Source organism: Pygocentrus nattereri, chromosome 22 (genome assembly GCF_015220715.1).
Source record: "Pygocentrus nattereri isolate fPygNat1 chromosome 22, fPygNat1.pri, whole genome shotgun sequence".
Classification (NCBI taxonomy): Eukaryota; Metazoa; Chordata; class Actinopteri; order Characiformes; family Serrasalmidae; genus Pygocentrus; species Pygocentrus nattereri.
The window spans coordinates 27104568-27165515 of NC_051232.1; the positions used below are offsets into that span (position 1 = coordinate 27104568).

The 60948-nt window shown below is 41.4% G+C and overlaps 2 protein-coding genes across 4 annotated transcripts; both read left to right on the plus strand.

The window, feature by feature from the left end:
• Window positions 1-34851: 34851 nt before the first annotated feature.
• On the plus strand, window positions 34852-46986 carry bdh2 (3-hydroxybutyrate dehydrogenase, type 2). 2 transcript variants are annotated; one of them, XM_017709463.2, is made up of 11 exons: window positions 34908-34936; window positions 35434-35528; window positions 36338-36426; window positions 39339-39417; window positions 41533-41629; window positions 42717-42825; window positions 43221-43281; window positions 43446-43559; window positions 43690-43748; window positions 44072-44164; window positions 46418-46986. In XM_017709463.2, the coding sequence occupies exons 3-11, from the start codon at window positions 36355-36357 to the stop codon at window positions 46469-46471; spliced, it is 738 nt and encodes a 245-aa protein (XP_017564952.1). In that variant the 5' UTR covers window positions 34908-34936; window positions 35434-35528; window positions 36338-36354; the 3' UTR covers window positions 46472-46986. The 2 variants fall into 2 exon arrangements, with proteins under 2 accessions (XP_017564951.1, XP_017564952.1); XM_017709462.2 differs by lacking the exon at window positions 35434-35528 and having other exon boundaries at window positions 34852-34936.
• Window positions 46987-47022: 36 nt separating this feature from the next.
• On the plus strand, window positions 47023-60735 carry si:dkey-162b23.4 (sodium/hydrogen exchanger 9B2). 2 transcript variants are annotated; one of them, XM_037532817.1, is made up of 13 exons: window positions 47023-47262; window positions 48273-48458; window positions 49264-49477; window positions 50870-51040; window positions 53320-53462; window positions 54025-54152; window positions 54448-54623; window positions 55073-55179; window positions 55339-55488; window positions 57119-57227; window positions 58140-58276; window positions 58816-58999; window positions 60597-60735. In XM_037532817.1, exons 2-13 carry the CDS (start codon window positions 48366-48368, stop codon window positions 60656-60658), a joined length of 1674 nt encoding a protein of 557 aa, XP_037388714.1. In that variant the 5' UTR covers window positions 47023-47262; window positions 48273-48365; the 3' UTR covers window positions 60659-60735. The 2 variants fall into 2 exon arrangements, with proteins under 2 accessions (XP_037388714.1, XP_037388715.1); XM_037532818.1 differs by having other exon boundaries at window positions 47133-47814.
• The last annotated feature ends 213 nt before the right edge of the window (window positions 60736-60948 follow it).

Consider the following 60948-nt stretch of genomic DNA (forward strand, 5'->3'; position numbering starts at 1 on the left):
ATGAATGCATTTAATGGAAATTTAGGTCCATGTGACACAGTGAGTTCCCTTGAGAGAAACCCCCAACTGTACAGCTGCTGCAGAAGAAAATCCATAGAAAGGTCTAGAATGGCTCAGTTCAGATATAATTCCTCTGTGTATTTCAACATAATGTGAAGAGAATTACATAGCCATCTGTCTTTGCCACACTTCGCTGCACTCCACTGACATCAACACGCAGCGTTCATGCTGATGGCACAGAATAATTCCCGTCAGAATCAGTAGAATATTCTCAGTTGTAGAAAAAGTGCCTTGAATGGCCAGTGAACACTGTAGAGGTGGTCAGAAGTGATAAGCATGCTGAAATACATTCCACTTAGTATTCAGCCAGCTAACGTTTAAGTATGAGTAAAAAATATGCTTGCGTAACATCTGAATACAACAGCTGTTGTCACATTGATTGCAACTACGGTTCAAGGAAGTGTAGAATGTTAAAAAGAAATTTTCCCCAAAAAACTGTGTTAAATTAAGAGCACTGGCTTTTAAAAAGTAGTTCAAAATATTCGTTCTGGCACTGAAGCAGAGCATGCACAGAATTTGTAATGCAGTACTGAACATCATTATACATCCTGAAGCGTCTTAAGGTCACTGGTTATTGTTAGTCTCCTCCAGTTGGGTGTGATTTGGTATTGAATCCCAGGACAGATTTCTTCAGGCATAACTTATGAGTTGTTGTGATCTTTTCCACTAAAGCATGTGCTGCATATTATCTATGGTGCATGTTTGTAGGAAGCAGATTATTTATAAAACAGTGACAAATATGATAAAATATACCATTGCTCAATAAATAACGCCATTTATTCATATTACATATGTCATAATGCATAAGTCAGTGACAGTATTGATGAATAGCTATCATGAAACACAATCCGCCCATAAATGTGTTCTTTCATAGCCACGGCTGCAAGGCTAAACAGGCTTTACATTCCAAACTGTTGAGAAATTATACCGACTTTTTGTACCCCAGCAACTTGAAAAGAGTGAACATCTTTTACCGAGAGACCGACCGGCATGGTTGAATCATGTATGTGCATCACCTGAGACAGTCAATAGGTGGCGCTATATACAGTTAAATGTCACCCTCATACCTCTCAGTGCTACCAATATAAGGCTTCGAAAGCAGAAACACATTCTGAAGTTGTTCATCTTGGTATATAAACTGCCTTATTTATCTATTGTTTAGTGTTCCAGGTGAGATTAAAGCCACCAAGCACTAGAATATGACCAGTAAATGCACGAGAACATAAACCAGAACAATAGAACAGAACAATCACTATTTTTAGAATTATGTCTTTACAAAGACATCATCAGGTTAATGCTAGCCAGTTCAAAAGCTATAGCCCTATTAGCATGTATGCTAGCAGCTAGAGAATATGTGATTTTTGCATATATTTTTTGCACCTTAGAGAGAAACCGTAAATTTTGCTTGACTCTGATACGGATAGTTGCGGTCCTAAAATCTGATTGGCCAAGCCATGTTCAAAGCCATTGAAAAATCCATGATATACGCACAGCTATGACCACTTCACAACAACTGAACTGGCTCTATATTCCCTAAACAGTGTGTTAGCTATGAAAGTTTAGAAATTCTAGCCTCTACAGCCAAATAGTGCATCATTTATAGAGTATGAATGTATCTGAGGCCAAAATGACTCTTCTTAGATATATTTTGCACTGTTGCGCTGCAGGATCCAGTATTTAAATTCCTACATAGTGCACTATGTAGGGAGCAGGGAGCGGTTTGAGATTCTGCCCCAGCAGGAGAAGAGGGGCGCCACTAAATAAGACTCACAGTGGCCATTCAGTGACCAAAAAGTACTTATAAAGCTAAGGTTTTTGTATTGAACAGTGCTGTGTTATCATATATTCATTGTTATATGACAAAAAGTTTAAAAAATTCCTAAAAAGACCACAATAAACGGCGATGGTGACCGAACGCTTGCCTCATTCAGTGATCCATGATTGCTTGGCAACGATGCCATACTCTAAAGTAACTACGTTTCCTGGCCGAATGCTTATTTATGTTGATTATTTTAAATTATTTTCTGAAAAATTGTGTATTTTAACCTATTTTATGGGAGTTGCTGTTTTATAAAAGCAGTAAGATACTTGAGGCAGGGAAGAAGGGAATTTTAGGCACTCACTTCATGTTGTGCCTAACAACATCCTTCCCTGTGGTACATTCCCAGTAAAGCACAGCCTCACATGGCTTATTGCTTTGAAAACAAATTTTTGTCACATGAACTTACATTGAAAGCTGCACATGCCTTTTCTATCTACTGAATTAGAGGTTGTGCTGCCATCAGCGAATTCCGTGCTGCCAATGGTCCTTGCTTAGTCCTGTTGACATCTGTCAAAAAGGTTTGGTTTATCGTGTGATATGCTGGAATCTCAAAAAGCAGCACAAACTGCGTTACAAACAAGGCAGTGAAACTCCTATGATCTCCTTTTGCTTTAATCGGAGTGAAAAATAGCCTCCTCACCTGGAGACATTCTGCCTGGTTGTTTGTTCCATGTTGCGTAAAAATAGTGAAAAATAGCATCTGAATGTTTTGCATTTTTGTTTTATTTGTGTGCATCACATTCTCTGAATAACAGCCTTTTTTTCTCATGCTAGTGAAGCAAATTCTGACTTCATTTCTAAGCTGCTTATTTTCTGATCAGCTACAGCAGCACAGTTCAGCTTGGTAGCGTAGCATTTTAACCTGGAAAATCAAAGTAATGTAGTCACTCAAAAAGGCTCTTTTCAGCTTGAATGGGATTTTTCTGCAAAGGTTGTCTGACATCACAAATGTTGTTATGAAAGGAAGATTCCATGAACACAATGATTGGCACACTTGGCACATCCATCCATCCATCCATTTTCCAAGCCGCTTCTCCGTCAGGGTCGCGGGGGGGAGCTGGAGCCTATCCCAGCAGTCTTCGGGCGGAAGGCAGGATACACCCTGGACAGGTCGCCAGTCCATCGCAGGGCAGACACACAGACACAGACAGTCACTCACACACTCACACCTAGGGACAATTTAGCACACCCAATTGGCCTGACTGCATGTCTTTGGACTGTGGGAGGAAACCGGAGAACCCGGAGGAAACCCACGCAGACACGGGGAGAACATGCAAACTCCACACAGAGAGGACCCCGGTCACCCGGCCGGGGAATTGAACCCAGGCCCTCCTTGCTGTGAGGCGACAGCGCTACCCACCACGCCACCGTGCCGCCCCACTTGGCACATCAATACGAAATTCAGCTGATGTACAATTCTGTGTATTAAGTATTATTACAGTGGCTTTCAACATGGCCCAGTCAGTGAGATTTTAGAACCAGAACTATCCCATTTAAAACAAGCTTTTTATGACACCTTCAAACAAGACTCACACAATCAAATTTTAGAACCAGATCTAGCCATTTTTAAAGTGATATTTGTTTTGGCTTTGATAACCTGATCTGTAAATCTAAAAAGGATATGTGTTCAGCCTAACCTAAACATATAGGTCCACAGTATTGCCCAGAATTGATGCCTGGCCTGGAATGTCACGCTTGCCTTATTTGCCCTCCGGTCACCACCAGAGGAATCAAGTCTTCGTAATGAAAATGTTCAAATATTTGAGCATTTGGATAGATTTCCCATGGGGAAAGTGGTTCAGTCTGGCAGACACACTCTTGTATGTTCACTAGTTGTTGGAACAGCCTTCTGCACCGCTGAGTTTAACTCCCCCTTCAGAGGATACAGGCCCGTGTATTTCCTTATGAAGCTCCAATCTGCCTTAAATATGACATCTGGCAGAAACAGCCACAAATTATGACTTTCAAGCTGTTTTTATTGTTTCCAGCTTTAATAGTATGCTTGTTCATGCTAGTATCCTACAGCTCAGGCCAGCTTGATTTATTTGGTCCCTTATCTGCTTATTTAATCATATTAAATCTGTGTTTGCTCTAACTATATAATTTTTTTTTTATTAATGTTTTAACTCTAAACATATAAATAAAGACAGACCATTGACCTGGCACTTTCTTAGCAACACATACCTCAAGGTGGGTGTTTCCAGATAAGTGGCCAGGGGAAGTAAAAGGGAACTGTTTCTAATAAAGTGGACGGAGTGTGGAAGTAGAAGGTAACTGTTTCTAATAAAGTGGACGGAGTGTGGAAGTAGAAGGTAACTGTTTCTAATAAAGTGGACGGAGTGTGGAAGTAGAAGGTAACTGTTTCTAATAAAGTGGACGGAGTGTGGAAGTAGAAGGTAACTGTTTCTAATAAAGTGGACGGAGTGTGGAAGTAGAAGGTAACTGTTTCTAATAAAGTGGACGGAGTGTGGAAGTAGAAGGTAGCTGTTTCTAATAAAGTGGACGGAGTGTGGAAGTAGAAGGTAACTGTTTCTAATAAAGTGGACGGAGTGTGGAAGTAGAAGGTAGCTGTTTCTAATAAAGTGGACGGAGTGTGGAAGTAGAAGGTAGCTGTTTCTAATAAAGTGGACGGAGTGTGGAAGTAGAAGGTAACTGTTTCTAATAAAGTGGACGGAGTGTGGAAGTAGAAGGTAGCTGTTTCTAATAAAGTGGACGGAGTGTGGAAGTAGAAGGTAACTGTTTCTAATAAAGTGGACGGAGTGTGGAAGTAGAAGGTAGCTGTTTCTAATAAAGTGGACGGAGTGTGGAAGTAGAAGGTAACTGTTTCTAATAAAGTGGACAGAGTGTGGAAGTAGAAGGTAGCTGTTTCTAATAAAGTGGACAGAGTGAGGAAGTAGAAGGTAGCTGTTTCTAATAAAGTGGACGGAGTGTGGTAGTAGAAGGTAACTGTTTCTAATAAAGTGGACGGAGTGTGGAAGTAGAAGGTAGCTGTTTCTAATAAAGTGGACGGAGTGTGGAAGTAGAAGGTAGCTGTTTCTAATAAAGTGGACGGAGTGTGGAAGTAGAAGGTAACTGTTTCTAATAAAGTGGACGGAGTGTGGAAGTAGAAGGTAACTGTTTCTAATAAAGAGGACAGAGTGTGGAAGTAGAAGGTAACTGTTTCTAATAAAGTGAACGGAGTGTGGAAGTAGAAGGTAACTGTTTCTAATAAAGTGGACAGAGTGTGGAAGTAGAAGGTAACTGTTTCTAATAAAGTGGACAGAGTGTGGAAGTAGAAGGTAGCTGTTTCTAATAAAGTGGACGGAGTGTGGAAGTAGAAGGTAACTGTTTCTAATAAAGTGGACGGAGTGTGGAAGTAGAAGGTAGCTGTTTCTAATAAAGTGGACGGAGTGTGGAAGTAGAAGGTAACTGTTTCTAATAAAGTGGACGGAGTGTGGAAGTAGAAGGTAGCTGTTTCTAATAAAGTGGACTGAGTGTGGAAGTAGAAGGTAACTGTTTCTAATAAAGTGGACGGAGTGTGGAAGTAGAAGGTAACTGTTTCTAATAAAGTGGACTGAGTGTGGAAGTAGAAGGTAACTGTTTCTAATAAAGTGGACGGAGTGTGGAAGTAGAAGGTAACTGTTTCTAATAAAGTGGACTGAGTGTGGAAGTAGAAGGTAACTGTTTCTAATAAAGTGGACGGAGTGTGGAAGTAGAAGGTAACTGTTTCTAATAAAGTGGACGGAGTGTGGAAGTAGAAGGTAACTGTTTCTAATAAAGTGGACGGAGTGTGGAAGTAGAAGGTAGCTGTTTCTAATAAAGTGGACGGAGTGTGGAAGTAGAAGGTAACTGTTTCTAATAAAGTGGACGGAGTGTGGAAGTAGAAGGTAACTGTTTCTAATAAAGTGGACGCAGTGTGGAAGTAGAAGGTAACTGTTTCTAATAAAGTGGACGGAGTGTGGAAGTAGAAGGTAACTGTTTCTAATAAAGTGGACGGAGTGTGGAAGTAGAAGGTAACTGTTTCTAATAAAGTGGACGGAGTGTGGAAGTAGAAGGTAACTGTTTCTAATAAAGTGGACGGAGTGTGGAAGTAGAAGGTAACTGTTTCTAATAAAGTGGACTGAGTGTGGAAGTAGAAGGTAGCTGTTTCTAATAAAGTGGACGGAGTGTGGAAGTAGAAGGTAACTGTTTCTAATAAAGTGGACTGAGTGTGGAAGTAGAAGGTAACTGTTTCTAATAAAGTGGACGGAGTGTGGAAGTAGAAGGTAACTGTTTCTAATAAAGTGGACTGAGTGTGGAAGTAGAAGGTAACTGTTTCTAATAAAGTGGACGGAGTGTGGAAGTAGAAGGTAACTGTTTCTAATAAAGTGGACTGAGTGTGGAAGTAGAAGGTAGCTGTTTCTAATAAAGTGGACTGAGTGTGGAAGTAGAAGGTAACTGTTTCTAATAAAGTGGACAGAGTGTGGAAGTAGAAGGTAGCTGTTTCTAATAAAGTGGACGGAGTGTGGAAGTAGAAGGTAACTGTTTCTAATAAAGTGGACGGAGTGTGGAAGTAGAAGGTAACTGTTTCTAATAAAGTGGACTGAGTGTGGAAGTAGAAGGTAACTGTTTCTAATAAAGTGGACGGAGTGTGGAAGTAGAAGGTAACTGTTTCTAATAAAGTGGACGGAGTGTGGAAGTAGAAGGTAACTGTTTCTAATAAAGTGGACAGAGTGTGGAAGTAGAAGGTAACTGTTTCTAATAAAGTGGACGGAGTGTGGAAGTAGAAGGTAACTGTTTCTAATAAAGTGGACGGAGTGTGGAAGTAGAAGGTAACTGTTTCTAATAAAGTGGACTGAGTGTGGAAGTAGAAGGTAACTGTTTCTAATAAAGTGGACAGAGTGTGGAAGTAGAAGGTAACTGTTTCTAATAAAGTGGCCCGTGAGTGGAACACAAAGTAAGTGTTTCTAATAAAGTGGCCAATGAGTGGATGTACAAGGTAGGTGTTTCTAATTAAGTGGCCCTTGAAAAAAATATATTTCCAATAGAATATGATGCTTTTGAGGAGCTGCACACAAGCCTTGGGATGTGGAGAAGTTGGAAGTGTTCCCTGGAGAAATATCGCTCCATCCAATACCTTTGGGGTGAGATGAAGGAGTCCAGATGCAATTATCCAACACCAGTACTAGATCTTACTGATGCTCTTGCGGCTGAATGCGATCAAATCCTCACACCAGTGTTCCACCTTCTAGTGTAAAGCCTTGCCAGAATAGTAAAGGCAGTTACAGCAACAAACCTGTGATACTGTTTGGGCCTCAATGTCCATAGCATGATTTGAATAATCTACCCACAGTGATGGATAATACTCAATAAACGATCTCCCACCAGGAATAAAATGTATTGTTTCATATGTAATGATTTCATTTAAGATACATTAGGGATGGGTTTGATTTTTTCCTGTCACAATCATTTACATATTCACATCGCTCAAAGATTCTCTTTCCCTCCCTCTCTCGTTGTGTCTTCCTCTCTATCCATTCGTTACTCTTGGCTCGGCTTCCACAGAAACTGATTCATGAAGTAGCTCTGAATGGTTGACACCACATATCTATTTCCCCACCCTCTCCTGAGCCCGATTTGTCTTTATAAACGCTTGGAGAGTGGGGATCTTCAATTCCATTCAGTTCAATACCTTAATGTCCCAGAAGGAGACTTTGGCCTGCAAAAGGAAACAATTTACACAAAAACTGGAATTAACAGAGACTACAACAGCACCAGTTCAATTACAAAGTAAAATGGATAAACATCCAAGCATCAATAAGGAGCATAGGCACATATTACTGTAATTTTGACAAAATGCTAATGACACAGCATTTACAAGATTGTGGGGCACAAAAAACGTCTGGAAACTGTATAAAGGTGCAAATAAACCCTTAGAAGTTTTGTTTTTTTGTTGCAAACAATTACATAATTCATACTTAAAGCAAGCTTTGGGGATTTGGAGATCTCTTTGGTGGACACAATGTGTAGAAGAGCATTTTGTAATGTGAGTTGTGCTTCGGACCCCCTTCCCAAGTGGCTGAACTTGATGATTGCGAGCGCATTGAAAACGAATTTAAAGAGAACTTTGAAGAAAACCTGGTGAAAGGCAGGCCTTCCAAGGACATGAGTGAATACTCTGCTATTTTCTACATCAGTATAATGCTCATTTTTCATTTGAGGTCTAAGTTTTGACCTTCTTTTCGACTCCATACCTGTGACACACACACACTCACACCCAGGGGCAATTTAGTATCTCCAATTAGCGTAACTGCATGTCTTTAGACTGTGGGATGCAAACACATCCAGACAAGGGGAAAACTCACAAACTCCACACATAAAGTAACCTGGTTGCCCGGCTGGGGAATCGAACCCAGGCCCTTCTTGCTGCGAAGTAATTCAGCTACAAATATTAATGAACAAGCTAAACTACAAACATATTTGGTAAAAAAAAATAAGGACTTTAAATGAGTTTATTTACGAAACAAGTACACATATTGTCATTTATAGATAAATCACTTTCCGTACATATAAAAGCAGCGTAGCTAAATGCCGCCATGATACACATTCGTGAGTGCAATTCAGTTATGGTGCAAATTGATGCGACCACAAAAGAATGTGCTTCTGACCAATTTCTACTGCACCTGCCACCTTAATCAACCGCTAACTTTTATTCCTTAGTTTACAAGTGGAGACGTTGGCGTCAGCCTCTTAATTCGCGTGGAGTGGAGATGAGTGATTTCTGCTCTATGAATAGCCTGCCTAAGTTCCCCCAGGAGCTGCACTCTCGGAAGAGGCTGATAACAAATCCCCAAAGCTTGCTATCTCCCCTGCACTTTCAGAGCTGTGTGGAGACAGCATGCAGCAATAACAGGAATCCAAAGGCAGTTTATTGGTCATGCTTCATTTTGATGATCCATTATGGTAGAGGGTTTCTGGTCCTCGATTAGTCCTGTCTTGCATGTTTTTGAAGTGGGTTGTACCACGCTTCATCTCAGTAAGGGTTTGTTAATGTGTTCATGTGTTGATTATGTGGCTGAGGTGTGTAATGTTTTAAGCCAGGAAAACAGGTAAATATACGGGGCACAACACCTACAAGACTCAAATTTTCTGATGACAGCTGGTCAAGGCCTCAAGATTACTAACAACACTCAGGGCTGGATCACCCAATAGGTTTTATAAGGCCTGAGGCACTAGGGGGCCCATGCAGGCAATCATGGGAAAAAACAAAATGTGTCACTGTTATATGGCCGATCATAATCCTAATGATTTCCTTGTCCTTTTTTTAAACATTAGCTTCATTTTCTCCTCTAATCACTTACCAACCTTTAGCCTATTGCCACTGCTTCAGTCAAGCATTCAGGTTTTCCACAGTGAGCTAGTGATCTGTGGAAGCAAGGCCTGCTACTCAGGCAGAGTAGAGGACAACCATCTCCAAAACCAAATGTAAAATGTTGTTGGCAGTGATCTGTGAACTGTGACAGGTAAGCCCACCAAACATTGGTGCCCAGAGGCTGATAACTTTATTATCCAGGCCTGATGATACTACAGTCGCAGGGCTCTGCTCCAACAAAGATGAGACTACATGAAGTCAGACTGCAGAAATACTGGTGCAAGGACAACTATCTCTTTCTGAAGGTCACCAGTAAAAAAGATATGACTGTGGACTTCAGAAGGACACAGACGCCCCACACCACCTGCACATCAGCAATAAAACAGTGGGGCCAGTACACAGCTGCAAGTTCCTGGAAGTGCACATCACTGATGATGGTCCTTGTACACCTCCTTCTCAGTGAACAAGGAGTGGCTCCACAGTGCCTCTGCTTCCTAAAGAGATCAAAGAGGGCCGGCCCATGAACACCCATACCCTCTACAGAGGCAACATCCTGACCTGCAGTATCTCTCTCTGGTATAGGAACTGCTTGCAAACTGTTCCTGGAGACAGGAAATCTCTGCAGCAGGTAATGAAGGCTGCCAGTCCATCACTGGGTCAAGCTTCCCTGCTGGGGAAAAAGAATGCATGTAGCCTCAGGAAGGATCCCTTTCATCTCCATCACACAGACTGTTTACACCACTTCCGTCTGGAAGAACACTATGGAGCATCAAGGCCAAGTCCTCCAGACTTGTGAACAGTTCTTCCTGCAGGCAGATTGCTGAACAGATCTACCTGATGGCCCTTTAAACTTTCTCTGACCTGCTTCCTGCTATCTTACAACTCACTTTCATCATCTGCACTGTACCTTCCATATTCAGCCACTTTACTGTAAAACTTTAACCTCACTCAGTTTATCTGTTTAATCTTTGAGATTATATTACTAAAGTATTAATGTTCATTTTCAGTGCACTGCTAAAAAATACATGCACAGCTATTACCGCAGCCGTGGACCATCGCTTGCTGCGCTGTACGAAGCAGATGAAGCAGTTGGAGATTAGGTTGAAAAATGTAAACAGGCGTTTAGTTGAACGCAGGTGAGCATGTACAAAGGACCATCAAAATAAAATGTCGCCTAGTTTTCTGAGCTCAAAGATCAAAATGTAGAAGGAGCTGATCCTTTGTCAACCTCAAGTCAACTGCACAAAAGCGGATCAGACATATTTTTTCACATTCATTATGGTGGCAAGGCTCCTGTGTAGTTTCTGATGACCTTTGCAGGCAGCTGGAATGCTGCTGAGAGTCTGTGGGTCTGAGTTATTGGGATGTGATGTTATGAATAGTGTCACACTGTAATTAAACCAACCTGCTTCAGAATGAGCAGTGAAAGTTATGCCCATGTCAGGGGTCGTTCGGTCATTTCTTAGAGATTTTTCTGTATGCATGTGCATGCCAAGCACCCATGCATTCATTATTATTCACGAAGATGAGCCCATCATAATTTTCTTTTTAACCCTCTGTTGCATGACGTTGCCTCTAGGCAACAAACCCATTCTTTTACTTTACACTAACAATACACATATTTAATGACAATTACAGGGTTAATAAAAAGAGTTTGAGTAAGTCAATAAAAAGCATGTACTTGGTCATACTATCTCTTAGTGGACACTTTTAAACCCCTTTTCAACATTCAATATAATTTTTTATGAGAATTTGCAGAAATATGTTTGTTGCCTTGAAGCATCATTGTAGGGCAGTGCATGGATTCAGCCAGTCACATGCCAGATTGAACCACTTCAAGAAACATGATTTTATATAATTTCTTCACATTGTTGTGCAATGTTGCCTCGGGGCAACATACCCCAAAGTGTCCCCTGCACACGTAGTAGATGGTTAGATGTAATTATATTTAGCTTAAAAGAGTATCCTGTTGTTAAGAGCATAAGTTAAAAGTTCCCAAGTGGTGAAATTATGATATGACTTTCATAATAACTTCATTATAAATCCATAATACACGTTTATTATGCACTTCCTTTCCACACACACACTTCTTCTCTACAGGGAACTTAAATACACCCAATTTCTATATAGCGTCAATATAATGTGCCATACCTTTTGCACAAGCCTTTTTCATGTTTTATTTTTATTTTTGCGTCCAATATGTTAAATTCAACATTAAATTGTGCGTATGTGTGTTCTCTGGAGAACATGTAAGAAAATCAATAAAACGTCATTTGTTCAGGGGTGTACAACAGCGGTTTAGCTCCGCCCATTCACAGTGAAGTTATAAGGAGTGTTTCAGCCCTGTTTTTGAATAAGGCACAATGTGGGGCAGCCAATCAGCACAGACTTCATTTACATACATCAGTCTTAAAGGTATCAACATCAAAAACAACCTGATTTTATTGTAAAATGGTTTAAAAATGGCCACGTAAAAATAAATTATGATACGCAAAACCAAACACATTTGGATGACAGAAAGGAAAAAATGAAATATAATAAAAATATAAGCCTTTTACTGAAGCTACTGTTTATGCCACTTGATCTCTTTCCTCTTCCAGAAAGAGCCCACTAACACTGACACTCTGCAGGGCATTTCCAAAAATGTTCAATGACATTACACAACGCTTCATTGACTGCATTAATTCCTGTCTCACTGCTTCCTGTTAGAAGCATAATCTTTTCAGGCTTTCCGCATCAGTAAGTCTTCTTTTCTCTCCGAGAAGTGCTGTTTATCTGATGAGGTCAGTTTTTCATCAGTTTTTGAATTCCAGTTATGGAAACTCTTTTTTTTTCCATATATTTTTGACTTTGACTTTCTCCTTCATCAATCCTAGACATTATCTTATATCTCAAAATAAATCTGTTTTTTTTGTACTGTTGTTTAAATGAAAAACATTCCAGAATTTCACTGGGGTCTCTGACGTTTGGACACCACTGTACATACAGGGGGTGCCAAAATATTGAATAAACGTCGTATAAAATATTGATACTACATTTTAGCAATCCTGCACAATTTACCTGCCTCTTCTACCCTGTCCTATCAATTCAAAGGGATCCCCATCAGAGGTGAACTGGGGCTGCTAGAGTTAGGCCCTAAATGTCAGGAAGAAGGAAATACAAAACAGCTTTTACAATGATGCTAATTTATGCTAGCCCCTCTATAGGATACCAGTAGTATGCCAGCGCTATGCTAACAATGACTCACATGACCATTTTTGGTAGTTCTAGATTAAACGCTGAAAACATAAAGACGTTCCATGTTTCAGTTGAAGCTTGTAACAGATGTCCATCCATCCATCTTCTAAGCCGCTTCTCCGTCAGTGTCACGGGGGGGGGGGGCTGGAGCCTATCACAGCGGTCATCGGGCGGAAGGCAGGATACACCCTGGACAGGTCGCCAGTCCATCGCAGGGGCTACTTAATTTTATTGTTAGAACCAGTAAGAAGACAAATAACAATGGTTCTAGCTTTACACATTCCTGGCTACGCAGTAGCTTCTGTGAAGTCAGAGGGGGCTTTTGGAGAGGGGCCTGATGGGTACTTGGGTTGCTCCAATGTAATGTAATTTTGAAATTGAGAGAGGTGGTTAAGTGCATTGAATTAATAGCTGTGAGCTGGACAACTTGCTCAAGACTGGCATCAAACTGTCCAGACTTAAGCCCTAAAGGGGCCTTAATGCCCATGGTGAGAAATAAAGCACTGGAAATGGTGTAAACAAGGTGTAAACAAACCTATTTGTCTTATAATATTATACGTCTATCATTAAAGCTATGCCCACAGTTGTTTACGAGTAGGCAGCTTTGTTAGTCATGGTCAGTCTGCAAGCTGGGACTTATTCTCAGTTCTTTGGCACTGACAATATAACATGTTATGAGCACTACTGATATTGCGACATGTTAACAATGCATGACGCATAGTAAACATGGATTATATGTGTAATTTATTCGTCCATGCATTATAAAATGTTATGAATGTGGAGTTTAAATATAAGTACAATGATCCTATTACATACAAATAACCTGATGACAGACATGCACTTTTTAATTTCACAGAAATCATTCGGCCTTCTCTGAAAACCTAGCGGTGAATACTTCCTATGGTTATGTTGGAATATATGAAAATATGACAGCATATTATATGAGTAATTTTGGATCAGTTCTATTGGTCCTATTTTCTTAAAATGTTCACACAATATAAAAGGCAGCTTTCAAATGGCATAAAAGCATTTGTTTTTTTGCCAGCAGCTATATATTGTCAGTCTTATCCTAGCTTATCAGTTCATTCAGCCTGCTGTTTATTGCCTTCAAGCCCATTTTGTCCTTTAATATTTCTGTTCTTTGTGTTTTCACTGTTTTGCTTGACTCTTGTCTGCAGTAAATCTCTGTGTCCATGCATCCAGTCTTATGCTCATCTTTACAGGCTTATCTTCATGCTGGCTGAGTGATATGGACTCTAATATGGACCGTGGTCTTATGGCAGAAGGCTAAGGCTTGAGTCACTGCTCTCATGAGCAATGCTGCTGTGACTCAGACAAAGGCAGAGAAGCTGCGGGATATCACAGCCATTAGATCACTGCTGATAACAACTCAGTTAAACATAGCGCTTCCATTTTTACCACTTCCCTGTATTAGTTAATAATCAATCTATTTCCTCTGTATGCTCCAGTAATGTGGAAAGGTAGAGCAAGAATTCTTTGATATGCAGCTTTGTCACCAGTTTTCCTATGTCACTAGAGTTCTGAGCAACACTTTACTGAGGAGCAGAATTCAAAAAGATACATGACTGCATAGGCCTTTCCTGACATAAACCTACACGGGCATTTATAAAGTCTTTTTCCAACAAGAATCAGTTGTTATAACACTTACTGAAGTGAAATTAGACCAAACATAACCAAACATAGCCTTTATGACAGCTGCCACTTGTTGGAACGAGCCTTGATAAGTGATAAATGCTGCCCTTCAGTAAAGTGTTACAGAAATTTGCATAGCATTATATGAAGGAATACAAATAGTAAAGACCAATGCTGCAATTGTAGTGACACTCACCGGCCACTTTATTGGAAACCCCTTGTAGCTCCACCTCGTTGGTGTGAGGATCATATGTTAATGCACAGTTTGTGTTAGTCATCCTCACCTCATAGCCCTTCATCACTAGTCACTTTCTGACCCCAGAACTACTCTCAGCTGGACATTCATGGATGATGAACCACTCGCAACACTCTTGGTTCCATCACAGTTCTTGGCTTGGACATAAGATTCTAAGCTTTAATTAGAAGAGAACATTTACATTATGTGGAGAATATTTATACTTTAAGAAAGTTCCTCCAATTTACATTTTACATTTACAGAATTTGTTCTTTGAAAAGTTCTTCAGGGAGTTAAACGTGGTTTCTCTGTGGTATCTAAATAGCTTTTTGGAGCATTTGTACATGTGTATTGGACCTTTTAGTGGCCAGTGAGGGGAAATACAAGGTAAGTGTTTCTAATAAAGTGGCCAGTAAGTGGACATACAAGTTAGATGCTTCTAATAAAATGGCCAGTCAGTGGGTGTACAAAGTCGGAGCTTCTAATAAAGAGGTCAATGAGTAGGAGTACAAGGTTGGTGTTTCCAATAATGTAGTCAGTGAGAGGAAATACCAGAAAGGTGTTTCTAATACAGTGGCCAGTGACTGAAAGTACAAGGTTGGTGTATCTAATAAAGTGGCCTGTGAGTGGACATACAAGAGAGGGGTTTCTAAAAAGTGGCCAGTGAGTGGACATACAAGAGAGGGGTTTCTAAAAAAAAGTGGCCAGTGAGTGGACGTACAAGGTAGGTCTTTCTAATAAAGTGGCTAGATGAGTGGACATAAAAGCTGGGTTTCTAATCAAGTGTATAATTAATAGTGGTCAGTAATCTAGTATTGTGTTAATAGCTGTAATGTGGAGTGATGAGGAAGTGGACGCATGTGCTGAGAAAAGCAAGATTTATTGCAAATCCAGGGTCATTGTCAAAACAGTCCAGGTTCAGGGAGCCAACACAGAGAGCAGGAGGGACGGACATCAAATAAACACAGAGCCCAAACAATACACTCCAAACAGTACATACAGTACATCCAAAACAAAGACCAACACAGACCAGGGCAAACACGGGGCTTATATAGCACAAGGGATCACAAGACACAGGTGGAAAACAGGTGGAAGCAATCAGGGGCGGGGTCACGAAACAAGGGGGCAGGACAGTCAAAAATCAAAACAAAGAAGCACATGGACGACCGGGAAGTAAACACAAGGCAGATGGGGGAGTGGGAGGAACCAATCGTGACAATAACAGCACTAGTATGCAGACAAAATCTTTTTAATAGAGAAAAGCAGTTTTGAAGATGGAATTTTCAACTCTCACATTGTGAGAGTTTTTTGGCAGTGATGACTCACAAGAGTGGAAAATTGGCCCCAGTTCTGCTCAGAGGCCAATTTATATGCTAATCTTTGACACAATATCAAAGTCAGGAACGGTCATTTCATCTATCCCTCCCTGATAATCCTGCTTGGTGACCCGCTACACCCATTCCAGAGGGAAAAGCAGGTTCAGGAATGTGTAAACTGTGTGGTCAAACGTTCCACGATACCCGGCCAGCTTACGTTCCACAGTAAGAATTATATATGTTGCCGTTTAAACATTTGGAGTCACTTGTCATTCTAATACATTTTGCCATTTTATTAAATGATAGCTTATAAAACATAAATGACTATGTTATGAATTAGATCCCAGAAGTTATTTGAGATGCTTTATTCAGTATTTTGGAAACTAAAGTTATTCGTAATAATAATAATAATAATTAATTTTATTTGTAACACACTTTACATTTTAAGCAAATCTCAAAGTGCTAAACAGTAGAAGCATTTCAATGAAATCAAAGAACTACTATAAAATATCTTTACACTCCATAGGAAGATCACAGGGTCTAAGTTCTGCTGAAGTGAAAGGTTTTAAGTCCTTTTTTAAAACTCTCACTCATTTGTGGTGCCCTCAGGTGGTCAGGGAGAGCATTCCATAAGCGAGGAGCAACAGAACAGAAGGCCCAGTCCCCCATGGTGTGGAGTTTAGTTCTGGGGGTGAGGAGGCGATTTGTGTTCATAGAACGGAGGGATCGTGATGAAGTCAGTGGGGTGAGGAGTTCTTTCAGTTGTGTAGTAGCATTGCCATAAATGCACTGGTGGGTGAGAAGGGAAACCTTATATTCGATCCTGGCAGATCCTGTAAGATAAGATAAGATAAGATAAGATAAGATAAGATTTTACAGTATTACAGCAGCAGCAGAGTAACAGGAGTAAGGCACTCAGTAATAGAAATGGGAAACAGTATAAACCTTATCAACATTATAAATAATAAAAATTAAAGCTAAATCTCTAGACTATTTACAGGAAAATAAGGATAATAATAAAATAAAATAAGAGTTACATAGGAATCTGTATTGCACTTAGCATATTGCACAATGAAGAATGTTGGCATTCTGAATGTAAGTGTATATTGCATGTGTGTGTGGTCTACTGGGAGCAGTGCTGGTTGTACAGTCTCACAGCAGCAGGAAGGAAGGACCTGCGATAGCGCTCCTTCACACACTTGGGGTGAAGGAGCCGGTCACTGAAGGAACTGCCCAGTGCTGCCAGAGTCTCATGCATGGGGTGGGAGTCATTCTCCTGCATGGATGCTAGCATCCTCCTTTCTCCCAACGCCTGCACTGGGTCTAGAGGAGTCCCTAGGACCGAGCCAGCCCTCCTGATCAGTTTGTCCAGTTTCTTCCTGTCTGCAGTGGAGATGCTGCCGCCCCAGCAGACCACTCCATAGAGGATGGCTGATGCCACCACTGTGTCGAAAAAGGTCCTCAGGAGTGGCCCCTGCACTCCAAATGACCTCAGTCTCCTGAGCAGGTAGAGTCTGCTCTGTCCTCTCCTGTAAAGTGCAGCTGTGTTGTCTGACCAGTCCAGTTTATAGTATATATAAGAGTCCACTCTTTCAATGTCCGTTCCCTGGATGTTCACTGCTGGAGGGGGATGTGTGCGCCTGCGGAAATCCACCACCAGTTCTTTGGTCTTTGGAATGATCTATTTATATGTTCGCTCACATTAAAAATGTGCACTGTGAGAAAGTGAGAGACCATTTAATATCATTATTACTATTCATTTAAGATCTAGTCAAAACAGCCATTAGGAGTGGTGGGTAATAACGGAATACATATAACATTGTAGTACATGTTAATTAAGCCAGTACAGCCTTTTAATATCAAAATCTCAAAATAGCATTTCTACTAATTGATCTTAAGAATTTGGCATGAAAAACAACAAATTTTTAACAAATATGGCAAATAAGGTCATCCATCCATCCATCCATCCATTATCTTCCGCTTGTCCGGGGTTCGGGTCGCGGGGGCAGCATCCTAAGCAATGAAGCCCAGACCTCCCTTTCCCCAGCCACTTCCACCAGCTCTCCAAGGGGGATTCCGAGGCACTCCCAGGCCAGCTGGGCGATATAGTCGCGCCAGCGTGTCCTGGGTCTTCCCCGGGGTCTCCTCCCAGGTGGACTCGCCTGTGACACCTCCCGAGGGAGGCGTCCAGGAGGCATCCTAACCAGATGCCCGAACCACCTCAGCTGGCTCCTCTCGACGTGAAGAAGCAGCGGCTCTACTCCGAGTCCCTCCCGGATGACTGAACTTCTCACCCTATCTCTAAGGGCGAGTCCAGACACCCTGCGGAGGAAACTCATTTCGGCCACTTGTATTCGCGATCTTATTCTTTCGGTCATTACCCAAAGCTCATGACCATAGGTGAGGGTGGGAACGTAGATCGACCGGTAAATCGAGAGCCTTGCCTTATGGCTCAGCTCTTTCTTTACCACAACAGACCGGTAAAGAGCCCGCATCACTGCTGACCCAGCACCAATCCGCAGGCCAATCTCCCGCTCCCTTGTACCATCACCCGTGAACAAGACCCCGAGATACTTGAACTCCTCCACTTGAGGCAAGAGCCTATCCCCGACCCAGAGAGGGCTCTCCACCCTTTTCCGCCTGAGAACCATGGTCTCGGATTTAGAGGTACTGATTCTCATCCCAGCCGCTTCACACTCGGCTGCAAACCGATCCAGCGAAAGCTGAAGTTCGCGGCCTGATGTCCCCAATAGGACCACATCATCTGCAAACAGCAGTGATGTGACCCTGAGGTCACCAAACCGGACACCCTCCATCCCTTGACTGCGCCTAGAAATTCTATCCATAAAAATTATGAATAGAATCGGTGACAAAGGGCAGCCCTGACGGAGTCCAACTCTCACTGGGAACGAGTCTGACTTACTGCCGGCTATGCGAACCAAACTCCAGCTTTGTTTGTACAGGGCCTGAATGGCTTGTAGCAAAGAGCCATGTACCCCGTACTCCCAAAGCACCTCCCACAGAATACCCCGGGGAACACAGTCGAATGCTTTCTCCAGATCCACAAAGCACATGTGGACTGGTTGGGCAAACTCCCATGAACCCTCCAGAATCCTGGAGAGGGTGAAGAGTTGGTCCAGTGTTCCACGACCAGGGCGGAAACACTGTTCCTCCTGGATCCGAGGTTCGACTATAAGCCGGACTCTCTTCTCCAGTACCCCTGCATAGACCTTGCCAGGGAGGCTGAGGAGTGTGATTCCCCTGTAGTTGGAACACACCCTCCGGTCCCCTTTTTTAAAAAGAGGCACCACCACCCCAGTCTGCCAATCCAGTGGCACCGCCCCCGATGTCCACGCAATGTTGAAAAGGCGTGTCAGCCAAGACAGCCCCACAACATCCAGAGCCTTGAGGAACTCAGGGCGGATCTCATCCACCCCTGGAGCCTTGCCACCAAGGAGCTTCTTAACTACCTTAGCGACTTCGGCCTCAGTAATGGACAAGCCTATTCCCATGTCCCCAGACTCAGCCTCCTCACTGGAGAACGTGTCGGTGGGATTGAGAAGGTCCTCAAAGTATTCCTTCCACCGCCCAATGACGTCTTCAGTCGAAGTCAGCAGCACACCATCTCCACTATATACAGTGCTAGTGGCACACTGCTTTCCCCTTCTGAGTCGCCTGACGGTTTGCCAGAATCTTCTCGGAGCCGACTTAAAGTCAGTTTCCAAGGCCTCACCAAACTCCTCCCATACACGGGTTTTTGCCTTGGCAACAACTGAAGCCGCAGATCGCTTGGCCTGTCGATACCTGCCAGCTGCCTCTGGTGTCCCACAGGCCAACCATGCCCAGTAGGACTCCTTCTTCAGGTTGACGGCATCTCTCACCTGGGGTGTCCACCACCGGGTTCGAGGATTACCACCCCGACAGGCACCAACTACCTTACGGCCACAGCTACAGTCAGCCGCTTCAGCAATGGAGGAACGGAACATGGCCCATTCTCAGTCAATGTCCCCCACCTCCCCCGATATCTGGTCAAAGTTCTGACGGAGGTGTGAGTTGAAGATCAATCTGACAGGTTCTTCTGCTAGACGTTCCCAGCAAACCCTCACTATGCGTTTGGGCTTGCCTGGTCTGACCGGCATCTTCCCCCACCACCTGATCCAACTCACCACCAGGTGGTGATCAGTTGACAGCTCAGCTCCTCTCTTTACCCGAGTGTCCAAAACACATGGCCGCAAGTCCGATGACACGACTACAAAGTCAATCATTGAACTGCGGCCTAGGGTGTCCTGGTGCCATGTGCACTTATGGACATCCTTGTGTTCAAACATGGTGTTCGTGATGGACAAACTGTGGTTTGCGCAGAAGTCCAAAAACTGAACACCACTCGGGTTCAGATCAGAGAGGCCATTCCTCCCAATCACACCCCTCCAGGTCTCACTGTCATTGCCCACGTGAGCGTTGAAGTCCCCCAGTAGGACAATAGAGTCTCCAGGAGGAGCACTTTCAAGCACCCTTCCCAAGGACTCTAAGAAGGCTGGGTACTCTGAACTGCTGTTCGGTGCATAAGCACAGACAACAGTCAGGACCCGTTCCCCAACCCGAAGGCGTAGGGAAGCTACCCTCTCGTCCACCGGAGAAAACCCCAACATACAGGCACCGAGTCGAGGGGCTATGAGAAAGCCCACACCTGCCCGCCGCCTCTCACCATGGGCAACTCCAGAAAAGAATAAAGTCCAGCCCCTCTCAAGGAGATTGGACCCAGAGCCCAAGCTGTGTGTTGAGGTGAGCCCGACTATATCTAGCCGGTATCTCTCAACCTCGCGCACCAACTCAGGCTCCTTCCCCGCCAGTGAGGTAACGTTCCAAGTTCCAAAAGCCAGTTTCAGCAACCGAGGATCAGAACGCCAAGGCCCAAGCCTTCGGACACTGCCCGATCCACAACGCACCGAACCCCTACTACTGCCCCTCCCATTGGTGGTGGGTCGATGGGAGGGGGGACTCATGTAACTCCTTCGGGCTGGGCCCGGCCGGGCACCATGAGTAAATGCCCGGCCACCAGACGCTCGCTGGCGAGCCCCTCCCCCAGGCCTGGCTCCAGGGTGGGGCCCCGGTAACCCTGTTCCGGGCAGGGTACACAAGTCCTGTTTTTGTGTCTTCATAGGGGTTATTATGGATCACACTTTGTCTGACCTGTCACCTAGGACCAGTTTGCCATGGGAGACCCTACCAGGAGCTTTTGCTCCAGACAACATAGCTCCTAAGATCATTCAAGCACGCAAACCCCTCCAGCACGATAAGGTGGTGATCCAAGGAGAGGGCAAATAAGGTCAATATAAGGCAAATAAGGTTGAAAAACCCTGTTTTAGTCTTTAAGATCTTTTGTTCTCAGTGTGCTGAAGTCTTGTCCATCCTTTCACTTTGAGAATACAACTCAGGTGAGTTGTGGGGGTAAAGCTATGAACAAATACAGCAAATAAAGGCAAAGTCCAAGGAGAGCAGTGTATGTTTAACTGTATTGCAAGTTGTCGATGTCCAAAGAAAAACATGTATCTCTATTTTTTTTTCTAACAGGGCATCTGCCCTTTACACTGTATGAGAATTTCATAAGGATTGGACCAACAGAAAAGCTCCAAAATTGCTTGGAATAAAATCTTGTTACTTTGATTTACATTGAAAGTACAGAACGTTTTTGCCCTCTCCTGTAAAGTTACTGTTGTTTTTCACTGGACATTGACAATTTGATCATGTTCTGAACCATCCAACATCAATTACATGTTGTCCTGTGTTTTAGTCCAGGGTTTCTCAACCTTTCCCACTCCTGGGACCTGTTTAAAAATTCCAAAACATGTTGGTAGAGGTTTAATAGACTGATAAGTCTAAATTTGTATTTGGCATCAAAATACAACCAACTTTTAAGACTGAACTTTTTACAACTTGCAAAAACATTCCTGCAGATTTCTTTGAAAAACTAAAAGGAAATCTCCTGAAAAAAATGGAAGAATTCTGAAAAGGTATTATATGTAGTTGTTTAGGCTTCTGTGTTATATATACATATTGCCGCTGTCCAATGAAAAACATGTATCTCCATTTTTTGTGTTGTTTACTTTTTTTTACTCATTTGAGCTCAGCAGCTGTGCTTTACATTTTGTGAAAATTGTATGATGATTAGAGCAACAGAAATGGTCCAAAATTGCTTAGAATAAAAACATTTTCCATTAACTTACATTGAAAGTAAAGAACGTTTTTGCCCTCTTCTGTAAATTTACTATTTTGGAGATCTTTTTCATCGCACAGCGACGATTTGCATAAAGATAAAATTGGTTTCACATTCTTGAGAACAGAACTGAGAGGCATTGAATAGTGCAGCGGCTTCTTCGCTGAGTGGATTAACACAGCCTGAAGTGAATGGAGCTCATTGTTGTGGTGTATTGTGTTGGGGAATGGGATGTGGAAACACTAACCTACTGATACACACACTCACACATTGATTAAATTCACTCTCTCGAGAAAGCAGCGGGCAATCTGTGCCTCAATCACCTGAGCCCTCTTGGCTGCTTTTGACACACTCCTCCAGTGCTCCTGGAAGACAGACCTAGTTCCCTTTAGCCCCTAAAATGAGCTTTTCTGTCCACTTCACTGTATGTTTATAGATATCTAAGGAGCACTGGCCAAGGTTTTATAAAGCCAGACCATTTACCTTTCAACTTGCTGACAGCCTCTTCATTCCCTCTCTTCAGTCCTCACTATTCTTTCTGACACGCTTATATGTTGCTGCCAATGGACAGAGAAGAGCAACTCCATTTACTCTTTGGCTGGTCAAGCAGGTGGGTATTTGTAAACATGCACCTTGACTACCGATGCCTCTTTAATGTAGGCATAAAACACAGGTGCCTCGGTTGAACTATGCTTTGATTCTTCAGTTATGTATTTTCAAGTGAACTGGATTTTCATCATGTAAAAGTGTTTTTGTTGATTGTTGTTGTTGTTATTGTGGCAGTTGTGCACTTTTTTATGACATTAAAGCTGTAACTTGCTGTCTGTTTACCTGCAACTTTGTGAAGAGGAGTGAATTGTTTTCACAACAGGGGCTTCTCATTCCGTTCCTTTCACTCCTTATTGCTCACTAGCAGCTCAACACAGTGTCGCAATGTTTCACCCACAGAAAGCCAACAGTCTCCTACATCATCTGATAATAGATGATATGGACACGATATGTGGTACTAAACTATCCTATATCACTAAAGGATTCAGATAATCTAAAGAAATCTCTGTGTTCAAGGGGCGAAGCCAAAAACCAATATTGGATGGCTGTGATCTGTGTCTGTGCCCCTCAGGCGACAGCCGCAATTCTGTAGTTGAAATCATTCTGTGGGCTCAGGGACACTTCTGAATACCGGCCTGTAAGCACAGTTCCTTGCTGAATCTACAAATGCAAACTCTAACATGCACAAATGACACTGCACTTGAACTTGACCCAAAAACACTGCCGCCTTCTCTGGGCCTGAGCTCATTTAAGATGAGCTCAACACTACATTTTCACAGCTACAGCAGTTGGTCTCCTCAGGCGTTTACAGAGGGTTTTTTAGAAAAAGAGGTGATGAAACACGGGGGTAAACATGGCCCCCTCCCATTTAGATCAAATTCAAAATGGACATTTATTTTTCAAAAAATAATACAATTTCTCAGTTTCAACATTTGATGAGTTATCTTTTTACTATTTTCAATTAAATACAGAGGACGCATAATTTGCACATTATTTCAATCCATTTATTTTTATATTTTGCACAATGTCCAAACGTCTTTGGAAATGGGACTGTAAATCAAATTTATATCTTTCGAGGTTTTTCTTTAAAACCTTCTTTTTTACTCTAAGTTATCTGTCTGCTGTTATCTACAGTTCTATCCCTATGTACTAAAGCACTTTGAGCATTTTCATTGAATGAAAGATTAGAAAGTGTTCATTTGCATACAGTCTATTACAGAAAGAAGAGTCAGTACTTTTCCACTCAGCTCTGATGGCTTCATCACAGTTAAAAAAACACTGCTGAGCCAGTTTGTGTTTAAAATGAGACCAACAATTCTCTATAGGTTTTAAAAGCTGGACTCTGACCAGCCCAAACCATCAGTAAAAAACATTATGTTTTGTGGTAAGGTCCATGTTTTTGCACAAGAGTGTATATTAATTTTTATTATGCCATCCCTTTAAATAATGAAAGACAGCTCCTGGCTAAATAAAGTCTAAGAAGTCAGAGTAATTTTGGGTTAACACACTGATTCAGTAAATGTCACCTCCCCAACTTCTAATGCTTCTAATCCTTGTGCTTATAATTATCAGCAGGCTATGAACCATTGAATGACATCAATGAATGATTTAAATAGTATTTGCTTTATTAATGTATAACTAAAGCTCACTGTGAGCTGGCATGAGGCCTGGCTCTCTGAGCTTTGCTCTCCCACTGGCCGTTACGTCCATGACACGGTGAGCCACATTAAATAAAATATTGACTGTCGACATGATCAGAGAAATCGAAGGCTCCACAGAGCTCCTGCTTCACGACAGATGTGAACTTTTGCTTCTAGCTGAATGATAAATGAGGGCGTGTCAGGTTAGTTAGGAGTGATACTCAGTAAGGCTGGAAGGGAAGAAGGTCTAAAACTTGGAGGAAATGAACTGACTACAATATATTTTACCATCCAATGTACAGAGCATGTAAACATCTGCACACTTTTAAAAATAGGTTTGATACACTGGGCTTGGAATGTCTCTGGAATCAATCTGCTTTGTTTTATTTGTGTATCTGTGTCTATCTGTTAAAGTGGTCTGTGGTCTATGCATTGTTTATTTGAACTGTATTTGTTTCTTCAAGAGTTCAAGAGTAGTGAGGTCAGTAGTAGTAAATATAGTTATGTGTCCTCAGTTCTGGCCTTAGCTCTTAGCCTAGTCTTTACGGCTTAGATTAGCTGGAGAACGCAAGCACGTTGTTGCACTCATTAATGGTGTATTTTGGCTTGTTTACTGCATTTGATCTATAAATTTATTATTGGTTCCCACAGGTATCAGGTGATGTTTGCCTTCGTCATGTATTCCATGGGTTGATGTCGGTCCATCTTTGACCTTTCCAGGACCCGTGGAAATGTCAGCAATCGATCATCGCTGGAGTCTCTGTGACCTGCTCCAAAATGAAATATCAATAGTCTGCATTCATCCTTCTTACTTGCTTCATTAGCTCTTTCTTATCTTCCTTCCTTCCTTTCATTTTGTTCTTTTTGCTGGTTGGATTCTGTCTATGGGCTTTTTCCGCGAGTGAAAAATGGAATCACATTGTTTCAGATGATTTACGCTCATTCTGGTCAAGACCATTCGCTCCAAGTTGGAACAAATGTTCCTGTGGCACTGTTTGGCTCCATTGTGCCAAAGAAAAACAAGGGCACTGACAGATTTCCGCACTGACGTGTCAACTGCTAAGCCAACGATGAAAGATGCCATTAAAATGTACTGTTATCTGCAGCCTGACACGCTTCTTTCCACTTGTCACTCCAGCTGGATGGCTTTGTAAGTCTTGCATGACGATTGTTTTATGAGAATCGAGTGATAATTAAAGGAACATATGCGTACAGCATTGATTGCCATAGGACGCAATGGTACAGCAGCAGTCTGCTCTGCTTGCTGATGAAGTGAGCACTTGCCAATTATTTACAGCAGCCTCATTCTGCATGTAACATAGGACTTTTACAAACACAAATATATATATTTATTATATATATTAAAACAAAAATATTAAGAGCGATTCCATAAAAGAACCACTTTTGATTCCCTAAAGAACCCCCTTTTAATATGAGAACCCCAACAGAGGAAATTAAACACTGTAGAGCTCCTTCTTTACAGGTCAAGCTGATAAGCAACACAGATATTGTTCACAGCTTTTCTTGCTTTTCGTTGTGTCTCTAGATTCCTTTGCCTTTCTGACGCCTCTCAATCATCTATAAAGTGATGGCTTGACCATGTGCAACCCATTAATTCCATCCTTACTGCAACTGTATTGGATCAGAGTAGACATTTTTGGTGTTCCCTTTAGTTTTGCTGGTGCGGCGAGGCTAATTTACAAGTTTATAGCCAGTTGATTTTGTTCTAATATGCCTAAATCACCACACACTTGCCTTAAACTGTGTCCAGTTGTTAGGTAGTCTAAGTAGATTTGCCTGTGGGGGTTCTGACCTTATGATCTGCTATAAAACCAGACAAAAGTGCAGGCAATTCAAGACAAATCAAGCTTCAAGATGGCTGCTAATACTGTGTTAGCAATGCACTCTAAGCTGACTTTTGTCCATTTTCATAGATAACAGAATCACATAGAGTGTTAGAAACCACATCAGCAAGTCTATTTGAGACTACTTAGCAATTTATCTTGGGACATGGTTTGATTCAAGCGTGGTAAGTTAGGCTTGTAGTTTGCATGTTGCTTTGAGTAGCTTCCTTTACTTGTTAGCTACATTAGCTTCATAGGTCTAACACAAACTAAAGAAACAAACTTCAGATACCTACTATGTCTTGGCAGACTGTATTCGAAGTAAGAGCAACCATGGTGAAGATTTGTTTTTTATGCCTTGTGCAGTCTGTGTTTACAACGCTTGTAGCATGAGAGCTCAGACCTAGTCTCCTTCCACCATCTCATTCAGGTTCAATGCTTTTAATGCCACCAGTCTTGCTTCACGAACCCCCTCTGGAGAGAGAAATGAATCCATTAATGTGGTTGAATCAAAGAGACGAAATTCTTAAAGGCCAATCTGTAAGTTTTGTACAGACGAAGCTTAAAGAGGGGCTTTGGGGAGAAACAAAGAACCCTTGTTTACTTTCTCTTAATCAATAAGCCATTAAAGGTTTTCCTCCAGGCCTAATAGGACATCCAGTGGGGATTTACTGCTACCAACATACATATATCACTAAGGCAAGGCTAATTTCTGGCTTCAAGTGCACAGAACCTGAAATTCATTTGTTGCATTCATGGTGACTCAAAGCATTTGTCTGAATCCATGGGTTCCCTCAAGTTCATTCAAATTTTCATTCATGTCTGAAGCTGTGGTATATCGCGCATTGATTAGTCTCCTGTTGGTAAAAGGTGACATTCTATATTAGCAGTTTCTAAATGGGACGTGTGTTGTGATACTGGATTGAGCACAAACACATTCAGTGTAGTTTAATTGTAGGGAGGACCTGATTTTGTTCACACTGGATTTAAATTATATGGCAGCGTCAATAAACTATATATTCCAACACTTTTGTTTGCACTTCTTGTAGTTCATGGTGGATTTTGAGGTATGTTTTGGATCATTGTCCTGCTGTAGAAGACTGATCGTGTCACATTTGCTTCCAGAATTAGCTGATATTTTCCCCTTTACCCGTGAAGTGTTTTCTGTGATATTGGTTGCCACTCAACCCCAAAGCATAATAGATACACATCATGCTTGTCACTTAACAAGGCGTTCCTTTCATCAAGTGCTGCTCCTTTTTCTCTCCAAACATATGTTTTGTGATTGCGGATTGAGTTTCACTTTTACTTAATTAGGTCACAGACTTTGTTTCCAAAATGTCTCTTGCTTATATACAGTTGCAAAGAAAGGATGTGAACCCTTTGGGATTACTTGGATTTCTGCATAAATTGGTCATTAAATGTGTTCTGATCTTCATCTAAGTCACAACAATAGACAAACACAGTCTGCTTAAACTAACACCGCAAAAAAAATGATATGTTTTCATGTTTTTATTGAACACAACATGTGAACATTCACAGTGCAGGGTGGAAAAAGTATGTGAAACCCTAGGCTCATGACTTCTCCAAGAGCTAATTGGAGCCAGGAGTCAGCCAACCTGGAGTCCATTCAATGTGATGAGATTGGATGTGTTGTTGGTTAAAGGTGCCCTGCCCTATAAAAAACACACAAACCAGTTTTGAGTTTGCTGTTCTCAAGAAGCATTGCCTGATGTGAACCATGCTTCGCACAAAAGAGCTCTCAGAAGAGCTACATTCAAGAGTTGTTGTCTTGCATGAAGCTGGAAAGGGTTACAAAAGTATCTCTAAAAGCCTTGATGTTCATGTGTCCATGGTAACCCAGACTGTCTACAAATGGAGAAAGTTCAGCACTGTTGCTACTCTCCCTAGGCATGGTCATCCTATAAAGATGACTACAAGAGCACAGCGCAGAATGCCAATGAGGTGAAGAAGAATCCTAGAGTGTCAGCTAGGCTTACAGAAATCTCTGGTACATGCAAAATTTTTGTTGACAAATCTGCAATAAGTAAAACATTAACCAAGAATGGAGTTCATGGGAGAACACCACGGAGGAATCCACTGCTGTCCAAAAAAAACATTTTGGGGAACCTTTGAAGTTTGCAAAAGAGCACCTGGATGTTCCACAGCACTTCTGGCAAAATATTCTGTGGACAGATGAAACCAAAATTGAGTTGTTTGGAAGGAGCACACAACGTTATGTGTGGAGAAAAAGAGGCACACCAGCATCAAAACCTCATTCCAACTGTGAAACATGGTGGAGGGGGCATCATCGTTTGGGTCTGCTTTGCTGCCTCAGGGCCTGGACGGATTGATGTCATCAACGGAAAAATGAATTCCCAAGTTTATCAAGACATTTTGCAGGAAAACTTAAGACCATCTGTCCTCCAACTGAAGCTGAACAGAAGATGGGTGATGCAACAGGACAACAACTCAAAACATAGAAGTAAATCAACAACAGAATGGCTTCACCAGAAGAAAATACGCCATCTGGACCGGCCCAGTCACGGTCCTGACCTCAACCCGATTGAGATGCTGTGGCATGACCTCAAGAGAGCGATTCACACCAAACGTCCCAAGAGTATTGCTGAACTGAAATAGTTTTGTAAAGAGGAGTGGTCCAAAATTCCTCCTGACCATTGTGCAGGTCTAATCTGCAACTACAGGAAACATTTGGTTGAGGTTATTACTGCCAAAGGAGGGTCAATCAGTTATTAAATCCTTATTAAAGCCTTCCTGCAGGTACTTTGCTGTCATTTGGGGGTTTTGCTTTTTTTTTCTGACAAGCATTTTGTAATGGCATTTACAAAGTGGATATTGTGAGCTAGAAGCACTTTGACTTTTTTTTTTTTACCTTCTCCTTTGTAAGGATTAGTTAGCTTCATTTTCAGATCCTCATTCAGACCATTTAAGTCACTGTATATATGATATATGCTGTGTTCTCCATGACATCTACATAATATTTTGAAGGATAAATATATCACATATGTAATATATATATATATATATATATATATATATATATATATATATATATATATATACTCAGACTCAACAGAGCAACAGAACAGAAGGCCCAGTCCCCCATGGTGTGGAGTTTAGTTCTGGGGGTGAGGAGGCGATTTGTGTTCATAGAACGGAGGGATCGTGATGAAGTCAGTGGGGTGAGGAGTTCTTTCAGTTGTGTAGTAGCATTGCCATAAATGCACTGGTGGGTGAGAAGGGAAACCTTATATTCGATCCTGGCAGATCCTGTAAGATAAGATAAGATAAGATAAGATAAGATTTTACAGTATTACAGCAGCAGCAGAGTAACAGGAGTAAGGCACTCAGTAATAGAAATGGGAAACAGTATAAACCTTATCAACATTATAAATAATAAAAATTAAAGCTAAATCTCTAGACTATTTACAGGAAAATAAGGATAATAATAAAATAAAATAAGAGTTACATAGGAATCTGTATTGCACTTAGCATATTGCACAATGAAGAATGTTGGCATTCTGAATGTAAGTGTATATTGCATGTGTGTGTGGTCTACTGGGAGCAGTGCTGGTTGTACAGTCTCACAGCAGCAGGAAGGAAGGACCTGCGATAGCGCTCCTTCACACACTTGGGGTGAAGGAGCCGGTCACTGAAGGAACTGCCCAGTGCTGCCAGAGTCTCATGCATGGGGTGGGAGTCATTCTCCTGCATGGATGCTAGCATCCTCCTTTCTCCCAACGCCTGCACTGGGTCTAGAGGAGTCCCTAGGACCGAGCCAGCCCTCCTGATCAGTTTGTCCAGTTTCTTCCTGTCTGCAGTGGAGATGCTGCCGCCCCAGCAGACCACTCCATAGAGGATGGCTGATGCCACCACTGTGTCGAAAAAGGTCCTCAGGAGTGGCCCCTGCACTCCAAATGACCTCAGTCTCCTGAGCAGGTAGAGTCTGCTCTGTCCTCTCCTGTAAAGTGCAGCTGTGTTGTCTGACCAGTCCAGTTTATAGTATATATAAGAGTCCACTCTTTCAATGTCCGTTCCCTGGATGTTCACTGCTGGAGGGGGATGTGTGCGCCTGCGGAAATCCACCACCAGTTCTTTGGTCTTTGGAATGATCTATTTATATGTTCGCTCACATTAAAAATGTGCACTGTGAGAAAGTGAGAGACCATTTAATATCATTATTACTATTCATTTAAGATCTAGTCAAAACAGCCATTAGGAGTGGTGGGTAATAACGGAATACATATAACATTGTAGTACATGTTAATTAAGCCAGTACAGCCTTTTAATATCAAAATCTCAAAATAGCATTTCTACTAATTGATCTTAAGAATTTGGCATGAAAAACAACAAATTTTTAACAAATATGGCAAATAAGGTCATCCATCCATCCATCCATCCATTATCTTCCGCTTGTCCGGGGTTCGGGTCGCGGGGGCAGCATCCTAAGCAATGAAGCCCAGACCTCCCTTTCCCCAGCCACTTCCACCAGCTCTCCAAGGGGGATTCCGAGGCACTCCCAGGCCAGCTGGGCGATATAGTCGCGCCAGCGTGTCCTGGGTCTTCCCCGGGGTCTCCTCCCAGGTGGACTCGCCTGTGACACCTCCCGAGGGAGGCGTCCAGGAGGCATCCTAACCAGATGCCCGAACCACCTCAGCTGGCTCCTCTCGACGTGAAGAAGCAGCGGCTCTACTCTGAGTCCCTCCCGGATGACTGAACTTCTCACCCTATCTCTAAGGGAGAGTCCAGACACCCTGCGGAGGAAACTCATTTCGGCCGCTTGTATTCGCGATCTTATTCTTTCGGTCATTACCCAAAGCTCATGACCATAGGTGAGGGTGGGAATGTAGATCGACCGGTAAATCGAGAGCCTTGCCTTATGGCTCAGCTCTTTCTTTACCACAACAGACCGGTAAAGAGCCCGCATCACTGCTGACCCAGCACCAATCCGCCTGTCAATCTCCCGCTCCCTTGTACCATCACTCGTGAACAAGACCCCGAGATACTTGAACTCCTCCACTTGAGGCAAGAGCCTATCCCCGACCCAGAGAGGGCTCTCCACCCTTTTCCGCCTGAGAACCATGGTCTCGGATTTAGAGGTACTGATTCTCATCCCAGCCGCTTCACACTCGGCTGCAAACCGATCCAGCGAAAGCTGAAGTTCGCGGCCTGATGTCCCCAACAGGACCACATCATCTGCAAACAGCAGTGATGTGACCCTGAGGTCACCAAACCGGACACCCTCCATCCCTTGACTGCGCCTAGAAATTCTATCCATAAAAATTATGAATAGAATCGGTGACAAAGGGCAGCCCTGACGGAGTCCAACTCTCACTGGGAACGAGTCTGACTTACTGCCGGCTATGCGAACCAAACTCCAGCTTTGTTTGTACAGGGCCTGAATGGCTTGTAGCAAAGAGCCATGTACCCCGTACTCCCGAAGCACCTCCCACAGAATACCCCGGGGAACACAGTCGAATGCTTTCTCCAGATCCACAAAGCACATGTGGACTGGGTGGGCAAACTCCCATGAACCCTCCAGAATCCTGGAGAGGGTGAAGAGTTGGTCCAGTGTTCCACGACCAGGGCGGAAACACTGTTCCTCCTGGATCCGAGGTTCGACTATAAGCCGGACTCTCTTCTCCAGTACCCCTGCATAGACCTTGCCAGGGAGGCTGAGGAGTGTGATTCCCCTGTAGTTGGAACACACCCTCCGGTCCCCTTTTTTAAAAAGAGGCACCACCACCCCAGTCTGCCAATCCAGTGGCACCGCCCCCGATGTCCACGCAATGTTGAAAAGGCGTGTCAGCCAAGACAGCCCCACAACATCCAGAGCCTTGAGGAACTCAGGGCGGATCTCATCCACCCCTGGAGCCTTGCCACCAAGGAGCTTCTTAACTACCTTAGCGACTTCGGCCTCAGTAATGGACAAGCCTATTCCCATGTCCCCAGACTCAGCCTCCTCACTGGAGAACGTGTCGGTGGGATTGAGAAGGTCCTCAAAGTATTCCTTCCACCGCCCAATGACGTCTTCAGTCGAAGTCAGCAGCACACCATCTCCACTATATACAGTGCTAGTGGCACACTGCTTTCCCCTTCTGAGTCGCCTGACGGTTTGCCAGAATCTTCTCGGAGCCGACTTAAAGTCAGTTTCCAAGGCCTCACCAAACTCCTCCCATACACGGGTTTTTGCCTTGGCAACAACTGAAGCCGCAGATCGCTTGGCCTGTCGATACCTGCCAGCTGCCTCTGGTGTCCCACAGGCCAACCATGCCCGGTAGGACTCCTTCTTCAGGTTGACGGCATCTCTCACCTGGGGTGTCCACCACCGGGTTCGAGGATTACCACCCCGACAGGCACCAACTACCTTACGGCCACAGCTACATTCAGCCGCTTCAGCAATGGAGGAACGGAACATGGCCCATTCTCAGTCAATGTCCCCCACCTCCCCCGATATCTGGTCAAAGTTCTGACGGAGGTGTGAGTTGAAGATCAATCTGACAGGTTCTTCTGCTAGACGTTCCCAGCAAACCCTCACTATGCGTTTGGGCTTGCCTGGTCTGACCGGCATCTTCCCCCACCACCTGATCCAACTCACCACCAGGTGGTGATCAGTTGACAGCTCAGCTCCTCTCTTTACCCGAGTGTCCAAAACACATGGCCGCAAGTCCGATGACACGACTACAAAGTCAATCATTGAACTGCGGCCTAGGGTGTCCTGGTTAAGCTACCCTCCCGTCCACCGGAGAAAACCCCAACATACAGGCACCGAGTCGAGGGGCTATGAGAAAGCCCACACCTGCCCGCCGCCTCTCACCATGGGCAACTCCAGAAAAGAATAAAGTCCAGCCCCTCTCAAGGAGATTGGACCCAGAGCCCAAGCTGTGTGTTGAGGTGAGCCCGACTATATCTAGCCGGTATCTCTCAACCTCGCGCACCAACTCAGGCTCCTTCCCCGCCAGTGAGGTAACGTTCCAAGTTCCAAAAGCCAGTTTCAGCAACCGAGGATCAGAACGCCAAGGCCCAAGCCTTCGGACACTGCCCGATCCACAACGCACCGAACCCCTACTACTGCCCCTCCCATTGGTGGTGGGTCGATGGGAGGGGGGACTCATGTAACTCCTTCGGGCTGGGCACGGCCGGGCACCATGAGTAAATGCCCAGCCACCAGACGCTCGCTGGCGAGCCCCTCCCCCAGGCCTGGCTCCAGGGTGGGGCCCCGGTAACCCTGTTCCAGGCAGGGTACACAAGTACCGTTTTTGTGTCTTCATAGGAGTTATTATGGATCACACTTTGTCTGACCTGTCACCTAGGACCAGTTTGCCATGGGAGACCCTACCAGGAGCTTTTGCTCCAGACAACATAGCTCCTAGGATCATTCAAGCACGCAAACCCCTCTACCACGATAAGGTGGTGATCCATGGAGAGGTATATATATATATATATATATATATATATATATATATATATATATATATATATATATAAAATACAGTCTCTTTCACAGTTTCCCCTTGTTCTTGTGTCTGTTTCTTGCCCTGTGTTGTAGCCATGTGCTTTCTGTGCTTGTGTTTTTATTTTGGTTCTTTCTTTCCCTGCCTTTCCCATTAGTAACTTCACCTGTCTGTAGACTGTCTCCTCCATCTCCCAGGTGTTCCCCATTTGCTGTAACCTTTATCTATTTTTTATATATTTTACTGTTCTGTTTTAAAGCTTTAGATTCTGATAAGGTACAAATATCTACTTTTCACCTGGAACAAAAATATTTAAGATTCACAATTGAACCTTAAAACCACTGTTGTACCTCTGAGGGAACCTTTACATTGTTTGTACCTTGATAAACAAAAAATGCACCTTTATTTTTAACTCTAAACTTTAAATTTCTTTGTACCTGGTGTTTGTGTTTCTTTGTTTCAGCCTTGTAGTTAATTACTTTGTACTTTGCTAGTTTGTTTTTGTTATTAATGTCTGCATACACTTATATCCAGCCTCCCTGCTCATTGCATACATAACATACAGATTTTAATGCTTTGTTCCAGCTTAGATTACTGTATAAATCTAAATCTGCTGGACAGCGTGAGCATAGGCCTGTTATGCTTAGAATCCAGCCTTCTACCTGCATCAAAGACACAAATAATCACCTGGTATTATCTGGCAGCAAATCAAAGAACCCTAAGCATTCAAAGATTCCAATCCATAAATAGTTATTAAACATGAAATAAAAATAGGTTTAATGCAGTTGATGCACTCAGAAAATATGACTAAGAGGAAGACTACGTTCTTCAGGACTGCAATTAAACTCAAGTGCTTTCTGCTGTGGAACAACAGCCTAGAGTGAGGCCACCACTTCCATTTAGAAGACGCAAAGCACTTCATCTACAGCACACATGTACTGTCCTGCTGTTTGGTTCTCTAGTATTTGTTGTTTGCATCCTCTAAATTTTCTCATGATTTCTACTAAATCACTACCAAATGGATACTTGATTAAACTTTGTCTGTGTGTGTGTGTGTGTGTGTGTGTGTGTGTGTGTGTGTGTGTGTGTGTGTGTGTGTGTGTGCGCGTGTATCCTTAATTGATAAAATAATATTCTTTTAAAATACATAGAACAGATCTCTGTGTAATTATTCCAAAAATACTATAGACTTTTGCAAGTTTATTTTACTTGATTTTTTTTGTAAATTATGTGCATAATAAAAAATGTGCAGAAAGTTGTATTTTATGTATATTATGTATTTTACTGTAACCCATTAAATAGCAATTTTTATTATAATTATTACTGTCTTTTTAATAATTTTATATATATACTAATTAATAAAATGAATAAAAACACATTTAAAAATTTAATTAAAGTAATTGATTCATTTTCACTGGTTAGTAAGCAAGCTACATATTCCCCGTAAACGTAGTTCATTCTGAAAGCACACGGGCGATGTGACTTTTATTTTGACACCGTTTTGTTATCTGGTGTTATCCAGACGCATCACATGAGCGGTGTTGCTGAAGTCGAGCTGCAAGTAAGTTGTTCTCCGAACTTTGTTGCTGTGTTTTTCTGCATTTCTGCTACAGAGCAGTTCTGAATTTAGTCATAATGAATGACTGAGTAGCATTTTGCTCTTTTTTCCTCCTCTTTCTGTTCCATGAGTGTTGAAGAGTCAGTGCCTTGAAGGCAGAGTGGGCAAGGCACTTCATAACCTGTTAGGGATCAGAGTAAAGCTTTTGGTTCAGCCTTATACACAGAATAATCTGTAGTGGATGTACATTTGAGCTCCAATGTGCAAAACAGTGGTTTATAGACTGGTAGGTGGCTTTGCAGATCTTGCTTACCTTGTACTTCCTCTGACTGGCTGGCCATTTTATGAGAAACACCTCCCTTATAGCTTCACTGTATATATGTACACTTAAAGACTGTATACCACCAGCTGTACAATTTGTCACGCCCCTTCTGTCACATTCATCACTGGTCAGTTTTTGAACACAGGACTGCTGTTGACTGGATTGTGTGTGTTATCAGTGTGTCAGGCATTGGGGTCTTTCTACAATTCAGCATCACTGCTAGGTTGACCGTGGCCCACCACTCAAAAACATCCAGCCAGGAACAGTTCTGTGGTAAGAAACTGATCGTCACTGTAGGATAAGAGGTTGGTTAACACCAACTGTGCATTAACAGGCTACAGTCTCTAAGTCAGGGGTGCACAGCTTCGGTCCTGGAGGGCTGGTGTCCAGCACAGTTTGGTGATTTACTTGCTCCAGCACACCTGATTACGTTTATCTGTTAATTGCCAGGTTAAGCGGGTGTGTTTGAGCAGGGAAACCTCCAAACTGTGCCGGACTCAGACCCTCCACGACCGGAGTTGTGCAACCCTGTTAATTGTACACTAGCAAGGTAATTTGTAATAGTGGCCAGTCAGGGAAATGGTCTACTCATAAACCTTTAGGTTATTCATTTAAAAACAGGACAAATGGCTATAAACTGATTTCAAAGATAAACTCACATTTTACATTACTTTCTTTGCATGTATCTAATTGCCATGCATTGAAAAAGCACACTGGGGAAATCTTATGTCAAACATATATGTGGTATATATGATGTATCATCAACATACTACACCTTTTAAAATAAATAGTTTTAGACCATATACTGTAGTTCCACAGTATACAGTACTGTTTAGCCTAAAGGTCCACCTCTCATTTATTCAATTGCCAGTCAAAAGGGCTGAGTGAATGAAGAATCTCTTTCACAGTTTTTCATGCCTTTTTCCAGCATATCAATCTATCTTTCCTTTAATATCGAAGTGGGGCTATTATATATTTACATTACTATTACGTTTATGTTTATGATTCTGCACTACAGTGTGCAAAGGTTGCAGTTGAGGTAGCCACTTATCTGTCCATCCACATCTCGCTTCACTCCACAGGCTCCAGCTGAAAAATCATGGGCAGATTGGACGGCAAAGTTATCGTCTTGTCTGCAGCTGCCCAAGGAATCGGGAAAGCTGCTGCTATAGTAACCATTTACTTTATCTCCAGCACACAAAACACAAGATCCTTTCAACACAGCAGAACACTCACCCTGCAGCCTATTGACCCTTTACATTTGGTCCAGGATCCATGCACTGATACCATCATACACCACAGAAGGGAAAGGGAATTGCACCGTTAAAATAGTTCAGTGAACAAAATCTAATATACACAATTTATGTCAAAAAAGGTTTGTTGTCTCACATTTGTTTCTGTAGTTTTGCGCTGAAGTTATGAGGCTAATGTAACAACTAATCGAAATACCTAACAAATATCTTCATGCGAACGGAATGCCTAATTCATTACATACTTGCCTCAAGCGGTGTTGAGTGGCTTATGCTGTTTCTGATGTTGACATGCTGTTATCTATAGAAATGGGTAAAAGTACAGAGACAGTTCCCAATTTTTGCCATTCAATGTCTTTTTTGTCCATTTTATAGACAACAGCTGTTAGAACTAAGCTTTTAGTTTGCACCATAAATGTCTGAATTAATTCATATGTGGTGACTATTGACTACAAAAATTTCAGCTTTGTTTTGATACTTATTTACCTACAGATACCGGAGATTATTTCAAGAGCAATTTTAAAATGATGGGAACAGAATCCTTAGACTAGTTTGAAATGGGCTGTTTTCAAGAAATGAAAGAAATTGGGTACGTTGTAAGAAAACATCTGTAGTTGCAAAGTTATTAGGCTCAAGTTTAATATTTAATGTGTAACTGTTTAACCCCATTCACTGCTATTTAGGACACCATGTTCATATGAAGCTAAGTCACAGCTCATAGCTTCCATCACTTGTTAGTTGCATTAGCCTTGTACCCACCACACACCAAAGCCGTCTTAGCTGATCGACTGAATTTGAAGGGGCTAATTGTGCTTGCTGGTTACGCTGCAGGCGTGAGCCCAATTGTTTTCTCCATAATTGAGCCTTCATTGAAAACTGCAAAGTTTTTTCTTTTTTTTGTTAGCTTTTACCAGTGATCTTAAATGTTTTTGAAACGGTAATTTGACCTTCAGTTTCAAGTATTTTGGTCTTTCTCCATTCAAACAGATTGCAGTCAGATTTGCATGAGTGGAAATAACTGCCCTGCGGCGCTGCAAAGACAACTGCCTAGTAAACAGACTTTATGACAAGTGCATTGATTTTATTCCTCTCTGCTTCCAGAGCTGGTTCTGCTGTATCATGTTACATGAATCAGTCAGAATCCATTACAGCTGAATTTGTGTGTTAAATAATAGAAGTGACAGAGTGAGGTTACCACTGCCTCGGGCTCAGCAGCAAATTGCATGAATCTGGCCGTTCAATATAAAGGCTGTGAAAGCAAGGCGTTTTCACTAGCAAGCCCATGCTCCAAAACCGTACTTAGCTTCACTGAAGAGTGAAATTTACACCATTTTCCCCTCACTTCAGATGTACTTGATCAGCCAAGACATGCTTAGGATCTGACACAAGTGGTGGAAAGCTTATAGTCATCAGTTAGCATTGTATAAACTGCATGGCCAATCGTCAAAAACTGCTAAGTTGTTTAGCGAGTCTATCTGAGATTACTTATGAGGTTTCTGACATTGTGTGGCGTACTGCTGTCTATAAAATGGACGGAAGCAAGTCTGTTAGAGATTACCTCACAGCTAAACACAGTTTGAGAAAGTAAGTGATGAAGCTTGCAGGACAATGCTAATTACTGAGGTACTAGCTTCCATTGCGTGTTAGGTACATTAGCCTCCGTGCTAGAAAAGAAAAAAAACAGCATATGTTGTGTTTTTATGCTGGTCTACTGGTCAGTAGACCACTGGCAATGAAAGTTATTAGGCCACCATAAGCAGAACCTGTATATGTTGGGTTTTGGACGCTTGCATGGCCGTGCTAGGTGACCGGCTAAACCAGCACTGACCAGTATGGAATGCATGCCGGTCTGTGCTGGATTTTTTTTTTTTTTTTCTTTTTCTTTTCAGCATGACTTCAGTGCAAATCTACAAAAGCAACAAAAAAAGAAAAGAAAGTTTTGACTACATTTTTGAAAAAAAAATAGCCTTATTAAAATGAGGGAAGAAGCCGCTGGAGCAGTTTGTTTTAAAATGTAAGTTGTTCACGTCCTTGAATTTGTCTTCGTTCATTTAAAATCAGTGATTAATTCAAGCGTATTAAACTGTATATTGTATATCGTCCATATATTATATTTTATTTAGAAGTATATATGTAGTTCGTTGTACTACATAAGAACATCTCCATTTCTGCGCTGCAGTTGCAAGTAGAGGCCACGCAGCTTCATTAGGACGGTTCTATTCACGTGGCCAGTAGGTCCTACCAAGGACCACCCCTACCTTGGCTACAGCTGAGGCTGGGGAACGCATCTCGTTTTTGCTGTTTTCCACATTTTATAACATTAGTAAAGATGTCAGAACTATAAAATACAATATAAGGAATCATACGATGACAGCTTCTTAATTTGTAATCGTAAATAGATTCAAGGATTTAAACATAAGCATTTAGATCAAAATCCCTTTACTTTGTGACTAATGTACAAATAATCAGACATGTCCTGACATTTGGCGGGTACTCCGTGTAGCAGAATGGCTCCAGATTAGCACATGGAAAGTCATGCTTTCCTGAAGTGGGGGGTGTTATGTTATAGCCAATGCACGGCAGCTTTTTCATTCCCTCAGCATCCATGCTACTCGGGTCATTTGTAATTACATTGGAAGCACAAATGGATGTCAATTCCGTTGCTTTTCACAAGATGTAGTGAAGTCCTCATGAAAGCTAAAGGTGTCCCTTTTAGCTTCTAGGCAGTAAAAGCAGTTACATACTGTGTGTCACATTGCTCACATTTCTGTTTTGTTTTTGTTTTTTTGCATTAAATTTGGACATAGTCTTAAACCCAAACATTCTTTTCCAGGCATTTGCTAAGGAAGGAGCTCAGGTCACGGCTACGGACATCAATGCAGAGAAACTGAAAGAACTGGATGGCACTCCAGGTAAAGTTGTGCTGCCATCTACTGACACAAGTTGGTAAAAAGACCTTAAAAGACGAGACGATTGTCACTCCTCTTCTATTCGGGCCTTGGTTTATTCCTCTCTTCCCATACTTCCCTCTCATTTCTCCTCCAGTCCGTTAGTTGTGTCTACGCTAAAGATCTGGACTCATTTTACTGAGGTGTCTGTTTCAAGTCCAGTATGTAAAAATCATTTATTTAAGCCTGCTCTGGACTCTAGATTTATAAGTTGGGAGAGGAGAAGTATTACCACCTTTAAGGATCTCTTTGATGACGCATTTAGCAGTTTCTCCTCAGTAGTTTCCAAATGTAGGCGCCCTAGAACAGACCTTATTAGATTCTTCCAAGTTCATCACTGTGCACAATCCCTTATTCCCATGTTACCGGAACGTCCCCCAGCTCTCCCCTGGGAGGACCTTTTTACTGTGAAAACTGAGGGAAAGCTTATTTCTATTTTTTATAATAAGATTTTGTCTTTTAATAAAGCAAAGGTTTCTGAGGCCAAGACTAAATGGGAAGCGGAGTTAGGTCTTGAGTTGGAGGAAAGACGGTGGGCTGAAGCTTTGGCAACTGACAGTTATTCATAGAGCTCATCTATGCAATGCTAAATTAGCACAAATTTATCCGGACGTTAAGCCAACCTGTCCTCGATGCGACCCTCTCTCATATGTTTTGGCCTTGTCGCAAATTGGGGAGATTCTGGGACTTTGAATACTCTACCCTTTCAACAGTCTTTAATAAACACCTGAGTCCCTGCCCTCTACTAGCTATTTTTAGCGTTTACATCGGCACTACCTGGTTGAATTCCCGAGAATTGGAATCTATTGCTTTTGCTCTGTTATTGGCAAAGCGAGGAATTCTTATCAGCTGGAAGTCTCGCTCTCCTCCCTCTCATACCCTCTGGCTAAGAGATGATGTTTTCTTTTTGCGCCTTGAGAAGATCACATTTAGTTTGAGGGGTTCAGTGGACAACTTTTATAAGTGCCCCCCTTTAATGTTTTGATTTCTTTATTTTTCCTGTCATGTTATTTTATTTGCATATTGATTCATGATTATAAGGCTGTATTTTGTAGTTGTTGCTCTAGTACTTTTGTCTTTAAATGTTTTATTTTGTATTTGTGTTGTAAGACCTTTAAAAAGCATTGTATTGCATTGTACAGTAGTGGTGTAAATGCTACAACAAACTCGAATCAATTCACAGATTCAATTTAGTTTTGATTCTTTAATTATTTATTCAGTGAATCATGAAATCTTAAAATTCTGCAATTTGATTTATTCGATTCTTTTGGTTTGATTCATAATTCTGAGCACTGAAATGAGACTGAATGAACTATTTATATGGTAGTTGTTTTTTGTACTGTTTCCACACTACAGTAATAACTATATACATTCATTTTGCTAAACTGTGAACACCCCTGGTTAAAATGACTTTTTTTTAAGCAAAACAAAGTGAAAATAAGTGAACACAGCCTCTACGACTAACATGCCTCTGCACTTTGTAATGCCCAATTACTGTTTATTTTCCGAATCTTAACATGTTTAGCATATATGTGGAATAAGGTAAAACCAAAAAAAGTTAGAGCACATTTAATTTAGATTTTTTCCCCAATATGCATTAACCTACTCTCATCGAACATGTTGTTTGACCAGAAGTGTTAAAACTGTATTCAATCAAATACGACAACAGCAATATGTTGTTGTGGATATTCTTATTTGTGATAAATGGCAAATAATTGGCTACCTTATACACACAGCACATGAAGATTACAAGGCAAACTGGTGCCAAATGACTAAATGGCAGCTGTCTGGATTGGTGTCGGACATAAAAGAAACCCGCATGATGAAAATCACGTCATGCATGATCTTTCACTTAATTATACTCACTGAACTTGAATAACTGTATGTGCTGAATTTTTCTTTCCTATGAAGTTGTTTCAGGTCAGTGATCCACTTTGTAGTTTTCTGTGTGTGCCCTTTTCTCATCCCCTCTAATCCTATTATTTCCCTGTGCTGGTTCTCCTTTTCTATGTGCTTGTGAGTGTGGAAATCTTTTCAGAGGATTTTTTTTTTCTGTTTCTGTCCATTTTTTTTCTGTAGGGATTAAGACCAAAGTGCTTGATGTGACCAAAAAGGACCACGTGGAGGCACTGGCTGAAGAGTTTGACCACGTTGATGTGCTTTTCAATGTGGCAGGGTACTTACTTGAGACCTCTGATTTTTATTCACTGAATTTATTTATTTTTACTTTATTTTATTTCCTTATAGGACAAGACACTGGTCAGTGATTACACACTATTAGAGCATACTGATAGATATAAATGTTTTTGCATGTTATTTTATTCGACTTCTGCTCCAAATCCATTAAAACACAAAGATTCATTGTAAAATCCTCTTAAAATCTGTTTGTTTTTGTATGTTTGTTATATTGTATACAGTAATATCTTCATATATTGAAAGAGCAGTGTTTTCCACTTCTGGCCCTGGAGGCCCCTGCTCTGCATATTGTATTACTTTCCTGTTTTAACACCCTCTTAAACTCATTAAGGGGTTCTGAGTTTTTGTTTGACTCTTACTGTACCATTAGTACTAAATATTACTATTATACTATTACTATTATCATATTACTAAATATTTTCAGAGCACGTTTTACATGAGTTAAAATGAAAGTACAGTAACAATTTGTGCCTCAAGACTTTCAGACATGGGGCATGCTGTGTATTCATTTATTTTTCATTGTATTATATCCTCATAAACAAATATTCTGTAATTCTGACTAGTTATAGCAAAGTTAGGAACTTGATAACTGACCTCATTACATTAGCTTTGTATGTAGTCCTGTTTAATATACAACATACAGGATGGTTTTCTTCTTTGTCAACTTTGTTTCCTCATGTTAACTGAAAGCCACAGCAGTTCACTGTTTCAAAGTTACCCTGAAACCACAGTAGACCTTTTGTACCCTATTTGCTCACGTTGCTGCTCATATTAAGCCCAATTCATTATATCATGTCATTTAAAAGGCAAAATTCTTGTAATTATTTATAAACGGGTGGTGATTTTTACCCAGTTTGAAAACATGATTTTTGATTACGTTGTTGTGCACCAGTGGCAGTGAAAAATGATATTAATCAGTGTTACAATGTTTCACCACCCAACTGTCACGAAGAGAAGTGCTCAGCTAGCTCAGAGACCTTCACCTGGTACCATGTTTCACTGTGTTCTGCGTATAAGTTTCATCCTCTGTCTTCTAATTCTCCTAACCCTCTGTGGACTGCCCCCAGATTCGTTCATCACGGCACTATCCTGGACTGCGGGGAGAAGGACTGGGACTTCACCATGAACCTTAATGTCCGCAGCATGTACCTGATGCTCAAGGCCTTTCTGCCCAAGGTGACCTCGTCCTTCTCCTTACTGGATTAGCTCAGAACATATGCCCCTCTCTCAATGTCTGCAGTTATCTCTGTGCACGATACTGACTCATTCAGACACACAGGGGTTTTTTTTGGCTGCCTTTTCTGCTCTGTGGGATTAGGAAAGGTCAGCTCCTAATCCCTCTTACAAACTGGAAAACAGAAACAAGGACAAATGAACAGGTTGTAGTGACCCACGCTGCCATTGAAGGAGCATGGAAGTGTTGGAAAATGCTTAAGGCAGAAATTAGTTGGATCTGAATAAAATGTACATGCATTTTGCTTAAAGACTGTGGTAAATTGAATCTGGATCTCGTAATGCTCGTAATGTTTCCTGAGTTTGATTGCTTGACAGTCCATTGTTTCTCCACACAGATGCTGGCCCAGAAGTCTGGGAGCATCATTAATATGTCATCTGTGGCATCTAGCATCAAAGGTACGAGTGTTTGTATACTTGATATTTGTAACTCGATGTTATAATACCAGCTTTTTGCTTCATATCTCCGTGTATTTCTACCTTTCAGCCGTTCTGAAGAGTCCTAGATCTGCTGATTGCCGTTAGTCAATGTGCGATGGCTCATTCCTAACTGTTTTCTCTAGGTGTCGCGAACAGATGTGTGTACAGCACGTCTAAAGCTGCTGTCATTGGGTTAACCAAGTCAGTAGCTGCTGATTTCCTCGAGCAAGGTATCCGCTGCAACTGCATCTGCCCTGGTAGGTTGCTAAAGAATAGAGGTTGTGTGTTGTTTTAGTGCTTTTTCTGTAATATTTCATTTTACACTTGTTCATCACTAGCTTTCCCTTAAGTTAACAGCACTGTAGTTCACTCCTTTTCTCTCTACAGGTACTGTAGACACTCCATCACTAAGGGAAAGAATCGAGGCTAGGCCTGATCCAGAGCAGGTACAGCTATGGCTTCAAATAAATCAGATCTCTTCCTTACTTAATTCAAAGAGTCTGCAGTACTATTTAAATATTGTTTCCAAACATAACATTAAGTCCTCCATCCATACGGACCGTATATGGACACACAAACTGTACTTACTAAACCTTGAGTAGGTTAAGCCCCACCCATTCTGGCTGAAGTGATGAGGAATGTTGTTTACAGCGCTTATGGTGACCAGATAGTATTCATAATAAGCAAACCTGCACTAAAAGCAAATGTTCATTTCTTATGAGCAAGGTTAGTATGAGCCTCATATCTGTTCATCATCCTCTTTTCTAAGGCATTTAAGGACTTCATGGCCAGGCAGAGGACAGGCAGGATGTGCACCGCAGAAGAAGTGGCTCATCTGTGTGTTTACCTGGCTTCAGACGAAGTGAGTACATTCTCAAGCTGTAGATTGTTCCTCAGCATCACTCAGCGTTTAGGAACGCACAGCCAGAATCAGCCAGGGTACATTTTTGGTAGATTTTTGCTCCAAATATGTGGTCAGCATATTTGTTATATATTTAGATTTTTTGGCAGTCTGCATTGCAGTTTTTTGATGCAAATAATGCGAGTGCAGGATGTGCACTCCCACTGAATGCTAACGCTATACCAATGCCTAAAATGATTATGACCATGCAATTAACCATGAATCATGTTATTTAATTAAGACAGATATTCATTTAAAGGGCCTATTAAATTGAAAAATTAATGTCCGTGCTTTTAAACAAAAAAATTTGACGTAGTACGTGAACATTATGAAACTTTTAAAACATAGAGTTCACTCCCCAGTCCATACAGCTGGACGCTACGCTGCAAAAACAGCCCATTTTAATGCACTGTTTTTGTGATGTTATGAATTTCAACACATTCACGTAGTGAGGTCCATAAGTGTTTGGACAATGACCCAATTTTTTATATTTTCTCAGTACACCACCACAGTGGATTTGAACTGAAGCAGTCGAAGTTGTGATTGAAGTGTAGACTTTCAGCTTTAATTTTAGGGGTTTAAAAGTAAAAAATATTGCATTAACCATTTAGGAATTAGATATTTTTACATAGTCCCTCCATTTTCACAGGCACAAATGTATTGGACAGACGACTGATTAGCAGTTTTATGGTCAGGTGTGGCCTTTCCCCTCGTTCCTTAATGACAAGTTAAGGAGATAAGAGATCAGGGGTTGATTCCGAGTGTTGAATATGCATTTGATAGCTGTTCATGGGAACTCGCAATATGCAAACAGGTGTCGATGCAAGTGAAGGGAGCTGAGAAAACAAAGCAAACCTATCAGAGAGCGCAGAAACTTTAGGAGAGACCAAATCAAATCTGGTACTTTCTGAAAAAGAAGGAATGTGTAAGATCAGTAACATCAAAAGGCCTGGAAGACCACAGAAAACAACTAAAGTGAGTGATGGCAGAATTCTTTCGATGGTGAAGAAAACCCCCTGAGCAACATCTAGTCAGGTCAAGGACGTTTTGGAGGAGGTTGGCGCAATATTGTCAAAGCCTACAGTAAACAGATGCCTTTATGACTGTAACTACAGAGGGTTTACCTCAAGATACAAAACACTGGTAACACTCAAGAACAGTTAGGCCAGATTAGACCTCTGAAAAGTTTTACACTTTACCCAGTTCTGGAACAAGGGAAGGGTTCATGATCTGAAGCATACCACATTATCTGTTAAACATGGTGGAGGCAATGTTGTATAAACTCCTTCAATTAAATCTGAAAGTCTACATTTCAGTCACATCTTCACGGCTTCATTTCAGATCCATCGTGTTGGTATATGGAGGCAAAATGACAAAAATTGTGTCACTTACGGACCTGAATGTATATCCATCCATTCAGCTTACAGCCGTTTAGCTCAATTTGTGTGGAGTGTTTCAGCCTGGACTGCTGTTTTGAATAAGGCACACTAGGGGGCAGCCAATCAGAATAGCGCTCATTTACATGTATCAGTAACAGCCTGTTTAGGGGGTAAAGAGAGAAAGTTGCTGGGAAATTTCATGTAAAAATGAATTATGTCTGTTTTGGAACATGAGACAACACAATATTCATAAAAGGACTCCAAGGGGAAAATTAGTTTGCTGTGGCCCCTTTAAGAATTTAAAATGCCAGTTGCAACTTTGGCTAATAGAAGGTACTAGAAATGTGCTAGTGTGTAAAATCAGCCCACACGGTGTGAGATTTGGATTAAAAAACAAAAAATAATACCACAATCACCCATTCATCACCTTGCAGCAGTTTAGCCCTGCCCACTCATGATGAAGTTATAAGGCTGTTTATTTCCAGACTGCTTTTTGATTGAGGTGTAATATGGGCAGCCAATCAGAACAGCTCATTTACATACATCTTAAAGGCACAGTGACAAAAATAGCCGCTTAAGTTCTAAAGGAATAAAGAGAAGTTGAAAAATGGCAGTGTAAAATTGAATAATGCCAGTTTTTGGTACATTAAGAAACACAAAACTCAAGTGGAGTTATGAGAAAATAACCTACAAGAAAAAAGTCAAATATGCGCCCTTTAAGTTTGTACTGTTTCAATACTTTGATGGTTAAATGTGTTACGCTATTGCCAGAGTGCTGACCATTTTCCTTGTATACTAATCTTAAAACACTAAAATGAATGTGGTCTTTTTGCAGTCTGCCTATGTGACTGGAACTGAGCACATCATCGATGGAGGATGGAGCCTCTGAATGCTTTGAACTTCTTTCAAATTAGGGACATCTGTCGATTATTATTCTGTATGGCTTTGATTTAAACACATCCAGAATAGATAAGCAATCCTCTCATAGATAAAAATCACTAACAACACAGCATATCAGTCGGTCTCTCTTTAAAATGATTGTGTTATGAATATGTATGAATATGCATGAATGCTAATTTTGAACTAATGCTGCTTTTAACGGTTATATTTGTGGTTCTGGTTTTACTGTTTGTTAAGAAGGGATGCATATTGAATATTTAGACTTAGTTTCATTGGAATTTAATAATAAATCATTAATAATGAAGGAAAGCTCTCCATACAAGAAAACACTGATTAGACTCATTCTAATTCTTCACATTAACGGTCACTCCATGACTACCGGCACTTGCATTTTTGGCATTATGAATCGGTTAAATAAAAAATATATAAATAAATAAATAAATAAAAAGAAAAGATAAATAGATATCTTTTGTGATATGCTGTTGTAATAAACTAGTGAATTTATCCACTGGCTAATCTTCTCTATTTACTCGTCTCCCTTCTGGGGTTGTGTCTCAAATCGCACTCCTGTGCCCTATATAGTAACAAGACTAAGGGCTCTCCATCTTTTCCTTCGGTTTCCCAGTCTGCAATTCTCCTAGGGAACTAGGAGGTTGTGCACTACGTAGGGAGGTAGAGAGATTTAAGACGTGCCTGTGATTTCAAATCCGTTATCCGCGGCTTGTTCGGTCCACATTACGGTTACCATAACGTTACTCAAGGAGGAAGACCGAGACGCTGGTAAGTACGTTTTGGCATTTATTACCACACGAATATATGTTTACAGCATTGTTTTAGCCTTTCAGAAAAAATAATGATGAGAATAATTTACTGTCGTGTGACCGCTCACAAGTTAAAGACTTAAAACACAGTGGTAGGTTAGCTGTGAGACCGTCCAGGTAAATAAGCAGACCAAACTAAATGAGGCTGTACTTGGCCTCAATTTCTCCGTTCCGCCTTAAATGGTGCAGTTACGTTCCGACACCTCAGACACCGCGAAAGTCGCGAAAGCTGATAACGTTCAGGAAGGGGAGCTTCGTCCAGACTGAACAAACGTTAACGCTGGCAGGCTAGCTAGCAGTTGCTGTGCGAGCTACGTTTTAAAAAGCGAGGTGTGAGAGAAACCTTGTGTTAAAACGGCTCAGTCAGTTAGCCAGTTAACCTCTTTTTCGTTGAAAGTAACGTTAAGCTAGCCTAGCTAACGCGCTGCTTAGCTTTACCTGCAAAGGAACAGCTTGTCTCTCACAGCCACTGTGCCATATGGTCTCCCACTATAAGGACACAAGTTGATTAGTGAGTAGTCTTGGCAGAATCGGATTAGCCGTTGTGAATTAAGAAGTTACCCAGTTTGCAATGCACATGTCATACCTGCCTAACAGCAACGATACTGATTCAGAACAGACTCCCAAAGCGTGTTTACAGTACTATATTAGCCTTATATACACTGTATATACAGGTGACTACACCTCAGTCTGGACTGGAGTTAGGTTATAGTACTCACCTCTGTAAGGCAGCATTTAGAGGGCTCATGTTTACATCGTCTCCAGAGGTCCGCTATAACTTTTCTCTGTTTTTATGTACTAGTCCTAATTTATTTTGATCCCAGGCTGTTGCCTTCAGGGCTGATATATGTAAATGACCTCTGTTGTGCTTTTGCAGGCAGGACTCTGGGACTGGAAAGTCATTCTTTTTTTACTCTCTGCTTGAAATGTAGTCTTTGACCAATGACTGACATCCTTTCACTCGTGCAGCTTTTGTGAACGCCCAGTTAGTGGGCAGCAGCAGGAATGCAGATCATCACCGGGCAGTGCACTACCTGAAGGATGAAATAAGCCTGCCATGCCATGGACGATGCCCAGTCTAGACCGCACTCTTCACGCTCTGTCTGTTCACAGAGGACTGAAGATGAATGTCCAGTGGTGGGGAACCATGATGAAGTAAGTTAATATGATAATTGTGTATATATGTTCATATGTTTTGTAGAGGCCAGTGTTTTCTCTGACATCAGGGGTATTAAAAGGGAGTTCTCCGCTTTTACTCTTCTGGGAAGGCTTTTCACTAGACTTGATTAAATGTCTAGTGATAGGTCCCAGAGATCTTATTTGGTGCTCTCTCAATCCAGAGAAAGCAGGTCTACTGCTTCACAGCCCAGTGCAGGGGGTCTTCATACACCTCAAGCGTTTGGCTAGTATGCAGCTGCTTTGGAGCATCCTATTCTGTTGGTAGTGCTTTTCTATGGTGATCATACAACCTATGTATCTGCAGTTGAACTCCTGTGTCAGTAATTGGTGCACCTTACATTGCCTGAATTCACTATTTAGAAGTGTTGTCTAACTTTTGTTTATGTACTGTATGTTTTCTGGAACTTTCGTGACCTGTTTAAAGTGTCCTTATAGTGACCTTCTGTTTAAAATAGTGACCTTCTGTTTTGGGTTTCATCTAATCATTGCTAGTATAATTATTGTTACTTTTCCTCAGCTATTTTCTTTTATCCTATCAGAACATGCCGTGCAGTCCAGCATGGGTGTGGGAAACAAACACAGCAGTACAAACAGAAGGCTTTGGCTCTGCTGATATAACCTGATAATACCCTTTCTGATAGCATCCTGTTGTAGGACTTAATCAACATGTGTACTGTACACTGTGTGGTCCTTATCTCCCCTGCTTTGTTCCCTGAAGAGCTGTTTCAGTTTAATGGCAGAGTTTTGTTTTTTGTTGACATCTCGTATTGTTTCTGTGTAGCATCACCTCTCGGTCAACCAAACACTCCAGGTGTTGGCCCGGAGGCCCGACAGCCCGAGCACCACCGTAACTGAGGAGACAGTGTTCATTCCGCGAGCGGTGCACTCAGTGGACGCCTGCACAAACACTGACCCGCCACACAAATGCTGTGGGTGGCTGCGCAGGCAGTGCCCCTGCCCGCCCCGGGGCCTCCTCGCCTACATCATCACCAAAGGTGAGCCTGGAGCACATTCAGGGAAGCCTAGGGGTGGGTTAACCCTAAGACAATAGAGTTAGTTTCTAATATGGGCATGACACTGACTACAGAATGATGACACATCTTGAGTGGTCTAAGGTACTCAAGGGTAATCTCCTCTGTCTTTAGTAACATTTGCAGCTAAAGCCAACAGCAATTTAGCACATTCTTTAGGTGAAGAAAAAGTCATCAAGTGCACCAGAATGTGAATCAGGTGTGTTTGAGCAGGATAGTCAGTACACAGTGCTGAACACCCCTGACTTGGTGTCAGAAATTAGCCCCCTATATCTGATGTCATACATCAGGTCCCATGTGTCAAACACAAGTACCACGGGCCAGGTCAGGCCTGCGAGACAGTGCTGTCCAGCCCGGAAAAGTATTTTAATTTTCTATTACTATTAGCCCATTTCGGGCGGCACGGTGGCGCGGTGGGTAGCGCTGTCGCCTCACAGCAAGGAGGGCCTGGGTTCGATTCCCCGGCCGGGCGACCAGGGTCCTCTCTGTGTGGAGTTTGCATGTTCTCCCCGTGTCTGCGTGGGTTTCCTCCGGGTTCTCCGGTTTCCTCCCACAGTCCAAAGATATGCAGTTAGGCCAATTGGACATGCTAAATTGCCGCTAGGTGTGAATGTGAGTGACTGTCTGTGTCTGTCTGTCTGCCCTGCGATGGACTGGCGACCTGTCCAAGGTGTATCCTACCTTCCACCCGAAGACTGCTGGGATAGGCTCCAGCACCCCCCGTGACCCTGACGGAGATGGAAAATGGATGGATGGATATTAGCCCATTTCACAAAGTGCTGCACTACATTTCCCAGCATTCACTTCAGTGTTATGTGCTATCTGACTCTCCTGCCACAACAATGGGATGGCGGTTACCCCTCAGTTCTACACAGTTCTATGCCGTTCCACACCAGTCACATCACCAAAATGCATTTCAGCTGCAGTTCAAGCAACATAAGCGTTTGTTAGCTCAGCAGCTCAGCAGTAGAGCCCAAATCTGAACAAACTTGCAGAAAAGAAAAGATTGCAGAACTTGCAGAAAAGAAAGAAAACAACGTCTGTTTCAAGCAGATAGGTAGGTTTAAAAGACTGAGCTCCTAGGGACATTTAAATTTTGAATATTTCATGTAAAATTTCAAGGTCTGTTATATGTGCCTATATTTTACTGTTGAAGTTTTTGTGCATTTTGAATAAACATTGGCCAGTTCAGGTTATAACACATTACTTAAAAATGAAATAAAAACATTTTTTTTCTCAGGCGCAGAGATTTGTTCAGATTTTCTAAAATGGCCCTTATGCTCATTGAGTTTGACGTCTCTGTGTTAGGTGGAGCATGAGGATTAAAATTAGCCTTAACATTTTTTTGTTGTGTAGTGTCAATGGCCGCATTGCTGTTCGGGGTCGTGTGGTCCATCACTGAGAAAGAGTGTCTCCCTGGAGGGAATCTGTTTGGCATCGTCACTGTGTTTATCTGCGCTCTGACTGGAGGAAAGCTGGTGGGGCTCATTCACATCCCCAATCTACCACCCATCCCTCCTCTACTGGGTAAGAGCCCTGTTCTGCCTCTCATTTGTTTCTCTCCGTCTCTCTCGCTCTCTCTTTCTGATGTATCTGTAGTTTTTTCTGGCCCATGACTTTCTTCTTGATGTGTGTTGATAGCAGAGTTTTGAAGATAGTAGCACTGGGAGTGGCAGTTTGTGCTGCTTTGAATTCAGCACTCTGAGCCCACCAGGTTTGAGACTTCTGTGTCTTGTTCTTTGGTGGGTGGCTAACCTGCCATTCCAGTTTTACCTGACATGAACATATAAAAATCCACAAACATGGTAAATTAAATTCTCACATGCTAGAAAATTTATCAGCTTACAGAGGTGCATCATATTGTCAGGCATGCCTTACTGTTCAGAAATAGCCAGGGAAAATCATTTGGCCACTGCTTGAACCTGCTTGTATAACAGAGGCTTTATTTTGTATGTATGTAAAAAGTCACTTTGTTTGTGCAGATCAGATATAGTACATTTGTCCTGGTGGTTTCCATCCTGACTAGTTTCAATTTGTTACAACATGCAGTACTGTGCGAAAGTCTTAGAAACTCAAGGCACATTTTCAAAATCTATTTATTTGTGTAGTTTGTGTTTATTTGCTGAGAAAAGTGTTAATATTTGATATATGTAATGAATAGTGATATTATGGATGTTAGTGTGTTTAACCATTTTCAAGCCTCTCCTCGAGGAAGCCCAGTATTATGTGTAGTTAAACAGCAGCTCCTGGTTTGACCAATCAGTGCTTCAGTAAATTGTGCTCATGATGTAATTGATGATATTAACAAGTCTCTGTGAAGGTGTCAAGGAAAAATATGGAACCAAGAAATTCTTGTTACTTTTTATAGTTTTTTTGCTTATTATGCATATGACTTTATTCTAATGTATATTGTGATAAACTCACTGCTGAGGTCAATTATTTAAAATTTGCTTAGATGCCTAAAACTTTCGCACAGTGCTGTAGTTCAGCAACATTGTGTAGCAACTCTCAACAAAGACTGCTACAGATTGTTATTAGGTTAAATAGAACTGGTGTCCGTTTTGTATAGAGGCTGTCCAACCTTACAGCAGTTGCTATGAAAGACCACAGCAGTTGATATGAAAGATTTGTGGGTGGAGCTCAGCTGTAATAGGGATGTACTGTTCATGAATTTTTATGGCTGATTCCAGTTTCTTTTACTGGTTTTTATCAGTACTTTCTCTTAGCCAGAGATGCAGTATAAGTAGTATTATTAGCTCTTTGATGAGTTAGTCTGACATAATGAGCTGCCAATTTAAGTAACATGAATCAGATAATGTGCTGCATTGAAAGTAAGTGGTAACTGGCTGTTTAACACAATGAGTTATGCATAATTATGCTATGAAATTTGCTACCACACCTGGCTCATTTGATTAATGCCACAATAATAAGCTTTATTTGTATATCACTTTTCATAAGTAAATGCAGCTTAAAGAGCTTCTCAGAGGGTTAAAAGACAAAATTTATAATACAGATTAGCCAAAATATAAACGATAAGATGGCTGATTGCCGATTAAATAAAAAATCAGCTTATTACTGCCAGTTTTGATATGTTTCTACACAATATTTCCAAGTAAACCAATTTTAGATGCTTTAGTAACCCTATTTTTGTAGGTTACCATTGGCTTATTATTCTGATTTCTGATTATGCTAATTCTGAGTAGAATTAAATATAGATAAACAGGGGCGTTCAGGCAGTATAGTATGGTAGGAGTTTCAGCTTCTGAATCTGGTACCCATGAGCCTCTATTCCAGGCTGATATTTCACTTCAGTATAAGCCGAATGTTAAAACATATGCTGGGTTGGGATGACAGCTCTTTGGCTTCGGTTGCCTGGAGACATGTAAGTAAGACAAAACTCTCTGGAATTTTCCAATATCTTTGCTACAGTAGTAAAGTTATTAATTTTTTACTTAACACAGTGAGAGAACAATTACATTCATGCTGCTTAAGGGATTCCTGTCTTCATTTTTCAGTTTCTTCTGTTATTTCACTGCAGGCTGTTCTCATGTCTTACTTGCGAATTCTATGCTCCATATAAAGGTTTTGTAAAACCGCAGGCTGCTGCCAGAATTCTTGCTAAAGCTGCTGTTTGAGCCGTGTTCCTCACATTCAGAAATAACATTTTTTTTAAAGGGTGATATCAAAGTTTCGTTTACATTTGATTTGCTTTCTGTATCCTCATACTTGCTATAATTTGTGGGAAACGTGTAAGAAGTAGCCCAGAGTTTGTTTATGTTCTCACTGCTGTGTTTGTTTGTCCTCAGGCATGTTGCTGGCAGGGGTCCTCCTCAGAAACATCCCTGTGGTGACCGAGGCCGTCTACATTGACTTCAGATGGTCGGCCTCCCTGAGGAACATCGCTCTGGCTGTTATTCTGGCCAGAGCTGGCCTGGGACTAGATGGCTCAGTATGACACTCATTCTCTTACTCCTCCCATAAAGTGTTAGAGCACCAGTATTTATTAGGATGGTCCATGTAACTTTTTGAGTTTACCACAAAGGATTTGCTCGTAAATAACTGACAGTTCCAACTGAACAATAACTGACAGTTCTAATACGAGTAGCAAAGTAAGTGACCAGTCACATTCCAGTTTATTCCAACACCACATGAACACGGCCGACCAGTGCTTTGGTCCATCCCAACAATCCACGCACAAAAACAGTGGGACAGTATTTAATATGCAAATAAATTTAGAGGGCTAATCATTTGTATTTGTAGCCACATGAGCCTGCATTTCAACAAAAACAGTATTTTCATGTTGGTCGAGTCATTTTACTTTGGAATGATGTTTTAGCCGTTATTAAATTACCAGCTGAACATAAACAAGTGGTAATTAAGTTTTGATAAAGTGTTTTCTGACTTGATGTGTTTTCTGAAGTTGATGAGTGTAGTTGATGTTGATGAGGGAAGTTGATGTGTTGATGATCTGAATGCACCAATGATCTTCATTCTGTGTTTGTGTGTTTCAGGCCCTCAAGAAGCTGAAAGCAGTGTGTGTGCGTGTGGCGATGGGACCGTGCCTCATAGAGGCATCCACTGTGGCACTGGTGTCCCACTTCCTCATGGGCCTGCCCTGGATTTGGGGCTTCATACTGGGGTAAGTATTATTCTGACAGAATAAAAACCTTCACAGATTATTTGAGTTTATCTTGTAGTGCTACTTTTTGCTGCATGAGTAAAACTTCAGATTACCAGATATGCAAGATTATCAAGTAGGGGTTTAATATAGTCACATTACCATTCAGGTGTTTCAGTTGTTGAAAATGTGCTTTATAATTTAGCGGTTTTGCTTAATAAAGAAACTCTTGCAGTTTGCTAAGGTTAGTCAGACTCGTGGTCAGCATGTAGAGGCTTATTTGTTTTTTGTTTTTTCCCCTGGTTCTCTGTTCCAGGTTTGTACTAGGAGCTGTGTCGCCTGCAGTGGTAGTTCCTTCCATGCTGCTGCTACAGAAGGACGGTTATGGCTTAGAGCAGGGGGTTCCCACACTGTTGATGGCAGCGGGCAGCTTTGATGATATCCTGGCCATTACAGGCTTTACCACCTGTCTGGGCATAGCTTTTGCCACAGGTAAAGTGCTCTACCTCAAAAGGGTAAGGAGAAGAACAGTGAAACCAAAGACATTTGGTGTTTATTTTGGTGTAGGGTCTTCGTGATGTCTGCAGTACAAATATAGCCATTTTATTTACTATCCAAACTTATGTACCTCTCTACCATGAAAGCATTTACAAATATATGTTTTAACCCTACATAACTCGCGCCTGTCGCCACCACTGAACAATTCTGTTTTGGTTAATTTTTCTAGAAAGGCACATTTCACATCAAATTACACTGAATGACTTTGCTGAATTATTATGATGAAATGGTGTAATCTCATGTTATTTTAAGCTCACCAAAAAGGTCTGTTGGTTAGGAATAATATTTAAACAATATTTAAATGTTATTTATTAACATACACACATAGTTTGGTTAGAATCCCCACCTACCTGTTAAAATGTCCTTTTGTCGCCCCCCTTTAGGCTCCACCTGGTTCAACATCCTTCGAGGAGGTTTGGAGGTATTGGGTGGGATGGTTGCCGGCTTGGCTTTTGGTTTCTTTCTTCATTATTTTCCCAGCAAAGACCAGGTGATTATATTTACCTACAGGATGGTGAAAGCTACAGCTGCTGAATTTGTAGAAGTTAGTTTATATATTTATAATAATTGTCACAATTATTATCAAAGTATAAAACTAATACATACATTATTGTCAGTATAATTATGTACTTTTTCCTCACTCTTGCAGAAAGATCTAGCAGTAAAGCGCTCATTCCTGCTGCTGGGTCTGTCTGTGTTTGCTGTGTTCGGCAGTAATGTGGTGGGTATCCCAGGCTCAGGAGGACTTTGTACACTGGTACTGTCCTTCGTTGCTGGAGTGGGGTGGAGAAAGGCCAAGGTCAGAACCCCCATTCCCCCCCCCCACATCAATTGTACCATTTCCTTTCTTCTTCTTTTTTTGAAGAGAATTTCATATTTTCATTACATGTGCTAAAATGTCCTACTTTTCCCCTTTTTCTTTATTTTCTTCCTTTTGACCTTGCTTTTTTCTTCCTTTCTGGCTTGCTCTTTTTTTTCCTCCCACACACTTTCACCACTCCCTTCTTTTACCCATCTCTCACGCTCTTTTTCTGATTAGTCATATGCACAGTGTGAAAAGTGTGAACATTTTTGCCTCTGTGCTGAGAAACCGCTTCGGTGAACCCATTACACTGTGAATTTTCTCCTATATTACAGGTTTAAAGGTCACACTGTTAGAATGTTTATTAAATACATAGGCAGATACACTACATAGACAATAGTATGTGGACACCCCTTTCCTATTGAGTTCAGGTGTTCAACCATTGCTAACAGGTATATGAAATTGAAAATACAAAAATCTCTACAAACATTGCAGTAGAATGGGTCGTACTGAAAAGCTCAGTGGCTTTAAATGTAGTACTGTCAAAAATGTCACTATTTGAAATTTCTGCCCAGCTAGATCTGTCTTGGTCAATTCTAAGTGCTATTGTTGTGAAATGGACGTGTCTAGGAGAAACAACAGCTCAACCACGAAGTGGTCAATCATGCAAACTCACAGCAGGGTTAGAGATCGCTGTCAACCAGAATGCATAGTGCCAAAATCTTTGGTGGAGGAGGTATAATGAGATGTTTTTCAGGGTTTGGGGCCCTTAGTTCCAGTGAAAGGTAATGTTAATGCTACAACATTTAAAGAAAATTTAGACAATTATATGCTTCTAACTTTGTGGCAGAACAACAAAGTGACTCAGACCCAGGCAAAAACTTTCAAGCAAAGGCTTCCTGGAAGAGTGAAGACTGTAGCTCCAAAAGAGACAACTCCGTATTAGCGCCCCTGGGTTTGAAACGGGATCTCCATGAATCTCTAATAGGTGTGATGTTCAGGTGTCCATAAACCTTCGGCCATATAGTGTACATTGTTCTAGTAAGGCTGAATCACATATGCATATTCATAGATGCACAGTCAGGGCATTTCTTACTGACTTTAATCTAAAAGACACAATTCAAATGTGTTTTGATTTCCAATTCACATTGACTTTAAACGCTAAAGGGCTTTCTTTTTCCTTAGATTGACAGTAGATGTTGAATAATTCTCAGTAATTACCATTTAATAAGAGGTTACAAAGTTATTGCAACACTTGAGCTATGTTATGATTTAATTGTAGTATTTAAATATTTGTGATATGTATTGCAGGGAGACGTTTTTATGGATTAAAGTATAAATTCATTTAGGTAAACTACTAGACTTGCAGCGGACTTGCAGTATACATATTTTATAAATATTTACATATATCATTTTTAAATGTTTTTTTTTTTTTTAAATCTCTGTACTGTTAAACAGCCAAATAATAAGCCCGGAGTTCAGGAGATTAACCAAATTGGCATGAAGTTTAAGTTATTTTGGAGTTTCTGCAAGCTAGAAGTGCACTTGAGAGAAATGCATTCAGAGCTGGCATCATTACTGGAGTCTCTTTAAATGAAAGTACTCTGTATTTTATGTCTGTGTTCAGGCCCCAGTAGAGGAGATTGTGGGTAAAGCGTGGGATGTGTTCCAGCCTCTGCTGTTTGGGCTCATTGGTGCTGAGATCACCATCAGCGCTCTGGACCCCAGAACAGTGGGTGAGTGACTGGACCACATGAAGTGAAACTAGCTGAAAAGATAAACCTTAGGGCCTAACATAATTCATGTGTTGGGATGTTATTCATTTAGAGTGGTGTGTGTGTGTGTGTGTGTGTATGTATGTATATATATATATATATATATATATATATATATATATATATATATATATATATATATATATATATGAAATGGTGCATTGTAGAGAAATGTAATGATGGTTGTAGGAGCCAGGGGTTGTGATGTCTACAGCAAATCCATTATACTTACCATCCAAAAAGACCTTTATGTATTCTGAGTTTCTGTATGTGTTGATGGCGGTAAAATTGTAAATCTGGAACAAAAATAATACTAAGAATGAACTGGTTTCTGTGGCTGTGAGAGCCTTTAATTGCAGTCTTACTGAATTAGCACTTTTTTTTTGTAGTTCTGAAAACATTTCTCAGTTGCTACATAGGAAACTTGAGAAAAAATGAGTGCGGTAGTAATACCAGTATCAGTATCAGTATCAGTGCACCCCTACTATAAGCCCTGCCGTGCCGTTGCTGATTGTGAAAAGTTAGAAACTTACCAGTGAAAGCTAACCTTGAAAAGATGAGCACTAACCAATGTTCGCATAGAGCCGAAACACCATGTTACACAAACTTGTTTGATTTAAATAAAATGCATAATATCACTTGCTTTTACTTACTAAAAATATTAATACTGAGTATAATAAGAACCAAGAACTGGTTTCTGTGGCTGTGAGAGCCTTTCAGTTGCAGTTTTACTGAATTAACACTTTTTTTTAATGTAGTTCTGAGAACGTTTAACACTTGACACACAGGAAACGTGTGTGTGTGTGTGTGTGTGTGTGTGTGTGTGTGTGTGTGTGTGTGTGTGTGTGTGTGTGTGTGTGTGTGTGTTTTCAGGCCTGGGGCTAGCAGCCCTTTGCATCGCCCTGACTGTACGAATCTTCTTTACCTTCCTCATGGTGCTGTGCGCTGGCTTTAACTTTAAAGAAAAGCTGTTTATTGCTCTGGCCTGGATGCCTAAGGCCACTGTTCAGGTAAATGAAGGACTTTCTTCAATAATGTTAATCCACATTCTTCACCACCATGCGCTCAAGTCTGGGGCGAGCTTGGCTTGCTAAATAATCCAGATGACGCCTTAAAAGGAGAAACTTGTACTGAAAGTACTGTGTTGTAGTGAGGAAAACTGAAAATATTCGTCCACGAGAATTCTTGTTGGAATATTTATGACATGATAGGTAAAAAGAAGCATTTTTCCTTTATTGATGGTTACAAACCGTGCCAGGAACTCTTAACATTGGCTTGTTTTTCAGTTGTTTCATTAATTGTTATGAATATTTAGAAAATAAATAAACCCTTAATGCATCTGGACAAAGCTGCAAGTCCACAAAATTGCTCCTGTATAATTTTAATCAGTGCTGTTAAATATAAAAATAATCTGTTACAATTGAAATAAAAAATATACAAAAAACAAAAAAATGGTCAGTTTTAGATTTCAGTTCTGAGTGTCCTGAATTTGGTTTCTGACCCCAGAATAATGATTGTGGTACATCACTAACTGAAACCCTCTCTGCAGGCTGCTATTGGCTCGACCGCTCTGGACATGGCGCGCTCTAAGCAGGAAAAGCAGATGGAGCAATATGGAATGGACGTACTGACCGTCGCCGTGCTGTCCATCCTTTTAACAGCCCCTATTGGTGCTCTGCTCATTGGCCTGTGCGGACCACGCTTGCTGCAGAGACCAAAGAATCCTGAGTGGGGTGAGACGCTTCCTCTTGGACACGCAAACACATACATGCACATTTTTGCTTAGTGTGGCAGTCGCAGGCATTTCCCATTCACAGAGAAGTCTAGAAACTCTGAAGCTCCAGGTTGCAAACAAACACTGAGGTAGACTGTCAGTCCTGCATAGTCAGTTCATCTAAATCAAGTCAAAATGTGAAAGTTGATATAAAGTAAGCTTTCAAGCTGTGGATCAGCAGTGTCTGTGGATTAATGTATTTCTGCTAATATTACCTCTGTACAGTCTTTGAAGTGCAGCTTATTGGATTTGCATGACTGATGGACAGTTTTTGTTTATTGTACTGTCTCTCACTGGAACAACGGAAGGCTCTTTTTTCCTTTTTCAGACTTTGAAATCGTCTTTCTTTCAAAGTGTCTGAACTGCCAAGTGGAAGTCACACGTAATCACTCACTTTTCCTGAAGCAAACGGAAGTTTGCTGTGAATAGGATTTAATTAAAGAACATAATCTGCTAAAGGGACATTGCAAAGTCAAATTCCTCGTTTTGCAAAGTCCAGTCCCTTTCTGCTGCATGTAAGATGAAATGAAAATATAACGTCACGATCCAAAAGATTGTTCACAGTGTTTAGTTTTCCTAAAGTTTGTGAACAGGTTGGAAGAGACAAAAATACAGCAGTGCCCCAAAAGGGAAAAAGTTTTAGTACAGTAATTTATTTAATTCAGTTATTGCAAAAAAATATTAAAAGGAAATTGGAAGAAAAAACAAATAAGTGAGTAAAATGTAATAAAAGGCTGCTATCCAAGCATCTGCTTGTTGTATATGATTTATTGTAGTGTGTACATTGTTTATGCTTGTATATTACATGTGTTAGTGGTTTGTTCAATACTGTATTTAATGTTGAAGCAGCAAATAGTCTTGCATGATATGACAGTTTATTTTTATTTTTAATGCGTGTAAATATTCCACACATACTGCAGTTTAAACAAATGACATTCGTCTTTTTGACTTAACACATTTCTAATGCTGTCATTTTTTTTACATAGAATATTGCGATAATATTGTAAAACCATGACAAAAGGTGATGTCATTATTGTGGTAAAAGAAAATTATATTGGGATGTCCTTCTTAAACACTGGTCATTGTTTACAGCCTCTATATAACCGATTTAAATCTGTCGTTGTAACGTTTGACAGGGGAGAGATGAACGCGGATGAAGCTAACAATATACCAGGGATAGACAGAATTCGAAATCCACAAAACCAGCAAGTCAAAACACGAAAAAGCCAAAAACCGCCAGCTAAAGTACAAAAGGGTGAAACCAAAAGACGAAGTCGGTAGGAACGAGAGAAATGGTCATAACATGCAGTCATAGCATCCGAGTCCACCTGAGGCGTGACGGTCTTTAGCTGATTTTAACTAGCCAACAGACACACGCAGTTGTTCTGTGTTGTAGATCTACTGATGATGCTCTTGATATACTAAGAAAAGTGTATTGTGACCTAATTGATCACAGTAATGGTAAAATATAATGAAATTGTCTACGCATATTTGCCTTTGGGGTTACGTTTCAACTTCTAGTGACTTTGATTTGTTTTCTGGGTGTTGTTTTTCAGCTATGAGTCAGGGTGCGCTGTCAGCGTCAGAGACGCCGGTGACCTATGAGAGTGCAATCTAAGGCTGCTAGCAGGCGGTGGAAGTGACCAACCAAAGCATCGTCCTCCCGAGCTCCTATCGGCTCTGCAGGGGCTTTCCAGACCTTTCTAAGACGGACACTGTTTTGTAAGATGTCATCCACTTGGTGTGGGGAAATAACGGTGTATTTTTAGATGGACTGTAGTAGTTTACTCACTGTCCTTCAACCCAACACATACATGGCAGGCCAGTTTTGAATACTTTACCAACATAGACTTTTCAAGGAAAGTCACGGACACAGTACCAGTGCTGATACACACCCAACTAAGTAGT

Bases quoted from the DNA above. Each gene is read 5' to 3' on its own strand.
- si:dkey-162b23.4 (XM_037532817.1), top strand. From the start codon at position 48,366: ATGGACGATGCCCAGTCTAGACCGCACTCTTCACGCTCTGTCTGTTCA. The intron at 48,459-49,263 runs GTAAGTTAATAT...GTTTCTGTGTAG, and splicing joins TGGTGGGGAACCATGATGAA to CATCACCTCTCGGTCAACCA. The intron at 55,489-57,118 runs GTCAGAACCCCC...GTCTGTGTTCAG, and splicing joins TGGGGTGGAGAAAGGCCAAG to GCCCCAGTAGAGGAGATTGT.
- bdh2 (XM_017709462.2), top strand. From the start codon at position 36,355: ATGGGCAGATTGGACGGCAAAGTTATCGTCTTGTCTGCAGCTGCCCAA. The intron at 41,630-42,716 runs GTACTTACTTGA...GACTGCCCCCAG, and splicing joins GTGCTTTTCAATGTGGCAGG to ATTCGTTCATCACGGCACTA. The intron at 42,826-43,220 runs GTGACCTCGTCC...TTCTCCACACAG, and splicing joins TCAAGGCCTTTCTGCCCAAG to ATGCTGGCCCAGAAGTCTGG.